Genomic DNA, 72,089 nt, shown 5'->3' with positions numbered 1-72,089 from the left:
GCTGTCGGAACGTAGGGGTGTCGGAACATACAGCAGTCGCCCCTTACAGGAGACAAGGTAGATTAGGGTGACATTATTTGGTTCAAATCCCATTATTACTATGCATACGTTTTCGTCGCAAGCACCTTAAACGATCCCTCGTGATGCAAAACCCCAATTTACAAAGCTTAGTGAGTGGAGTAGGTTGAGTTTAGGTAAGGGTTTCAAATGTCACAAAAGCTCGGATTTTTTGTGTGCACAAGTCAATGGAATGTCTCCCAAAAAGGAAATAACAGGAATCATATTCCCTATTTAAGTTCCTTACCAAGAACCAATGACAACGGTCTCTTCACGGCGTGATCATTTCAAAATATAATTTATAATCGCTAGTGAACTGATCGGAGATTTCCTTTATAGCAGAAATGTTACGACATGCATTTGAGGTTTCTCCATCATTTTTTGTTTACTGCTTACTATAGTAAGAGATTTAATATCACTAGATGTTATGTTTTTACGCCAGGATTTTGAGTTCCGTAATTTCGATTTGGTAAAACGTGTCTAAAAATTGTGATATTGAAATTTTTGTTTTTTTTCTTAATAAAAAATGAAATTATGAAGAGCTGCAATTATTAACAACTGCGAGATCAAGCTCTGAAACACAAAGCATATAGGCCCTCCATTATCGCTGTGTGATCCATCATTTCTCAATTTTTCTGTCCGTGATTCCCCTGTAAATTTGATTTCTGTTCTGTCTCCGTGGAAGAAAAATTCACAAGGTTGCGGGAAGAAAGCAGATGAGTTTTGCATCTTTAGTTGCATCGCCGCCCCTCTAATTGCTACACAGCATTTGCTAAAAGCTAACGACATACCCAGAGGACAAACAAAATGATGACGTCAATATCGCTCTGCCACTCACGGAGCAGTTACGCCGCAAAGCCAGAAACCGCGGGCTCATTGTGCTGGCAATACAGTGCGCGTGTGGAGCAGTGCGCAACTGCCGCGGCTTGTTACCCCGGTCAGCGTTATTAGATCGCCGTAGTAGCCCGACTGACTACCGCCAACCAGGCGCGGAGCGATCGCCACAGGCGGACAGCTAGAAAGAAAAGTACGGTCGGGAGTATGTAACCTAACTCATTGTCAATACTCATACCCTCCGCACCATTACACACTCTGCACTTAAACAGTTCTTTGTCTTAAACCGAAACATGAACTTGTCTTTCCGTATGGGTAACCTTTTTTCCTGCTCGTACTTCATTCTTTTCCCCCCTAATCAATCAGGTAACCTTTAAGGTAAACGGCTGGGGCAGCGATTGGGGCACGATTTGGGGAGAGGCGGACGGAAAACAGGATGCCCTGGTTTTTACTTTGATCGATGTTGCCATATTTTGAGGACCGGAATTAAGTCACGTCGACATTATGTGCTCACGTGCGCAGTTGGCCGAAACAATCGCTGAATGTGCTTAAAAGTTAATTGTGATTGCATCGTTAGGGGTGTCTGTGGTTGCCGACATGACAAAACACGAGCTGTTCAACATGGGGTGGGGCCAGATGAGGAGAGGGGAGACAATTTATTACAGGAGACAGCTCCAGTTCCATACTCATCACGTACATTCATCAAACATCAATTAGCTTGCCTTCACAGTTGCCCCAAGTTGCCAGACTACATGTATTTTGCTTAATTGCCTCGCCTTCATATAGGCTACTACATATGGGTCAACATTATTATACAGTGTTTCAGTCAGCAATTATTGGACGTATTATTCACAATTAAATGACAATCTTCCCCTAATATCATATTGTATTGCCTATTCATTCGTTTATGGCTCATTTCTTAACAGAACAAATCAGCTGAATAAGTCTAGAGTTTGACAAAGTATTTTATTAGTTTTGTTGACTTGTTTTATTTTCTTTATTTGCTTGTTTTCCCCTAAAGATGAGAACGTTGCACGTTTATTCGAGTCAATCGAACACATTTCTTAAAATTTGTTCTTGCCTGTATTCAATGTAACAATTCTGAGCCACATTAACGGAGAACAAAAATCGAAGAATAATAACGAATTGTTCAAGTCCTCCCCTCAACGACCAACATCATTATCTTTCCAAAGAAGTCTTTTTTGCTTTTCACTCGGTCGTCGTAAATACATTCTACTCGACAGTGTATCTTATTTTCAGGAGGTCGGCGGTATTCCATCATCGTCACTAAACAATTTATCAGAGGCGAGTTTGTTTAATCGTTACAGAGCGCGGCGGGCAAATCCTCCGGTTTCCTCAGATCGAATCGCACCAGTCAATGAGGTGGTCACGGACGGAATTTCAAATGACCCGCACGAGCCGACCGCTATCCGAGGAGGAACTATAAAGGACTTGGATCTTTTTTTTATTTTGTGGAAGCCTGAGGGAAAAGGAGGGACTGAAGTAAATTGGATCGATGTCACCGAGAAACCACCTTGCGGGATTTTGTGGTGACATCCTCAGGTGGACAGAATATGTGACGAAATATAAGTGTGCACAGTCTTGTTATGACGTATTCTCTCTCAGCATCTGATGCCAGATCAATTATCAAAGGAAATGACAGTATGCGGGAAATTAAGCTGAAAATAATAATGGTCCCCACAGTGTATGAGACAAATAGAGATTACAGTTTGCGGACGCAATACAGGCAATTAACGAAACCAGTTATACTGAAAATGGCGGTATGTACCAACTACAATAATTGACAAATGACAAATGACTGAATAACTTTATTTCATCTGATCCTTTGTTACGTTCACGCTTCATTGACTTATGATTTGACAAGTAACTGACTTGTGATGGACATGACTATACATCTCTGTCAGTTTTATGTATAGTTGCGACAACTAGGCTACACTTACACAGACTGACTTCAACTATTAAGCACGTACATTTTGTCTAATAGCATTTGAGGAAATATTCGTGCCCATTCTGCGGTCATAAAAGTGCAATTGGAGCAACATGCTGGTTAAAATATATCACCAATAACGGTGATATTTATCACGGAATACGTTATTGATGGTGTTTCTTGCCAGTGCACCGATATGGATGATACGCCCATACTATGTCAATGGTCCCAACTTAGTTGGGATAGTTCGTTCCAACAATTGTTGGCGAATTCTTAACTATGGTTGGGACGATCCTGACTGTAGTTGGGATCGTCCCAACTATAGTTGGGGGGTAACATGGACAATTGGGTCAATTTACCAACTAACGTGTGTAAAGGTGCATGCCAACCGGTAAAGATCATGCACTCTGATAGTATAGATCCACCATTACTCGGACTGGAGACTAAATTCGGTACAACGATCCTGCCGAATCTAATTGCCCTTTTGGAGGAATAGTAATTTCAATCTTTCTATCAGACAAAAAGTAAACTTGCAAACGTGTCACGACCGTGATTGAACGGCCCCTCGTCAGACGCCAGGCCATCGTGGGAAGAACGCTGCATTAAATAAGGCGTGATACAAACAGAGATCGAGGCAGCCGATACCTTTTCCCGCCCTTTTTTACCCGCGTTTTTCCCCCGTGCTTTCCTTTTCCCATCGAGTACAAATTGCACGCTTTGCTTGGACGGATCGATGAAGCCTGCTGACCGGTCTGATCGAGGCACGGGAATCGATCTGCCAACTGACAAGGGGAAAGAAAAGCCTAAATGGCCTTCGCGTCTCATTAAGGATAGGATGTCTGGAATATTATTTACATGTTCCTTTTTGCGTTTGTACACTGGAGCTTGTGTAATTGAGTATATGTTTGATATCCACGAGTATATGTGACTGAATGTCAATAAGGCAATATCCATGTTCACATACATACAAACGATCCGGTCTATTAGGTTCAAGGGGATACCAGCTATGAATTCTTTCAGTAGGAAGCTCTTAATATTGGTAGGCTTGCCTTTAAAATGCCAAAGTAAATTACTAAATAAGTTATAATGTTTCGCACTGAGCGGATGTAAAATGTTCCGATATCAGAGGTAAAGCAATGATCTGATATACGAACTTAAGCTGCAAAACATGCAATCATGGATTCAGTTTTACGGAAGTACATTTTATAAGAAGTGTTGCTGGAAATATCATGAGGGTAAATGTCGGTATAACTTTTGGGGAGGGGGGTCGGTCAAATTTGCAAGCCCCATAGCTTGCACTGTTTGTATATACGCTTACTGTATCAATTTAACTGCACAATACTGACATTCAAGGAAAGAGGTCTGCAGTTTATTGACCAAAAAAATACTACGAGGAATTCAATTAAGCTGCATAAGAGAGACATGAGTGCAGCTGCTCCAAACGCACAAATTTGGACCAGAGTGAATTAACGGGAGGAGTAATTCTCCGTCAATTTAAAGTCAAGACTTAACAAAATATCTCCACTTGGCAACTTCATGTTTGATGTTTTTACATCCACTTCAGATAGACATTCCTTTATGAAATTATTCGAAATGTCAATTGGTAATTAGCGAGGATCGAGTTTAACGGTAATGCCGGGACGAGACGAACAGAGATAGTTTTTGGTCTCCCGGCTGACTGACAATTTGACCGGGTCGTTGTATCACTCCACGCGTAGCGCAGCATGACGTATACTCGAGTCGATAACAAGAAAAATGCGCAGGACTGCACTCGAAGAGAACCCGGGCTGTAAGTGTGGCATTTAAAAGAGTAGTGGCGACGTCGTTATGTATTTAAAATAACAATAGCCTTAACATTGGCAACTGTTGCTCAACTCGTGCCCAACGTAAGTAACAAAATATCAATTTACCTTTTGGTGAAAGGTTACTTAAGGTAATTTAATACCAATTGTTATTGTGCTGTTTAATAACATTAGCGTATATAACATTCCCCCGTCGTTTATTTGATAGTGTCAACAGTAATGTACTTCTAACGAATAACAGTGACCACGTATTACAACTTCAGATTGTTTCTAAAGTCAAACAACAATCTTTAAAATATGAAGATGTTTGCGTCCCACCAACAAGGGCAATAAGAAAATTAATAGTATCGTATAAGCATAATCGTTACCGACTCGTTTTAATAAAAACAACAGTGAACTCTTTTAAAAACTCTGATGCAATATGAGTATCTCGTACCATGTTTAAATATTCCCATATTCTTTTCGGGAAGAATTAAAGGGAAGATACAGCATTTGCAAACATAAAAAAAAACAAACACGAAATGAGCAAATTATCACGAAATACCTGACTGGATTGTTAGGGAATGACAGTCTAAATCATCCTGTAAAATCGTGGCACCTGGTGTGCCGACCTTTCAAGAGAAACTGTATTTTTCCAACGTTGGTCGGTCGACCAGCGTTGGAGAAAACTGGCTTATTTCAAAAACTGCTCCTAATTTATATGTAGTTATTCTGCATTTTCTTTGCAATTAATTACACACCTGTGAAGGGGTACAAGCCTGCTAGACTAATTCTCGGACCTTACAACTCCCCAAAGTCTACATATTGCTCCGTTTCATCTTAAGTGGGGTCAGGGAACCAGACTACAAGAACATGATTCGTTTTCTTGGTTTTTCCAGCATATACGAGCCCAAAACGTGAAACAAGTCAGTTTAACAATATTTCTAATGCTCCAAATCTATGTATTTCTGAGAATCGCAGCAAAAGCAAATGTTGTACATTCCCTTTAAGGAGAAGGTGCAGGTAAAAATGTCAATTACTCATAGATTGACCCAAGGTCCGATCCGCCCATTTCAATCTGAAATGGCAATGTTTAGCAAAGTGTGGTTTGTCAATAGCGAATCAGTACAGAGCTGCAACATTTCTTACAATTTTCCTCATTTCATTTAGGCCTAAAAACTCCGAGATCCCCATATGGGTCTCCCGCAAACAACTTTGTTTGAACAGTTTTCAGATTCGTGTTCCTCCAAAGAAGGCCAACAAAGAGAAAATTAGTGAAAAGGTCACTTGTTATTAGTCATCGGTTGACCCCGCTGCGCTCTGCCCGACCGCCCATTTTCAATCCGAGGACGGTGCCCAATTTACACGGCGCACGTGTGTAAACCCATCGACGTGTCTCGATTTGTTTACGGTGACGGTGAGAGACAACACTGTCCGCAGACGGATGTCACGAACGGCTTGTTCACCAGAAGACCGTGCCTGCTTCGAGTCAACCACTTACACATGTCCCGGCGTTGTTTCAAACACAAAGGGGATCCCCTGGTACTTTCTGAACCGTTTTGTGCATAAATTGCTCTAATTTTGCATTTAAGAACAAATTTAAGGGTCATAATTCTTTTATCATAACGGCAAGGAGTCTAATTTAAGTCGTCTTTCCTCTAAAAGCAGTGACGCAACTAAGGGGGGAGGGCGCCCCCCTCTCCAGCTGATGTCCGAACCCCCCCCCCCCCCCCGTGTCCCCCTCCTTCTCCCATTTGAAATCTTGAATTGAACAAACATTTTGTACTGAGCAATTGAAATTCTAATACCCACTTTGAAAAATTTGCACCCCGGACGTTTGACCATATTTACGCCGCTGTCTACTTTTGCTTATAATATGTGGTGAAACGCATATTTAATGGGTAAAGATTTTAACATAACGAGGAAAACAAATGATTTTTTTCTGTACTAAATTGAAGATGGTATTCACGCCCATCCTACACAATGATACCTAAATGTGTATAAACAAATTGGTATAATACAAAACCTATTTGGAAAACGGAGAACTGTTCAGGCCTAAAATCCATTAACAGTTAACCGTAAAACACGTAATACACGTTGAAAATTTAAATCACCAAGTACACGATACCAATCCCAGGTGCGGATCCAGGGGGGGGGGGGGGGCTTCGAACCCCTCTGCTCTGACACACACACAAATGTATAACGAATAAAGTAATAATAAAAAAGATGACATTTTACAGGGGTTGTTATCTGTATTTCATTGGCCTGAACACCCCCCCCTTGCAAAAATTCCTGGATCCGCCCCTGAACCCCACGTTAGTACGGGATCGAATCAAGTTCAATTTGTTTCGTCACGTCAGGATTTGTTATGAGTTATTGTCTAGTGGGTATCTTAAATTTGCCGACATTGTAACAATAACAAAGCCGTTTGTATTGACAGGCGTGCTTGTCTGCGGCTCTGCCCTGACTTGGCAACGGGACAGTGAAATCCTAGCCTGCTGACATATCAAGACGTTGCACTCCAGGCTTGCATCGCAGGCGCTATCTCCAAGTATGAAACAGATATAGTCTGAGCCCTAGGCTAGCTATTTGGGGGAACAATTAGATGATATTTTTAACTGTGTCTATTTAGCAGCTCATTTAACGCTGGCGGGCTTTGTTGAGATGAAATCAGCACCACTGGGGGATTCTTAATGACCTTCTCTTCATATTTCATTCCTTTTTCATTGCAATCACGTATTTTGAGCGTTCAATGCTGTTTTAATCTTCACTTCGGAGCTGCTCAAATCTGTATGAATATAGACGGGAATTCTATACGTTGTTTAAGTATGAATATGGCAGGTCATTATTGTCCCTATAAATAGTCGTTTGTAAAGGTGACACACTTTGCAATTTATGGAAATGCGCTGTCTGGGGCTTCAATGCATGGTGGAAAATAATGAGTGTGTTGGCAATGGGTCTCCAGTAAAAGTCAGACGGAAGCAGCGTACCCTTTGAGACTAAATCTCTGCTCTATTCAGGAGCGGTGCATCATAAGTGCTCGCTGTTTTACTTTCTGACGGTTTCCATCGACAGCTCGCAGTTCTCATTTTCTTTCTTGTTTCCTGTACGCTCCAGTGCATTGGAAATGGACGGTAGGGAAAAAAATTGACGAAAATCGAGTTTTGAAGAGCCGGCAGGCCCATTATGGAGAGGAGGTAAGTGATAGGGTAGTAATTCCTGAGGGAAGGGGGGATTCGTTGGCTCGTCAGATCGCATTCCCATAAATCCAGGTCCGCTGAGGTTTTCTCCCCGTGTGTGCGGAGAGCGCGGCGCGAATCTCCGCTGGCAAACACGGGTGTTGTCCGGCCCGCCGTACGAAATCGAGAGAGGCCGGGGAATTGCGATAAAACAAACACAAATCTTCATTCTCCTCACCACTGCCGGCGTTGATCAACTTCTGTCTCTGCTCGAAATTTAATTACGAATATCTCCGGCGTGGGATTGGTTAAATAAGTCACTTGTTGGCTCGCAGAATCCGCGGGGAAAATATAGTTGCTGAACATATTTCCCAGTGTGCGCAGATTATATGCCGCCAAGACTATGGCAGTTGTTTTTATCTGCGGTTAATCGCCTTCGGTAATCTATAACTAAAACGATTGAAAGCGTATAAGTGTTGTAGGAATTGCGATAGTGCTGAGAACAATAATTGCTTACCAACATTACCAAACTTGCCGACATCGCATCAGTTGCTTGGCAGGCGTTTGCGTTTCGCAGTGTCAAGTTGAACACAGATTCGTTTCTTCTTTGAACTTGATGCATTTTTTCCATGATTACTCATCTACAGTATTCTTTTATCACGATTCTAAATTCGGAAAAAAATATTTCCCGGTCAGTACCAATTTCCAAGACACTTAAAGATGTACCGTCCGTGCTTTCCCCCTTTTTTCGAGTTTCACCCTGAAGAGATAATGTTCTTTTTTCCTTTTTTTTTTCCTTTTCTCTCTTTTTTGGCAATACAAAAATTACTAACTTTTGAATGAGAACAAATCGAACGAAAAGTATCGTCCCACGTCAATAAAAAAATCACGAAAAAAAACCATCGAATTATTGGCAACCCGACAGTAGTTTAGTTCTCACAGGGTAGACTGGTTCCCGCCCCTATCGGAATCGATGATGTTGGCACCAAGAACCAATTTAATCGCAGGGTGGATCTGTCTGTGCGCTAAAGCAACCCAAAATATAGGCCTTTTCGGAGGTTTACAGACGCCCAAAATGTAAAAAATGAAAATAATGACGTCATTGAAATTGAAGAAGACACAAATCACTTTTGTCGAAAAACAACGACAGTATATCTTTAACAAAAAATAACGAATTTGCTCTAACAAGAAAACCACATTCGTTTACGTTAGGAGCGCATGAAAGCTTAAATTGCTTTTAACAGTTCCTGAAACCGGTCCGCATATCAGCCATCGCCACATAATCCACTTTATGATGTTCGCGGTTCCTTGGCGGGGGGAGTTCAGTTGAGATCTCGGTAAAGGAGTGCTTATCAGAGCGCCTGGCAAAACACAGAGCACCCGTACCGCCAGGCCTGATCCCCTTACATTTACAGCGTACTTTAATCCCTCTGTCCTCAGCCGAGCCGCCCTCTAGCGGGCTGATTGAATTAAGCCGCGGTGCAAGACTGCGGCCACAGAGACGAAGCACAGACCATCCCAACACCGTGGAGATGTTTCCCCTCAATCTGAATCTTACCGACAGGATAACCCACTTTTCTGAGCGTATCAGGTGTTATGTTAACCAGAGATTTAAGCATTTTGCTGGGCAGGAAGCCTCCGCGCATCTCTTTTTTTTTCGAGATTTGTTTTCTTGTGAGTTGCGAGGTGGATAGATAGAGGCTGACAGATATGTGTTCTGTATGGTTGCGACAGTCGAATGGAGTGGATAACATTTTCCAATTAATTTACGTCATATGTTATGCTTAAAAGGTGCCACCAGCACTATCTATGATTAATGTTGCGAGTAACACTATCTTGTTACAAAAACGAACAGCTTTAGAAAAAAAGGCATGTTTTCGGATGTTACTGCCCATGTTTCTTTCTTTTTTTCATTTTTACCCCGAAAAAAATATTTTGCTTTATTGCTATCTGTCTAGTAGCACATAATTTATTCACATTAATGAGACATCGACCGAAAAAAAAATCTGCCCACTTTTAGTTTTGGAATTGTTTGTTACGAAATTTCGATTTTTGTTTTTACGGCCCGACAATGAATTCAGTTCCTGCTGGGAAGACTTGTTCCCGCCCCCCCCCCCCGCTTTTTTTTTGATAATCCATGATGTGCGGACCGGGAACCTGTCTATCCGCAAGGTGGATCTGTTTGTGTTCAAATAAATATAAATAAAAGGCTTTTTTTTCCAGAGGGTACAAACCCCCAAAATAGGAAAGAATTACTTAATATATATATTTTTTTTTAAACATTCAAAAGTCACATTCGTAATGGAACAAAGTCGAAAGAATATCTTTAAAAATCTCCTCTGCTTTCATAAAAATCGGTGGACTGTAATGACGCGAACGACCTCAGCGCCGAACGATTTCCGTAGTCACGAAGAAAAATAAACGATCGGTTGTACTTGAAACAACATTGGTTTTAACCGTATAGTCCTTATATACTAGAAATAAAAGGTATTGGTACGATGTGCAGGGTTCGACTTTAATTTGTATTTCAGCCAGCCAGGCTGCTGAAACAGACTCGTATAACTAGCCCCCGGGCACTTTCACTAGCCCGCATTTTTTTTCTTGTATAGAGTGTCTCATCAACAGCAATGTGCATGTACGTTTAAAACGTGTATCCTGAGGCAATCTTGTCAGTGTTTTTAATAAACCAATCTAATAATTTAACCCTAAATAGTTAATACAATTAGACACAGATTGATACAGCTTTGATCTCTGAATGTAATGTTTTATTTCTTCCTGTCCTTTTGTCTTTGCCGTAGCCCAATAATTGTTGACTCGCCAGCCGGGCTACTTAAAGTTTGACTAGCCCGCCGCTGTTTTGACTAGCATATCGGGCTACCGCTAAAGTCGAACCCTGACAATGTGCCACCTGCGATTCTTTCGGTTGGCAGGTCTACGGAATTGTTCTCATTAATTTCATTTGAGTCGATTTGATTCGCAAATGATTTTTTTTTGACAACTTCATTGTTAACATGACACATGATCGAAAAACTTGTTCAACTCGCTTCTCAGTTATTTACGTCTAGATACAAGGTGAACTACATGGACGGAAATCGTTACGTCTTGTCCGTCCAAACTATATATCTTCCCCCTAACATAACTCCAAAACGTGTCACAGTGCCCCTAGGGTGAGTTTAATGTCGAGTGCATGCAGTTCAGTTTGATTGGTTCTTGAATGGTTGATATCATTTTTAAAAGAAAAAATGAGGCAACTATTAAAAACAATTTTTCCATAAATGACAGAAAAAACAAATCCGCGCCCTCTTTTGAAAAAATGGTGCACAAATTACTGAACATAATGTTACATCGCCATTTAAAAAATAGCAAATAGCAGAATATAAAAAGCACGGTGCAAAAGAACAACAAAAGCAAAAAAACCCAGTTACACGATTGAAACCCTTGAACAGGTATCGATGACAACAGGCAGGTCGTCATTTCATGTTGAAATGCCACCGAAACCCCGTTTATTGATATGGCACTAATTGAAGGACACAGATGTTTTGGTCATTATGGAAATATGGTATTTCCGTATATGCAATACACTGATAATTGGTAACCAAGCCTTTGCTTAAAAATCATAACTGTATATAATAAACGAACTACATCCTTCTGTCTCTAATCTTACACAATCTTCAGACTTGACTCACATCATTACAATGAATACTTGTAATAAATTAGAGGATACAGTTTAAAGCTCGTCTTAATCATTTGATTTTAGTTGGCATTGCATTTAAGACAAGATGTGATATACGACAAAGGCGTAATACGGAAGCCGTCCTTAAGTATGGATTAATATCGAGAGAACCTTCAGTGACTTTACAAGGGAAATCAACTAAATCATACCAAAGAGCGCATTAAACACTTGAAAATTCACACACACAAAACATTATTAATTGGCGAAAGACACAACGTTCTACATTTCCATGAAACACGTATATCCTTCCTTCTGAAATCCATGCAGTTGCATTTATTTCTGTCACTTCAAGACTGCATTTTGAAATTAAACAATAACAACAGTATCATAACATCCAATAACAATAAATAACCCAACTGGAAATGGCACCCACTGCGCTGACCTTAGCACACTCACCAACCATCTCAATAAAACCCTGTAAAACGTATTAACAAACAATAACAAGTCATTTCCAAAAACATATCTTGAAAGTCCCACGGCCATTCCAGCAGCTATTCATAGCCTATATGCATGAGCGTATGGGCTGTCCTTTGTATTTCATAGCATGGGATGAATCATACGCGCCGTATATAGTCACCCTCAAAGTGTCACTTAAGTTATTTCCCGTTGGAAGTGCACCGAAATAGCCCGTGTGGAAGCCTCTTGAGGCTAGTGTTCCCATCCGCGTTTCCTCCCCACCTGTATCACGACCCAGGACTCGATGTTATCGTTCCGCTCAGATGCCACAACCCAACCAAACCACCGATGTGACTAGATACGATTCGTGATTTTGTCGTTATTACTTGACTGTCATCTATCCAGCGAATCTTCCTCCGGACATTGGTCTCAATGTCAGGGTCTTTGACATTAATTCGGATCATTCCGGAACATATGCATTGTTATTCTTGGATTATTATATAGCAACGGCGTATCCAGATTTCGGAGCCAAGGGGGAAAATTGATTTGATGTTGTTGTTTTTTGTCTCTCCACAAGTCAGTCACATCAGAAATGTTTTCATCCAAAAGTAGTTTGAATGGCATTGTTGTGAGAAGTTTTTGGTTCACTTACGAAGCGACTAACCCCAAAAGGAATGGTAATTCTAGTTATAACCATGCAAATGCTGACGTTTCAGTCAGTGTAGGTCCTAATTAATACATGCAGGCCACATACAAACAAAGTAATCTTGGTATCATGGTATTTCAACCCAAAGTAAAAGCTATTGGTCGTTTATTTTTTAGCCGTGGCGGCTTCCTGACCTAAGATTTGTCAGAAAGGCCAGCATGTTTTGGTTATGGAACCAGACTATTGATTAAGGTGGTAAGATATCCACAATGCTGTACCTTTCTTTCACACAATTTGATGGAAAATATTCGACGTTACAAGCGTCCATTAAAGGGACACTAGACGTCCTGGAATACGCCCAATTGGGCTACAATGCGCGCTTTGAACGAAATTATGTTCATCAGAAAGAACATTTAAAGTACGATATAAACATCCACACAACTATCCTTTAAACACTGGACATTTTGTGTTATTGTGTTATTCGTGCGAGAACGAATGTCGGGGTCCACTTTTTACACACAACGTGCATCGTACATTTACTGAAAATGACGGGAAAAACGTATTTGTACTCCGTCGTGTCCGATTTAAACAAGCGGTCTATCTCGGGAACGGTAAAGAAATTAGGTTGGTTTCCTTTCAACCAAATGTTTGAAATAAGATAAGTAAACAATCCAAAACATGACATATTCGGGGATTTCAGGACTTAGTGCCCCTTTAATAACGGTGAGAGCGAAGAATATGACCATCGCATGGGATTTAAAGTTGTTGTTGTTGAAACTGTACAGGCAGCGAATACATTGGGAAGGAAGGGATCAGTAATGTTAGACACACCAGGAAATCCCTCGAGATTACAGACCCCCAAACAATACCCCGGCCCCTTGCCAATCCTTAGCCATATTGTACGTACAAAAGGACGCGGTCGAGCTGTCGGAAATCTTGACTTGCTGCCTGAAATTTGACTCATGACCCTCTTCTTAATCATTTCACGGTCGCCGAGAAAACTGCCGGTAATTATTGGTCGAACCCAATCGATGCTGTGCATTTCCTTTAAGTATCTATAAATAGCCCGTGGCATTGAATAAAACTCTGTGATGGCGGTGCATTTTTTCCATGAGTAATTCTCCATAAACGGAACTTTACTGGCTCCCTTCCTGACCCGTCAAAAATCGCTTTCTCTGAAACATCCCAAACAAGGAAAGGCATTCCTGCACTGCAGTGGAAATTTAATTTCATAGAGTTTTGAGAGTTTCTTTATTAAAACACTCCAAAGCCGACTGCTGTATTCTGTCGTCCTGTCACTCCTGTGCTGCCTCCTATTTTTAGAGCATTCATTTCCGCTTCACATTTTGGTGCCTTCAATTTTGCCACATTCATATAGATCGTATACATTAACCTCTCTCAGCTTTCACAAAATAAACGTTGTTTAAATTTACTACTTGAGCGTGCCAGCATAAACTCACACAAACAACAAATGCGTTCATTATTGGGCAACAGTTTCCATCTGGGTTTTTCATGTAATGGTGCGTGAATGTCATTCTTATCCCGCAGGAATCAATTGGGACGAGTTTGAGGCGGAGCGCAGTTCGGCCCGTGCCACGCTGAATGAGAAAGTGAGCGTGGAGAGAGTCATCGGTGACAACAACTGGCAGAATCGACTCGTCGTGTGTGTGAGTGGAGTACATCGTCAACGCACCGTGCGTCTAGTACCGGTTCATTGGATCGCTAGTCTATACACAGTATATTACGCAGTACTTGATTAGGCCCCGCATAACATGCCGAGGGTAGCGCGGAGTAGGTAATAATTCCAGTGACAGGAGTGCAGTTGCAGACCATTGTGTCACTGTCGCCGTCGTCATCGTTTGTCGTCGTCATCCAGGGCCACCATGGGGATCTCCCTGGCCTTGGCTGGGGTATTGGTGATGTTATTAGCCGTCTACGACTACGGGATCCGCCTGTGCGGGGTGAGTGCGGGTCCCGTGGAGAGTGTTCGGCTGGACGGGGACGTGGTGCTAGGTGGATTGTTCCCCGTGCACGAGAACGGTATCAATGGGTGCGGGGCGTTCGATAAAGGCGGCTACCAAAGACTAGAAGCCATGGTCTACGCCTTGGACAGGATCAACAATGATGACAACCTGCTGCCAGGAATCCAGATAGGCGCCTATATACTGGATACGTGTAGCCGAGATACCTATGCATTGGAACAGACTATGGAGTTTGTCACGTCGACGATCACAAGGATAGATCTGAACGCTTTCACGTGTCCTAATGGTAGCGTGCCCGCGTATCAGCCCCCACAACCTACGGTGGGCGTGGTGGGGGCAGCTGGTAGTCCAGTGTCCACTATGGTGGCTAACATTCTGCGCTTGTTTAAGGTGAGTTTCTTTATAAAAAAAAGAAAAGAATGACTCATAATCCATCATTTTTAGACACTTTGTTAAAAATATACTGAATCGTATGTGTCCCATACTTCTCACTGCTTGTCTAATTTCGAAATGAGTGTTATCGTTTGGAAACTGTAATTTGTAAACGGCAAGACTATTTTTGCCTTAAGTGTGTCACCAGATAACCGAATAACTTAGAATATCCAACCATTTCTATCGATTTCAGTTTTGAATATTGTTTTGGAAAAAACATTGTAATATTTTACGATTTATAGAAAGCAGTAACTTATATAGTTCTTATGCGACGCATAAATTATATCCATGATTTGACGGGCCTTGAAAATATTCTTGCTGGGTGGACAAAGGATAAAAATACACAAATCAAAACACCAGCCCTCTTTTAAACGCAGCCATTACGTTACATTAGACAGTTCATTCACCTTCAATCAACAGAACAAAAATTAAAGTTTCTCTACCCACGCTCTTCAGCATATTCTCTGTCTTCTCTCCTCGCGAGTTTTCAATTTGTATGTTTTATTAAAACAGAAAATACTACTCTTTTCTCTTCTGGAAATTATTTTTGTTTGCCTTTGCGACCATAACGCACAAAAGACCGGCGTGATTTATTGTTGGGTTGCAAATGGATCGATTTTGTAAAGTAATTTATTCCATAACTTGACGTAGGCAGATTTTGCGCTGAATGTCACATTTGAAAGTGAATAACCTTTGTAGTGCTATATAGACAAATTTAGAAACATAATTTATTACTCATAGTGAAACCTTCAACGGGTATAGCCTATAGAGCAACTTTAAAGTCCACCGATCTCCACCAAAAAAATCGGACAGTGAAAAGCATATTTTACTAGCATATTCAAGCAGAGACAATCGAAGCTAAATCTATTGGATAGAAAAAGTATACTGTGGAAAAAAGAGACTAGCATAGTCTTACTCAATCTGATACACGAAAGTGGTCACTGAAGCCGACGGCTATTTACTGATTTGGCAGATTTTCCTTTCAATGGCAATTAACCATAAACGTTTAGTGCTTGCCTGTCTGTCACGAGCACACCAATATTGCACTTTGCTAAAATGCCCAATGAGATAATAGTTTATCAACCCCTTCATCTCATAACCTAGGGAAGAGTGCTTTCGTCCCTACATTCATGTCACACGGGCCCATTTCACCCGCGCCCATCTGTCAAGTTCACGGTATAAACTGCACATGACCTTATCGTGTTTAGTCCTATACAATTCGGCTCCCTGCTTTTAAGTGAAATGTCGGAATTGTTTTCATTCTCTGACTCATGCTATTATGCACTCGGTAAGTGTTTCGTTAGCATAATGGTTCTGACGCAAGTTGAGTCCGTACAATGGTTCTCATGTCCCTGAGGATTGTCAACTAAATATTTTGAGTGTTTCTTTCAAGTTGTATATGCGGCGTATTCAAAGACTATGAGGAACGCTTAAGTGTAAACACTGAAACGTCTGCATTTAAAGTTATGTCCTATTCCCCTTTGCTACAGATGTTAGCACTTTTGGGCTGTACGGTGCACTATTAAAAGTTGGTCCAAAAATTATTTAGGGAAAACTACTCTTCAAGCTGGTAAAATTATACTCAAATTAAAGCAACAACGTCAGCAGTTTTATTCCGTTTTCGGGTACCGTATGTTAAATAAAACGTTGCCTTTTATTTTATTTTTCACCAACTTTTATTATAGCCACTCCGAAATGGCTGCCAAATTTTCCCGTGTCACGCAACACTGTGTCATACATTTTCTGCACCGTCAGAAAGTATTTCCTGCCTGTTCCTATAAACATAACACCCTGGAGCTCCCCGTGCCTGGGCAAACTAAATGACTTTGCCCTCGTAACCGTGGCGGGTGCTATCATGCTCCTGTATTTTTGGTGGAACGGAGCGTGGCCATCGTAATACAGCGTAAAGTCAGCCGGGCTCTTTCATGCGCGACTTCAATGAAATTTTGCAATAACACGGAGGCCTTATTGAATTCGCAAGGACAAATGAAGAATGAAGATTTCATAAGCAAAATAAATATCCATTTCATTCCCTGACCGGTCATGCAATAATGGTTGCGAACCGACTCCACCACCCAGTGATAATGACCAATTTGTAATAATTGCACGACGGAATCAAGTCCAGACCAAAAACAGTACCGATATGGATGAATCAGTGGGCGGTCGTATACTTGAATCATTTACGTCTGTTCCCTCGGAACAATTTTGCAATCTCTCTGCATGGCTGTAAACCCCAAACCCAAGGAGCCGGTTATTTTGACCATATCACAGGCGGGATGGCCCCCCCCCCCCAAGATCTCAGCCATTGAGTGACGAAAAATTATGAAACCTGGTGCATGCATAGAACAACTTTAATATGAATATACCAAAGAAATTTCATGACTATAGGTACAAGGGTTTTGGAATTATCGACTAATTGATGATCCATATATGCATCAATGGTAATTCTGCTTTGTGTGTACACTATATGGGGAAAATCAGTTTTCACGAAAAATTTGTCGCTGCGCGGTAAACCATGGTCGGAATGTTATGTTTTTGGTATCAAAAGATGCGCAAGACTCGAGGCTAAAAAGTCAGGAAAGCTGGAGCGGGGAACATTTTTTGCAAGGGTATCGCGGAAAAAAATGAGGGAGGAATGGGCGATTCCGCGCCTGGCCCGTTCAGAGTTAATGTTAACGATTAAAGAGAAGGTGGAATGTAATTAGTGCTACTCTCTTTGCAAAGGGATGCCAAAAGAAACGGAACCAAAAATATCATAAACACTAATTTGGGTTTTCCATCATCAAGTGTAGATCCAAATTTGAAGCGAGGCAGCTCTCATGAAAATTGGTTCTAGAAAGATACCAAACCTATATGATTCTTTTTGCTCTACCTTGAGAAAGCTGCAGCTTTTGTGTTATTAAGCCAGTCTCCCCTCGAGGCGCTCGACCACTTAGAGGTGAAATTACCTGGAAACCGACATGGCAATATCTGCCGAGCATGCAAAAGAGGCTGAAGGAATAGCAGCATTTCGCCACGGAAATTATTATTTCTGCATGGAACAGGTGCATCGAAAGTAATCAAAGTTTTTGCAGATCAAGAAGAAAAAACACATATAGGTTTTTTTTTTTTAAAGAATAACCCAGTTATAAATCCTGTTTTTATGGCGGGCAGGCTAAGTGCCCTTATATCGTGTGAATATTTCACGGCTGATTTACGTGCTTACGACTAGACTCTTTCAATATGTTATTGTTACACATCATAATATGGCTTTATAGAATTTCAAGGTTATGCATGAAGTGCGTGCGTTAAAAACCCGAGTATTCTTTCCGTATTAGTTGGAAACAGGAAGTCTGGTAAACAAATAAAAAGAGGATACATACATTTCGTGTTAAAACCGTGCATGAAAGGCATCTACTTCGTTTGTGAAATCTCTGCTTGTTATTCTTTTCTATAACGCAGTGCAGTGGCGTAGCTAGGATTTTGTTTAGTGGGGGGCACGGGGGGGGGAGGGGCATCAGAATATCATGGGGGCACATATCGCAAACGCCTTTTTCAGTTTTTCGCAGTTGGGCCCATAATGCCTCGCTATATCCATTGACATAAGAAATTGTAAACAATAAGCCTTTCGTTAACTGAAAAATACAACGTATTATACAAGCCCTTTTTGGCTTGGAAAGGAAAAGGGGCATTATCGGTATTTTGGTGGTGGGGAGGGGGGGGGGGGACACCTGCATGGGGGGGGGGGCACGGAAATTTTGTGGGGTGGCACGTGCCCCCATCTCCCCTCCCCGTGGCTTCGCCACTGATGCGGTGCCCTTAGTTATAGCAGACACTTCCAAAATAACGGCTGTACAAATGATCTATTATAAAGAATAAAGACGGATATAACCGAATACATAATTGATATTCCACGCAACATAATTTTAAAAACCACTAGAAAGTTGTTGTTGAGCACTGGGGCCTGTGGTGGTCCCTTCTTTTAAAAAAAAGATTGACTGCGAAAAGAGCGTGATTATCTAGAATATTGTGTGCCTCTGGACCTATAACATCGGGTGCACTATTTTATTCGTCCGTCCAAGTCGAGGAGGTAATCGCTAGCTTTCTGTGAAGGTTTTAAGGTAATGCCCCACGACAACGCCTGAATGTCACATCATCAACATTAATTGAAAAAAAAAGCAACCTGAAATCAGCATACGGTGCGGTATGAGTGGCAACATATGGTGGGTATTATCATTGATATGAAATAAAAAAATACTTATTTGTCAAGCAACAATAACTCAGCCGATATTACTGACATCTGTTGTGACACTCATTGACAAAAGACTGATTAGAATAACAAAACTAATAGTTGTTACTATAGACCGGCTGGTTCTTTTTTTGTAACTGAACATGCACTATTTATTTCCTGGTGTTTACAATGGTTTCTGACAAGTGCACGTCGACCATTACGTCGCAGCATGGTTTCTCTTTTTCAAATGGTAATTTCTTCAATTTTAAATTTGTTTCGTGCATTAAAAAATGTTCACGACTAAATATTTCCAAAAATGTAACATGAACATGAATAAAACTGCTGCTTACTGACTGGAATGACCCGAAATATACAAATCAAACAAATTAGAGAGCCTATAATGGTTCGGATTTTGGCAGGACCTTTCCTTAAAGGCAAAATAACAGTGGCACAGAAACAAGTAACCGATATTTTTTGAAGACACATAAATCTGCTATATACAGTCGGTCAGTTCAATCAAATAGGGGCTTGGCTATAGATAGTAATATTTGTCTTCGGATTCTTAAGGAACAAAGATAAAGTGCTCTTCGGACGGCGTAAATGAAAAACTGGAGAAGTGAAGATTTAATATCCGGAGCTGTGGGCGGGTGGGGTGGGTAATGATAATCATTAAAGTCACTCGGGGTCGTTTGGCATTGGCCGATACGCTCCGAAACAAATCTTTTATAGGAATCAATTTATCAAAAGGGGAACAGATGTGATAAATGGAATTGATTGGTATTCACGTGGGTTTCTTCAAACTGTACGGGCACAAAATATCGGCCTACGAGTAGAAAAAAAACACCGAGTACTTGAATGAGTATAACCATTTTGGTTTTGTTTCAATACATTTCAATCAGTTAACGTGTAAAAAAAATACTCGCGGTTATAATAATTAAACTACCCCTCTTTAGAGTATAATACGTCGGGTGCCCTGCAGAAGGGCATAGGAGCGTTCTGACGCAAAAGACACTTTGAATAAAATTTCATTGAAAGGCTCCAATGTTCCCCCACACGCATTATGGATCCTATGTTCTCCCACGCGTATTACATAAATCGTACGAATTTTAAATTTGTCACTCGTATGAATCATAAGTTTTGGAACAACCGTTGTGTTGATTTCCGACAGAAATGTTTAAAATGTCATTAAAACAGAGGCAGTTTTCTGCATATTATTTCCTTTTTTATGGGGGGGGGGCAATTTGATGATAACGCGTAAGGGCGTACACGCACATACGTCCTTCTGCCAGGCACATAATTAATACGAGTACAAAATGACTGTGCGACGTATAGTTATTACATTAAAGTACATTTTAAAGAGTGTGATTACAAAACATGAAAAGGTATATGCAGCATTGAATAGGTCATGTTAAGTTTAACAGCATCATATCAAAAGTATTATGAATTATCGGAACAAAACGATGAATGCACATTCAAAAAATGAGTTTTTCGTCCTGATGGTTTATTAGGAGGTAGTGAAAACAATTTAACGGAGTTTAATACAGGAAAGCCGTCTCCATAAGGTTTCATTCCTTGAAATACTCTCAATAAATCTCTGTGATGATATCGCGAGGTATACTTTCTTTTGCAATATGTCAATCCGATGCATCTAGTTGAACTGGTATATCAAGGGACATAATATAATGCAACCCCATTATTTGAGCAGTATACCAGCATACGTTCACAGAGGGGCACATCCAAAACGTCCCTCTGTAACTTAGCCGTTTATCATGTCCATAGTTTTGCTCGCTTGTTCCAAATAAGCTCAACAAACTTTTGTAATGCCTATTGGCAACAGCAGCGTAAGGATTGACGAAAAGATACTTGAAATCTTCCACCACTATCGCCCCCCCCCCCCGCCCAAGGCTTGTAGCCTTGCCTTACTGAGAATTAAGAAACCTCTATCCAAACAGCTCAGTACTGAAATTGAAGAAAAATATTAGGTAAAAAAAAAAATCCAATTTGTCAGAAAACATTCTCCGCACCCCTGCTTTTAAACATACTAAGTGCCGCTCCCGAGTAGGTACTTTTAGTTTTTAAGCCCAAGGGCTGAAATACCAGAAGACTGATTTCCTGTATTTTTTTATTTTTGCTAATTTATTTTTTTTATGGATTTTCCAAAGTGTACTTAAGTACAACATTCATGTTCAATTCTAATATTTTATCTGTCTGTTAGTTGAGCACTCTCGACAGCGGTTGATGCAAATCTTATTAATGACGCAAATGTTTGCATGTATCAAATTCCAATGCAAAGCTAATAAAGGCGCGAACAGTCTGTTCGATGCCGTTAGACCAGCCTGGGAATTTGAGAGGAAAATTACCGCGTTGCTTCACTGCCCCTTCTTAAGCTTTCACTGAAGGAGACACTGGCCTTCCATCAAGTAGCGAATCTAGGTTTTGGGTCGGGGATGAGTTATTTGTTTCTGAAAAAGTGGCCCCAAATGTTGCTGTCGGACTGGTTAAAAGCGGGAAAGGACATTTCCCCCTGTGCCCGCCCCATACTTTACTACTTACATCAGATTTGGTTGCATGTTAAAAATCGCGTGAGGACAGCTAATTAAGCAATACCCAACGACTTCCGCTTTGAGTAATTATGGCCCAGGACAGCTCCGAGGACATTTTCACACAGTCAACTTTAACCCAATAAATTATGTCAACAAAGCATAAAGCTAAGCACGCCATTTTATGTTTAGAATAGTTGACCATCACGTCGAGTATACCTTTACTTTGCTGCACAATATCCCAAAGTGGAAGTGCCATTAAGTAACGGATTCCTATCACCAAAACAGATTCTAGAAAAACAAGGGAAAGTTGGACAAACAACTTGGCACGGAGAACTTGCACCCCTTCTATAGGAAATCTGTGCTGTGACTAAATCTGTTGAATGCTTCGAGCTCTGTGCGAAATCCCAGATATGACATTCCCCTCAAAATGAAAAAGGGGAGTAGGAAAGATATATGGATTTAACAATTTCATCCAATCAAAATCCTCAAATCGCAGAAATGATCAAGTTGCTAAACTTCGAGGATACATGTATTGTTCACTCAATGCCTCAATCTTGAATTGGAGCTTATGGCGTTTCTGAAGAGAAATTACCACGTGAACCTGAAAATCCATTGTAAAAGTCCGAATAATCTGCCTCTTTTAAGATTCAAGGCGGAGCGCCCAGTCTCCAGGACAATTACGCGAAGGAGTGTGCTATGACTAGACTTTTGAATTCCAAGAGCTCTCTGCAAAAGCACACATGCGATTTCTCCTTCAACATGAAAAAGAGGAGTAAGAAAGGTATGGATTTAGGCACTTCATCCCATCAAACTTCCAAAATCTCACACCTGATCAAGTTGCTAAACTGTTGTGATACATGCCCCCTATTGTACACTCAACGCCTCAATCTTGAATTGGAGCTTTTGGGATTTTGTCTGCAGAGAGATGCGAACCTGAAAATCCATTGTAAAAATCCGTTGTTAAAATCACGTTCTGTCAATCCCCAATTCCACTTCAAGTGGAAGGTCAGACGTGTAACGTTTCGTGGTGTGGCATTGGGTGCTTTAACCATATTTCCAGAAAGATAACGTACTAAAAACGGACAAGATTTGAAACTGGATCTTAAAGAGGTTGTGATGCAGCGTAGTATAAACGAGTCCTGTTTATTACGTCACGATTTACTCCGTTTTGTTTGCTGCCCCCAACGACGACTTTTACACAAATTGCACGTTCGGGTCGAAACAGGACCTGAAAAACAGCCCTCAAAAGTACCTTTTGTACTCATTTCATGACAGACACAATAGTCGTTTTTATTTCATCACACCTTAGGCTACATATACCCGAAAAATGACGGAAATGTCTTCGAGCATTCCACAACCTCTTTAAGACTTGAGGCGGAGCGCTCAGCCTCCAGTAAGCCTACAGTTATTACGCGAACGAGTTTGAGAGGTTAAGAGATGAGCCGTTAAAGTTAAATGATGTTATTTGCTGCACATTTTGTATACTCTCTGGATTCAAATAGGTCAGTTGCCACCGTATATGCTTGCCTCAAATCGTATAAGCCACAGCCTGGGTGAGGGTCTACAGGGTGAGTCAAACAGAAAGTGACCCCAATTAATGATTTTTTTCTTAAAAAGCAATTAAATTTGAAACATCAATGAAGTAGGTCTTGGAAGAACATGTTCTTCCACTCATCTTAAAAGATATTACTGAAACTGAACCATGTTATCAGAAGTTATGCACGTTTTACTAAAAGAACACATTTTTATAGCTGTCCATGGAATGGCATTGGACGCTATTGAGCAGAGTTAGAATTACAAATTACACACAAGCATTCAAACACAAATAAAATTTCAATCATTTAAGTGAAGACTGAAACATTATTTTTACTGTGAGATTTTGTGTTTTGAATATGAGGAACAAGTCATCTTTTTTTCTGAGATATTGATGGCGATTTTGGTATGTTGTCCTTTGCAAGTTCTCCATTCATCGTGGTTGCAAAACGTGCATATTTGTATTGAATGAGTATTCATCAGTTCATAGAACGGTAAATGATTCGTGGTGGACAGCTGAATTTTGTGATTGACATATTAAAATAGACGTAACTTATGAATAAAGTATGCAAATTACGTAACATTTTCACATTTACTAGTCTATAACGTGCACTTTATACCTGTGTTTTTTTTTAATATGAAATGGAGCGAGTTACATGTTTATTTTTTATTTGATCTAATTCAGTCACTTTCTTTTTGATTCACACTGTATAGCAGGCATTGCAAGACATTTTACAGAAAGCCGTCTGGCCGGAAATGTACAGTGAAGGTGTTACGTTGCACTGCATTGTGGGACAGTTGAGCTACACAAAATTCGTTGTAGCGCAAACTGTCCCAAAGTTCAGTGCAATAATTATAAACCTTCACTACATACTTCCGAGCTCTCCCTAAAATGGTCTGCGTAGGCCTACCATGTGAGATTTTCATATTGCTCGGGCGGTTCCTCAGGCAAAGAATGCCCACTTCCAAAATGTCGGCTACAAAGATTGAAAGTCGTACAGTCCATCACGTAATTCGAACAGAGCTTTCAACGCAAGAATGGCCAACTCGCATATGATTTGATTGGAAATCTATTTTTGGAAAGCTTTTTGTTCGAAGTCATTTAAGCACGTGTGTAAAAATTTCTGCGCGCTTATGTTTTGTTCATGCATGAATTTATGATGCAGCGAACGGCATGACAAAAATCGACCCCTTAGCGGAAGATCGAAAAATGGATCCTGCGCACGCACAGACAACAATACAAACGAAAATATGTTTAAAAATCTAAAAATAGCTTTGTTCGAGACGAGGCAAATATGATACAACATTCATCGATCCTTCTATTATTGGGTGAATAAAGCGATCAATTGTCTCCGTCAGCAAACAATGGCCCTGACCTAGAAATAGAAAATGATGGATTCACGGACTGCGTGTATTGTGTAAATTGTTTACAATTACATGTTGTTTGTTTCATCAACAACAACAAAATGGTTTTGAAATGGCTTTATCTTCATATTGTTATGATTATATAGCGCTTTACATCGTATCAACAATCTCAAAGGGCCTTTACAATTATTCCCCCGTTCATCAGGCCACGAGACCACGCGGCAGCCAATTTCAGCTCGCAGGTACCCATGCATACTCCTGGGCGGAGAGAGGCAGTTGTAGTTAAGTGTCTTGCCCAAGGGCACAAACACCATGTTCCTGGCAGGTTTCGAACCCACGTACCATCATACACAATTTTACATTACGTCAAGAGCTACATTTGATCAATAGTGTTTATTGATGATTTGTTTTATTATTATTTACATCAAGATAAACGTTTATAAAAAAAATTAAAAACACCAGTGATGTGTCTAACAAAAAATATTTAAAAAATGGGAACGGCAAACCTAGTAAAATTGCTCTAAGAAGCTGGTCCCAAAGAACAAACAGTTCTACTCAATTGATTCAGAATGACTATTCACTATACGTCTTTTCATGCATCGGCTGTTTCCATGCAATGGGCCGGATTTAGCCTATCACTGGGTAATCCTATACGATTGCACTGCTCGGATCTCTTCACCAGCCAATAACTAGGCCAAGTCACAAGTGACAGTCAGTCGTGAGTCATGAGTCAGTCACGTACAAAGTGGCTGATCAATGAGACCAGCAAAAAAATGTTTATGTTTGATCTGGTAGTGAATGAGGATCCTTTCATTTCTTCTGGGGCTTGAAAATGAAAAAAAAGTAGACAAGAGGGGCAAAGACAATATTAAACTGTAATTAAAATATATTGAACACTAGAAACTGCCGGAAAGGGCCTACAATGCGGCTATTCTAAATACGCATATATAGGCCTTCAAGTTTTGGAACAAAGCGTCAAATGATGTCCAACCCTCCCCCTTCGATTTCTTGCATCGCTTCTGTGAGTACTTGTTTTCCTTCTTGAAAAAAAAAACACCTAACGACTTCCATGGGTATTAAGATTGTGTAGAGGTTTGTTTGTTTGTCTGCGTGTTTGTTTCCTCTACGCCCCAATCCGTGAAGCATTCGTCCAAACTGCACGAACCCGGATATGCCAATTAAAACTTTCACGCGATATGCCCAAAGAAACATTATAAATGTCCGTCGATGTCACATTGCCTGATCGAGGAAATTCAGGTTTATTTACCCGAAGTCATTTGATCTGAGTTCAACTTTTTGGTGTCGAAAGTTGTTTACCAAAATAATTTGGAATGGGAGGCAGTCGTGTTTGAGGTTGAGTTTTCGTAAGTGGTTTCAAACGATTTGCCTGGATACAGCGGAAGAAATTAGGCATGGCGGCACAATTTCCAATTGATATTTCAATTTCAACAAATTCTGCAAAGAATCATAATTTCTACAGCAAATCAGACTAGTCCTCAGGAATTTCGTAGCTTAATTCTAATTTACCAATAAGCATTAAAAACCAGGTCCATGCCTCTTTTTTTTTTGGAAAAATAAGTGCAAAAATATCGATTTTCTATTACAAAGACGCGTGACTTCGTAATTAAATGATGCCATCCTTTTAAAAGTCATTTTCAACATAGAGATTGATGACACCTCAACCGCTTGGCTGACTGCATATATTATTGAAACAAGATATATTGATATTTTGTCATTGATTTAGGAAAGTATAGTATAGAAGACCCTCTCAACTTACGCAAAAACAACACCATTGGATTCAAATGTCCTTATGGAATTTCAATCTATACTCAAGAACATTACAAACAAGGCGCAAGGTAGAATCCAACAGGAATGTGTATAGTTTGGACAAAAACCAAAGGCCCCCCCCCAAAAAAAAAGAAATATAGGATAACCTTTCGGGAAATATCGAGGCAAATATTTCATTCCTCCGGAGGGCTGGACGCCTGATTAATCGCGTGCGGCTAACAGCTACAGCATATATACATTCGCGTGGGTAAAATAAACCACCCTCGGTTGTCTCAGAAAAAAAGAAAAATAGTGCGCGCGGGTAAATAAATCTGTATACTTCTTGTCATGGGGTGAGACTTATAAACGATCCTCTCTACTGATAAAGGGAAGGAACCTTATCGCCAGACTAATTGGAAATATGAGGAAAGGCGCAAAAATGAAAAACAAAACAAAGCCCAAACACTCGGGCAATCTTGGCCAGCCGCGTTGGCTGATTGCGCGCGGTGTTTCGCACGTCTGTCCGGGACGTGTGACATGTCGGCCTAATATTCCACGCCATTAGAAGCGTTATCAGCCCGCAACGTAACAGAGCTGCCGACTGGCCCCGACTTCGGAAATCCCGCCCTAAATCCGTCCAGGCTGCTAATTGAAAAGCGCAAAGTAAATTGTCACAGCTATTTTCCCTGCTCCGATTATTTTCTTCTAAGATTTGGCGCGTGGCACGGGTCACGTACGTGACTGGAACTCAAACAACCCACGGGGATGAGAATTTTGCTAAGTAAGGGGCAGAACCTTGATCTGTGTCGTCTGAAAGGAGCACAAGTCGAAAGGATTTAAGATGCGAAAAGATACGCTGAAAGAGATAGCTCACTGATATGTTATGACGTCACATAACTTTGGATTTGACATGCGCGTAGGAGCCAGCTGCTAATCCTGGGCGCCTTTTTTTCTTCTGCATGCTGGTTAAGTCATTTACCTTAACACGCATGTGTGAAACATTTTACGTGTTGAATAAAGATGTCATGCGCTTTGAAATAACTTTTTATAGTTTACATTTCACGGCTAACAGCGTGGCATCACTATGGCTAAGTCGGTGGTCACAGTGCTGCAGGTTGCGGGTTCGAGTCCCGGAACTTTTACATTTTTCTTTTTTTTCCCCGCAGAAGTGACTTTCCTTTCTGAAATAAGGGAATAAATATGTGCTTGGACGGTTTTAAACAAGTACGATTAAAACCAGCTAGGGGCCTGGACGCTGGCCTAGCCGGTGTAAATACCTTTCGGTCAAACAGTCAAGACAAGTCAAAAATTCACAATTTTCCATCGATTTTATGTTTTGTTAAACACCCCGATTGCCTTATCTAGTGTGCCTCGCGCGCGTTGTGCTAAAAAACTCCTTTTATGGGGTACAGATTTGACATTCCATGAGGAAATTTGATCAAATGGTTTTTTTTTTGCTAAAGTAGTGGTGCAGGAAAGAAGTGTTTAAAACCAGTTGTTGATTTATCGACCGTTTAAAACCAACCGCGTGTCGGACTCTCGACCGTAATGGGTAAACTGTCTTAGGTGTTTATGAATTGTGTTTAATCAAGTCCTTTTTTAAAGGGAAGTTGAATCCGAGAACCATTTCGTTACCAAGTGACGCATGCGCATTATGGTCACTAACTATACTTGGTTGTAGAAAAAAGAATTGCACGCTGGGCGAATGTCATTGAGCAGCTAAGCTCAGAACCTGCTAAGCACGAAAGGTATTATGCTAAACGGGCTCCAACCAAAATGCCATGCAGTCTTGATTGCTTTTGACCTTTTAAAAGAAATTTTGTTTAATGCAAGTCAATTTTGCTATTTAATCCGTTATTTCTGCATAGCAGTCCCAAGAAATCTGGCCTCGTCAGGGGTTAATTCCTCACAATGAAAAAGGTTAAATGTATTGCAACAACACAACGAGGCAACAAATTAAAGCTATATATCACATAATTTAGTCATGATTATAATGTTCAATTGAATTGAAATGCACATTGTTAGAAATTAATATAAAACCTGGTCTGTGTTACCTCTACAGTCTGGGTTTTTTTATTGCTTTTGTTCAATATAAAAAGCAATTTTAGTGTTACCCCAAATAAGTCTATTTCTATAGACGCCTTGAAATATTATAGGGCATGCATCTTCTGCTTTTGGGAAAATGAGATTAAATAAAATTACAAGCACACTAAAGGTGCGTTTATTTGCTACAGATAACTCGAATGCCATCACAATTACAAATCATAAAGAAAACCTATAGACGAAGGATCAAAACAGAAATTCAAACCGCTCTTCTGCCTTCGGGGTGTGGCGATACGTTTCTAAGGTTTCTTAGTAAATTGCTCTTTTGAGTAAATGAATCAAGGAAAAATCGATAGAGTTTTTCAAAGTGTTTCCACAGTATACAAGACGTAGCTGGCCATGTTAGACTTTGCAGCGTGTTCACGACTACAGAATAAAATCACGGAGGTTTGTCCGAGACTACTTCCCGTCCAGTGTCCCGCGTAAAGACTGTAATTGGAGGATAATTCTTGAGGATAGTTTTCGAGAGTTCTGTCTTTAAAGTGACTCTCAACCGAATACTGGGCTCAGATTTTTCCCCTTTTCCCTCCTCCTTTTTTTTTTTGTTCAGCGCGCAAGAGCTTGATTGGAATCGACATTTTGGCGACAACAATATTCATGATGTAATTTAGTGGCAGGCTGGACTTGATTTTTGAAAGGAATCAATCCGTATAACGTGGAACCCTATCGCTGGTCGGGACGATTTGCCTGTGCGATGGTAATCAGGACATGTATGAGACAGTAACTGGGACTGACAACGTGTCCTAAAAAAGAGGGTACGTTGGAGGGAAATGCATCATCACATCAACACTGAAACTTTCTAGAAGCTTCGCTGCTGATGAAGAAGCAACAAACATAAGCAACAGCAGACCAACGAGATGTTGTTTTCTATCCCCGCCGCCGAAACAGGCAAAGCACTGCAATCCCAATCCCAACTGAGAGGGTTAGAATCAATAGGCGTGCCGGGGTGCAGAGGCACAAACCGAAAAACTGCCTTGGAAGATTCAGACCACAACCTGTAGGGGGGAAAAACATGAGACGGATCGCTAAAGAAGAAGAAAAAAAACGAGCAGTCGGCCCGACGGTGCAGGTTTGAAACCAAACTCCCTCGACTCGGGGTAATATGCAAGCCTAAAGCGAATCAAGTGTTGGAGATGATGAAAATTAGGTCCGTGAAATGAGACCAACGACATACGAGACTTGCCTGCTCCCCCGGCAATCGCGCAGTTTGGCCATGAAAGGGAGGCCATGATCCTGGGCCCAGAACCCATGAGAACGGAGATGATGATGATGATGATGATTATGTAGAAGGGCACGGTGAACATTGCCCGTCAGATTAAGAATCCCGTGATTAAACCCATGACGGAAACAGTCTTCTTCCACCAAATTGTTGAGTATATATAGTAGAAGCTTCGACCCAGTTTGTTATTAAGACATTTATACTTTTCAAAACGGGCAATGTTAAATGTAAGCATAACTATAGGTATTGTAAGCGAGGACGATTCGACCACATTGCAATAAATTCAAACCATTTTTGTGGCTGTCTGTATTATCAAAAGGCGGTAAGGTTGCCTCATACTCAGTGAATTGTCCTCGTTGTAAACAAAAATAACACTATGTTTCGAAAAACATAAAGTAAAATTGTTGAAAAAAATCGTTGGAAATTAAAAAATTGTATACTTTTTTTGATTTTTGGACCAAACAGTTTTGACTTTTTTTGACCGAAAAGGTATTTATGAATTGGCATAAATATGTGCTTGGCCGGCATTAGACACTCTGTTTAAGACCGCTTGGAGTCTGGATGCTGATAATTACACTCGCCTTCGGCTTGGATAGTTATCAGCATCCAGACTCTAACCGGTCTTAAGTGTTTTAACACAGGCCAAACAAACGTTTATTCCCTTATTAAATGTTAAGCATGGGGTCGTTTCTACAGTCCGAGGTACCATTGGTCCGACGTCCTAATGGTCCGAAGTCCCATTGGTCCGACGTCCCATTGGTCCGACGTCCCATTGGTCCGACGTTTCATTGGTCCTACGTCCCATTGGTCCGACGTCCCATTGGTCCAAAATCCCATTGGTCTGACGGCCCATTGCTCTATACGTTCCATTGGTATAAACGTCCCATTGGTCCGAAGTCCCATTGGTCCAAAGTCCCATTGGTCCGACGCCCTATATGTTTAGGGTTAGGGTTAGGGTCAGTCAACCTGAACCAGTGGAACTACACAGTATTATGTTTCATCGGACCAATTGGACGTTGGACCAATGGGACTTCGGACCAATGGAATGTCGGACCAATGGGACTTTGGACCAATGGTACTTCGGACTATCGAGACGTAACCGTTAAGTATTACGGTGTTCAGTTTAGCAGTCATTAGAAAGCCAGACAAAGTGGTCATCCAATAGGCAAAGAATTAGTTGTAATAGGCACTATTCGAAGTAAAACATTCGAAATATAAAACTGATATTTTACGGGAATTGTACATGTTTAAAAAAAACCATATAATATAATTTGCTGACAGTTGATATGAAAATCTCATTAAGAAGAATGCCTTTTATTATATTGAGTCAGTTTGATAATTTTTACTTTAAAGTTGGGCGTCGAAATGGGGACCCGTCACCACCAATGACTTATCTGATTGCCCACCGAGCCTATGGCAAGGCCCGGACCATTAATGTTGTCCGCACTTAATGTCGCGCTCATTGCACCTGTGTCCTCAAATAACAAAAGCACAGGACATTATACGATACACAGTTGATGCCAGCCAGCTTTTTATTCCTTATACTGCTTGCATTGGACCTAATCGTCATGTTGGTTTAGATTATACCAAGACAGTTTGGTATCCACAAGGTTATTATCTCCTTATGTGTTGATTAATTCTCCATACACTTTTATTTATACACATTGCATCTATTGGGAGGAGAATGAAGATTAGCAATTGGTATGCAGCAAATCTTGTTCTGATTTGCGGACCCTCTTGTCAAGCTTGGTTTGTTGAAATTTACTCCAATGTTAGCAGATGGAGACTCCTCATGACGTCAAACTGAGCAATATAGACACGGTCACAGTGTTCTAGTTTAGCACATAAAAAAGGGGTCTGCAGCTCGGGAGTCCGTCTAAACTAATACTCTGGTGCAGCATCAAGGCTAATTGGCTGGCTGTGGAGTGCAGGACGCAGTGTACCACGTTGGCGCACTTTGGTGTCTCTTTCTTCTTTTATCTTCGTCTCCCAATCATGAACGGATTCGTAATTGTCTGCTCGATGGTCGTGCCTCTCTGCGGAAGCACATTTCCTGTATTGGGAGGATTTTCAATCCCGAATTGACCTTATATTAGATTTGTATAAGACAACTTAGTATGGAACTAGTTTTATAGGCTGTGCTCGTTTTTTACATGGCCGTTTACGTAGGCGACATATAATGCGGGCATTTTCATTATACGCCTTTCTATTATCAACAGTGCCATTTTGGTCAAACATTTACACTGTGGCGCAATCAAATCCAGTTTAGAATTTACGTGGTATAGACTTCCAGTGACGTATGTATCGTTCCTATTCGCCCCATTATGCTTTGGACTTAAATCATATTTGATCAATGTGACGGTATAAGGAAAACGACTTATATCGCTTATGGGCTAAAATAGTGACATGATGAGGCAATTAAGCGTGTCATTTCACAGACAGTGGAATTAACCAGCAGTTCATCAGTTCTAGGGCCGTGTGATTTCAATTTTTTCTTCCCTCCCCAAATGGTTTAAATCCTGATCTGGCGCCAGCAATCCGCTGCGGAGTCTGGACGGATATAGCTCGCCACGAAAGGCGACCGTAACAGGATTACTCGTAGTTATGAACGATACGATTACACTGATACTCTGCCAAAACTGGTAGCGAAACACATAGTGAATGAACCTTTTCATGTGGCGGGGAAAAAAGAGCGGGAACCTAGACACATCGTGTACACTGCTGATTGGATCAGATTCATGTTTCCTTGTAAGCCGCATGAGGTTTAGCGCTTAATTGGGTTAACCTGCCCGAGGCATTGCCGTCTAAGAGTGCATGATATGAAGATGGCGGTGTCTCTCCTCCAACAACATATTTCAGATCAATCTAAATTCATTATTTATCTTATTTCCGCGTCTCGCTCAGGCGTGTTCCCAATTCGGTAAAGGCTCCTTTCGGATATATCGCGGCGCGTCTGAAACCGAATTGGGACACGTAATTACACGGATACTCTTCTCGATTTCTGCAGGCAGTATTTTTTTCTATTACTGTAACGCCCTAGTAAATAGAAGGGAAAAAAGAATGTGATTGAATTAAATATCCGGAGTGGTTACCAGCATATCCTAGCATTAAAAAAAATAGAAGGACGCTCCGAGGTAGATTTGATCACGCATCGAGAGCCTAAAAATTCATTAAAAACAAATTCATACCTACCAGGGGAAAAATGTTGTGAGATACGTGACCAAATTTATTCGCTCTAACAAATCGCTAATAGTCGTCTATCTATTTATAGCTCATTTGATTGTAGATTTTGAAGTGGTATCATGGCGAGACGTTCGTTACCAAAAAAGAAATCTAAATGTTCATTAAAAGAGCAATAAATACAATGACATTGTCGGAGATGTAAAATTGTTGGAGATTATATTCCTTTCGTTTCATCCCTCGTACTGCCTCACTTTGAAGCTCATTTCAAGATTAATTCACACATATTTCGTCGTTCTCTAATTCCACGTTTCTCTGTCTTGTAGCCACCGTCTTGATTGGCCTTTATTAGTGTCGGCAAGTTCCATCAAAATGAACAACAATTGTGGAAATCGTTGAAAGCTTTTGTACAGAACGACAAGTCGATAATTCGCTACATACGGAACCGTCATAGTATAGTTACCGTATATAACCGGATAAAAAAAGGTGTAAGCCTTCAGGTATACGAATTTAAATCGCGGACGTCAAGCTCGAATCAACAATTTTCAAAGAATTGTGCAATATTGCACACAACAAATCTCATTATTTCATCAAACTTTATACACAATCTACACGCTCTTGCATATTATAACAATAAGATGTTGTGTGTTGCATTATAGAATTGTACATATTTCCTAGTGCGTAATCGAATTTGTAACGCTAGGAGTAGGTGGATGTTTTGGTTTCAGGTAGCATAGCGTGTCAACAATATATAATGCTTTTCTCGCCAATCGAGCAGTCAAAGAGAAGGGAATCAACGTAATCTGGACGGTGAGTAGTAACTCAATAAATAACCACATCATCCAGGGTAGAAGAATGCCCTTTGTGGGATTGATAGCGTCCTTAGAATAAAGAAACTCTTCCTGTATTTGCCAGAATGATGGAATATTGCCAACAAAGACTCTGGACCAACAGCTGCGTAGGAAAAAATAAAGCTGCACGGTCAATGCCTTTGTTGGTTGTCATCATGTCTGTGACCTTGTGCTTGACGTAGTTACCAAACGGCAATATTATTGCCGTTTAAACATTAACGCCACCGGTGCAATTGTAACGGACAGTCCGATTTTATTTTTTGCAGTATATCGTCAATTATAAACTGCTATACGTGTATTAGGGTGCGCACTCAATGACAGATAATGGGGTATCTTGCTGGGGCGACACTTCAATCACACATCATGTCTTCTTAACCATTAACACGAAGGCGTTGAACGTCTCGGTCTATAATAGTCACTTAATGTGATTTTCAAATCAGGAGCGTGTGTCCTCAGGCAGGACAGTTTACTGTAACGTGCTAGCATAGAGTCACTGTTTACAGCCGTGTGTCGTACATTGCTATATCATTCCAATGTCAAAATCGGGAGAAGTGAAGCTTTGGTTTCTGGTGTTGCCAAAAAATAACATCAACAGTTTCAAAATCCTAAAAGATATGAAACGTGATTATATGTCTCAATTTAAACTACAATATTTACATAAAAATGACAAAAGTGAAAACACTGTTTGAATTATTAGTGGTAGTTGTAATTATGATTTCTTCAGAAAACAAATTTAGTTAGGTTGTTTTTCAGTACACCATTAAGTCTATTTTAAACTCAGCAGGCAGGATTCGTCGTGGAGGGGGTGCTGTTGAAGGAAAGAGAGTGATATTTATAGCGGACCTGTAAAAGCGAACATAAGATGGCTGTAAAAACGCGCCACTGTGTTGCTGTCAGTGTATCACATTTAAGATTTACTGATCTAACCACCTTGCTTGGCTTTGACTTATTAGATAGCTTAGTACATATACAGGAGATAGGTACAAAGTAGTTAGTTTTTAAATATGTGGGAAAAGGTATAGAGTGTAAAGATGCCTGCGTATGTTTAAAAACAACAGCGGCAATATATCGATGCTCGTAATTTAAATTTTGCGAAAAGCGGCACACAGCAGCTGCTTTGGAAGTTTGCCTGAAAGGAATATTTTGGCTTGTTTACCAATTTCTGTCTTGGGAAGCGTAGGGAAATTATCAAAGCTATACGGGAGTTTTATAACCAGCTCGACCAGACACTGGCCTTAGTATTTAACCGTCGAGATTCCTCCCACAGGGCCTTAATTATCACATTTGAAAAATGCATAATTTCCACAACAACACCCAGGAGGCATCTGTGCATTGTGAGAGGCTTGTAAAAAAAACACCACTCATCTTTTTTATTCGGTTTGTAATGCCGTTAAGAGGCTGCTGTGGGGCTCCGCTGGGTCACTGACTTGTTGTCCCAACGACGCACGGTTAATATCCAGGGATTGGAATGGAAAAAAAAAAACCTTGCTGAAAGACTATGCAAATATTCGTTTGTGACTGTCACTCAAAAGCAGTCGGCGGTGCAAAATGTTTTCGTTTATTTGATTTATTCTATTTGTCTCATCATAACACGATGAATTATTCAGTAGAAAACCTTTGTTAAAAGGAGCCCATTTTTAACCTTGTCACGATGTAGCGAGGAAGACCTCGTGTGAATCAATGTTTATTCGTAAAAAAAAAAGTTTAAAATGTCATAAAACGTCAGTGGAGTTATAAAAAGTAACTAGTTGTCATTGAAAGCATTTCCCATTCTTTTTTAGTCTTTCTGTAGTGATATATCTCATATAACGGAGAGCCTATCAATGAGTACATTTTTTGCTTAGATGTATGAATGTATCAGAATTTCTTTTTCTTTACTAGTGATATACTTTTTAAAGTTCTGCAAAAGAGGTTAACACCAACAACCAATCCAATGCGAATGGGCTAATGCCGAATCATTCGGGAAACGAAAAGGGTGAAAATCAATTGAGTTACAAATCCTGAAATCTAACAAAAGATGAATACATTCCGATCAGGTTTTGATGATGATGGCAAATCCAAAGTGTAAGTTGTTCTTGGGAGAAAATTCTAGCCTGTGAGATCCATATGGCATCATGGTCATGTAGAATGTATTACCCATGTTTTAATGAATGGCTACATTGCCGCAACTATGTTCCAAACGGTTGTCGAATTTATGTGTGTCAGAGTTTTTCAAAACCACGGCTTCATCACCGATGGCGGATTTATCTCTGAAAACCCCTATGAAAAGCTCTAAATGATGGCCTCTTGGCATAGGACAGTGATGCTCCTAAGGAAGAATATGGACCAACACTGAGCCGGAATCCACTCAGTCAGGGACGAAACCGAAAATCTCCAAAGTGTCTAAATTAGTCGGGTACTATGATCACAAGACTTACAAGTCCAGGTAGTTTGGGAACCAAAGTAGTAGTTATTACTGTTTGCCGAAAAGACGTGATACCAGTCAGGTCTGATCGTGACAGGATTGTCAAAGGAGATAAGGAGATTTGCCCATACACAAGATATAAAATGGCATCATTATAAACGATTATAACACTGAGTAAGGGAAAGTTTGTTACATAGGCTATGTAACAAAATGTTGCAGCATCTCTACGGTATGCATTGAAACCCTCAGGCCAATAGGTTTCGTTTGTAAGTAAGCCCTACTGATGAAGGTGTTAATATCACTGCAATCGGCATCCCGATTTCACAGTTTGGTATAATCATTGCAATCAAACTGAAGTCCTTCCTTTGCCAGAAATGAACGCCCATAATTGTGACTCCGCACATTTTTGCTTGCAAGTGATGGAAAGATACACCGCTTTCCTCCAGGCCTTCGAGATTTACAGACCGGCCTCGACACCAACTGCCAAAAAGACGCCAACTGTAACCGCTGGCTGGCGATCAAGTCAAGCCTCTTAAGATGTCAGACGAGAATGTATAATACGGTGGCCTTGAGGTGTTTTATGGAAGCGTGCGTGACACACGCACGCAGATGTTGCCTTGTGTACTGCGTATGTGCTATCAGCATCGCATAGATTTCAAAACACCATTGACTTGTGTCGATCATAATGCCCTTTAGAATATCGCTGTGCACAGTTTAATCAATCTCTTTCAATCGAATTCGTCCACTGTGCTCCTTCGTGATGTTATTTCTGCCTCAAGATGTTCCACAGAAGAAGGTTTCACTGTTTCTTATTTGTTCACTGTTTCTTATCTGTTTCTTATTCAGCCTTAATTGCACATTTTTGAAACTGTTAGGCCTACGTCTCATTAAGTGACGTCATGGAATGTACATTTTATAATGCGAGTTTATTTCCAGTTAATTAATCTGTAAAATTTTACACGATTTGGATGATTATAGATGCAATTCTTTTTAACCGATATTCCAAACGGACGGAAGACTCCGACTCGGCCAAGTAAAAAAAAGCAGTTTCTGAGGTGAGAAAAAATTAAATGAGAAGAATGCGGCTTCAAAAAAGGATGCGGGCGGGGACGATCAACTGGGTTTGTTTTTACTTGGCCTTGTTATAGTTCCAACATAAATTTCTTCACAGAAATACGTCTCACGAAATAAAGTAACTAAAAATAATAATTGAACCCACCATTATTTCAGTTGTAGCACACAAAATGGCGCGAATACCCAAGAGCCATAAAACAATAAAACCATCCTACTATTTTGATGAGGGTGTATCAATGGCGTAAATCTAGGGGAAGGGGGATTGGGATAATATCCCCCCAACACACACACACACCCACACCCACACATGTTTGATCAGAGGGATGGGTCATTGGATCATCCTTCCCCGAGACTGTTGTGGTGAGAAACCCAACATAATGCCGAAGTTGAGGTTTTCCTTAAACTTTCCAACAGTCTAAATTTTTGGTGTTAGGGATACAGGGGGACGTAATCATAATTTAATTTCCAAAATTGAAACAATGGAGTCTTGTCTTCAAGACAGATATGTGCTCACATAATGGATCCTAGTATGAGCTTTTTGAAGACCAAGCTAACTGATGCCCCGGAGTTCACTTTCATGCGACTTTCCTAACACCTTGAAGACGTACACAGCCTCACTGTTGTTGAAGGACTGGAAATCGCACTCAGCCCCGTGAAAAACTGAGTGTTTTTGCTTTTGATTGGCAAGCGGAACAATGCACTCTAGCATGCAGTAACGACTTCTAAATGAAAACCTCCGTCACTTTTCAAAAATGAATTGCGAAAAAAGCTGTCATAAAATCGATACCCACCGGAAAGGTGGCTCTTTACTTCGAAAGCCTTTCCTTTCATATCCATCCCTGTGAAATATGTCTTGGGAATCATAATTGATTGTCTTTGAGGGTCCTTCAAAAATGTACGTAATGAAACAACAATTTCAACTGATCTTATTTTGAAGTTGTATCTCACCCTTCCGTAAGATGTGAAACAAAAATCCGAAGGCAAAACCCAATCGACTGTAATACCATGACATGCAAATTCTTCCGCACTCCACTTTGGAAACACTGTAGATGTATTTCAAGTTCGGAAATGCCCTTGACAGCTGTCGTTAAACACTTCGGGCCAACAGAGTGTATTCTCTGAAATACCAGGCGGGACTTTAAACAAACACGAAAAGCAAATTTGATAATGAAGCAGAGAAAAAAAATCGACGGTCATGAATTAACTGCATAGCAAAGGAGTTCGTTTCTAAAACCGCAGCTTCGACTCCATTTGAAACTTCAGGCTCCCCGTTCCTAATTGCCATATTTTAAAGTAGAATCTTTGTTTGTTTGTTGTGTAGATTCCTCAAGTGAGCTATGCCTCGACGAGCCCGGAGCTGAGTGACAAGTCACGCTACGACTATTTCCTGCGTGTCGTTCCCCCGGACACTTACCAGGCACAGGCAATGCTGGATATCGTAACGGCTCTGGGCTGGACGTACGTATCTACGGTGGCCTCTGCTGGCAACTACGGGGAAAATGGTATCAGCACCTTCAGGAATCTGTCTAGATCTACAGGTCGGTGTTTTGATTCATAAAAGGGGGGATTGTTTGTGTAACTTCTCAGAATTAGCACATTACATCACAGTTATTGGCCAAAACATAGCTCTCGGTTGCATGGGCGTCGCCAGGATTTTTTCTAGAGGGGGGCAAAAAAAATGTTGCCAAAAAATGCTTGTATTTCTCAACACATTCTCGATTTATCAGTTTAAGAGGGGGGCAGAAACATTTTGCCCCCCCCAACTCATTAAATTTACACCACTTTGTCTTCGCGCCTCTCTTTTTTTCTTCTTTTTTCTTCTTTTTTTTTTCTTCCTTTTTTTTCCGGGGGGGGGGGCAAGTGCCCCCCTTGCCCTCCCCCCCCCCTCGCGACGCCCATGCTCGGTTGGTGTATTATGGGCCCTATGCACAAGTTGGCCATTTTTGTCGCGTTCCCTGAATGTGTTTTATTATTGAGAACTGTTGAATGGCATGGTGCCGGACTATTTCTTCACTATAGCCTCACTTTCATTTTTTTTTAAATGTGGCTTAAAACATTAGTGTATGTTTAATCCCAAATTTTAAATCATTCTTCAGCAGACTGGTATTAATTTGTAACGTCATTGCTTTCATTTCTTTACACAAGTTCCAAAAATGAAGATTTTACCTCACTCTCAATCCAATATGGCCGACTCGTGAATAAGGCCCATAATGTGTCATAATGCTTCTGTTTTATCCTACGTGGGCTTCAATGTATATCCTATTTTTGATTGATCTCAATATTCACGAAAGTAAACCTGAATGTTCTTCCTTAAAAAAACCCACTTCATATTGAGTTGGAGTCTGCGTCATTTGCCTTAATAATGTCACGTACGCCTAATGGTGTCGAAAAACTCCCCAGTTAGGTTTTTATATTATATTTTGTTTTATAATTTATTGTTCGACAAATTATCACCTAAAGTGAAGCTGCGTGCAGCTACAGCCCCCGTGACGTTAGGCCTCCATGCACTGGCGTGCTTAGGGAGAGCTGTTTGCAACACTTCGGGTGTGAAACACAGTCACTCAGGCCACACTTAAAAATAATACCCGTAATTGCCTCGGTTGACAGGCGACTCATCTCACCAAGTCAAGCGTGGCTCGGTCGCAACAACCATCGTTAATATCCCCTTGTCTTTGTTGTGTTTTTCCTTGAATGTGGAAGCTTAAATAATACAAAATGGTTGACAGTGGTGCGCGTGGCAAACCGTGCGTTAAATTGGAGCTATTTGTGGGAATGTGTGCACTTTTAATACAGAAAGCCAAGCAGTTAACTTTCACACAGATCAGCCTTCGGTGGCGTAAGCACTGTCAAAAATTACGAAATATTGTTGTGAGGACTGATGTTAATGGACATCCTCGCTCGAACTACGGTGCTGGACAAGAAGGAGAAGTTTGAAATGTTGCTGGTGTAGCTTTTGACATGTCAGATCAGCGAAGTATGATGGCATTTACATCGGAAGAAGTCATTGCAGATCAGCAAAGTACAATGGCATTCACTTTGGAAGAAGTCTCCCGACTCGTCATGCGATCGGTTTCTTCCCACATGTGCTTTGGGTGGGCACTTGTACTTACTGGATATGAATTTCTATACCTTGTCTGTCAAGTGAACTGACTATATTATAAACAATTAGTTAATGTCATTTGTTGCTGTTAACTTGTTTTTCTCAGACCCATAGTTTCTTTTTAGACCCGCATTTTTGTCCGCGTCGTTTACGCAAATTGCTGCCAAGATGTCAAGTTAAGATTTTTATGTTTAGTTGTTTGTTTACACATGGGAGAATAATTACTTCTGTCCACGTAAGGTTAACGTTAAGCTTAAAGGGAATATACATCATTTGCTTTTGCTGTAATTTTCAGAAATGGATGGAATTGGGGGTTGGAAATATATAGCAAATATAGTTACACTGATTTTTTTGAGGTTTTGGGTTCGAAAATGCTATAAAAACCAAGAAAAACGATCATTTTCCTGTAGTCTGGTTCCGTGACTCCATATAAGAAGAAACAGAGCAGTTTACATACATTGGGGAATTGTAAGGTAAGGGAACCAGTCTAGCTGGCTCGTACCCGTTCATAGGTTTGTAATCGATTGCAAACAAGTGCGATGGTCAATTGGGGCCAGTATTTAAAAAAAAAAGCCAGTTGTTTCCAACGCTGATCGGCCGATCAGCGTTGGAAATTGATACAAAAATACCACTTTTCTTGAAAATGACAGTATACCAGGTGCCATGATGTTACAGGATGCTTTACACTGTCATTCACTAACAGTCCAGCAAGGTATTTCAAAATGATTTGGTAGTTTTATATTTTGATGTTTGCAAATGTTGTATTTTCCCTTTAAACCCCATTGTATCCTGTTGTCCAACATAAAGGCTGCTGTACATTAGACAGTTAGGGGTTAATCAGAAAGTAGGCATTGCTCAACCCTTCCATACAGAGGTCATGCATTCAGTTTCAAAAACTTGTCTCCGGTTCGGCTTCACCTCCGGCCGCAGAGTAACTAAAGGAGTCTTGCATGCATGCCCGAACCAAATTAACATTCGAAGAAGCTGGAAATGAGGCCGAGGTTTGGAAAATTTCGAAAACTTAGATAGCCATGCATGGAACTCCACGGCAAATTATTTACACGTGACATGTAATAGGGAACCAGAAGTGTAACGCTCCTCATTAAATTCCAATCATGTTTAATATCACAACACGCCAAGCACACGCCTATTCGGCCACAGTCAATACACCCATTAGGAATGCATTAATGGACTGTGCGTTACGGGGAAGATCTTACTTCCAAGTCATTGCTTTCTACTGAGGCATTTCGGCGTAAGCCGGCTTGAAAGTCAGAAGTCATTTCATCTAGCTCTTATAATCATCTTGTCGATTACGATGTTCTCATCTGAGCTAGAGAGAAACAGAAAACAGAATTACGAATTACAAAATGTTCGTCAGCATGTATTTCGTCGTTCTGTTGTTCGTTTTATTGTATTAGACTGACCGGGCACTTATTGGAAATTTACTAAATTAAATTCGGCTCTAGACGCTCTGAAATTACATTATATTGTGTTGAAGATGCTCCTGCCACATGAAGTGACGTCAGCCTTGACGTCAACCGTATGGCTTAACCAAGAATATTTTCTTCGACGATCCCTTGTGCATAGGCTAAGGGTAAACCTCCCCCACTCTTTTTTTTTTATTTTAACGATTGTCTTGGAGATATTTTTGTAACGAATCCATTGAAACGAAGGCACTGTAAAATTAAATTTTCGAAACACCGCTGCCTGAAGCAAATATCTTTACCTTATTTTTTCTCCATTTTTATTTCTAAAAACAATAAAACTCGACTCATATACACATTTTAATGTCCCCAATGTAAACTACATTGTAAAGTAAACAGTGGAGGGTTTTCGCATCAGGAGACATTTAAAGTGGAAATTTGTTCCACAAGTTCGTGTCAGTTTGAAATGTCGCTGTTCAAACTCTGCTGCAAAATTAGCTGTGCAACCGCCGTATCTATATGTTGGAAACGAATATATAAGCCCAACAATACCTAATAATAGGTTGGATCCATATCGCTATTTTCAGCGTCTTTAAGGCCTTTCGGCAATTGTACGTTTACGTTTAAAGGGTCAATGCAATGAATATTTCTTAGTAACACATTTTGTGCGACTTTCTACTCCTCTTATATGTTTGAAACCTATTTGAAATCCCTTTTTGGTTATTTTTTTTAAAAGTGCATTTCTTAAAACGTTCAAAATTGTCTGTGCTTTCCCGGACAACTGAGGGCGCTGTTGCTGTGATGTCATTTCAGGAAGATACTGTTCAGTGTTATTGTGAGCCCAAAATGTGCTCATTGAAAACATTTGCGAGAAAGGTTGGCTCATTGGCTTACTGTCAAGTACTGACACAACAATGAATCACCAAAGAAAAGAAAGTTTACGACCGCAAAATATCCAAAATTCTATAGCAACTTTTTGTGCACTAAGGTTTCTGCCAAGAATGACATGTACAAAAAAAATGCCCTTGAAAATAGCAAAACGAAAAATGAAAATCAGGTTAAATGGGGGACAAAGGTGCATTTTCATGGATTGCATAAAAACTTACATTGGATGGGCCTTTAAGTCTGATCCATTTTCTACGAATCTGAAAGCAGCCATGGCGGTAGATATACACGGCAGTCCCCCGCCGGAATGGCAATTGGGCGGCTGCATAAATGGCGGGATCACTTTGGGCTAATGACGGCTATCGCGTCCGCGATTCCAGCTAGGCAGGATTAAACCACTGCCCTTCCCCACGGCCGGCAGATGATGAAAATCGCCAATTAATGATACCAACGTCTACCCCCATTACTCTGTAACAGTTTGCTTGTCATTTTGTTTCTCCTACGGATGGAATTCCTGGGCTGATTTCGGATAACACTTTAAGCTATAGAGTGTCCGGTAGTGATATTGATATCTGAAGGTGCGGGGTTTTTTTTCGGCTGGTGTCTCAGAGAATTTAGGCGGCGAGGAAATGATTCGGGGATGGGTAATCTGGGTTATCTGTTTTGGAGGCCGTCAAAGACATTTTCCATGTGTTTTATCGTGGAGTTGACTGCCGAAAATGATAAATACGGTAAAGGCATCTTTAGCTGACAATACTCAATGTGCCTGTGTGTTGTGAAAAAATCTCTACATCACCTATTTTCGTTCTTAATGTTGTAACTTGAACACTTGAATACCAAAGTGCCATAGGTTTTTGTGCTTTGCTCTTCATCAGTGTCCACCCACAGTACAGGGTGAGTCAAAAACAAGCGGAACCCAACAAAGAAAATAACACAGAATACTTGTTTCAACAACTGTCAACAACTGTAGTACACAATATCTTAATTAACAACCCTGTTAAGGCAAACAATATGATTTATAAAATTCTATTTTTTTTTTTTAAAGATGGGCTTTCAAAAGGACTTTGTTGAATATTGTTCACGTTTAAACTGACATTTTGTCGCTGGTGATGTTTGAAGACAGCTGTGACGACGATTCTTGAAATCGCATTTTTTTACGAGTCAGGTTTTAGGGTCATTGTGTTGAAATGGCGATATTCTTTGAACGGATTGAGCAATTTCAGTATTTTTCTTTTCATCTAAGAGGACCTTATGAAATTGGCTTTCCAGTCATTTGGTGCTACATATTTTGTTATATATGAAATATATTTTGGGGGGGTTTGGGCTCCGCCTTTTTGAACTCACCCTGTAGTTTTGGGAGTAGATTAAGGACAGTGCTGTGGTCAAGTCCATCACAAGTTCAATCACAAGTAAATCACAAGTACTTGGACGAGTCGAGTCAAAAGTATCAGGTGATGAACAATAACATAGGAGTGCTTTCGTCAAACAAAGTCCATTGGAATAGCTTGCGACTTTGAATTGAGACTGAATAACTTGTGGCGGACTTGTGATAACTTGTGATGGACTGGGCTCATGAAGGTGACAATCAGCAAGACTAGCACTCAAACATTATCTGATAATATCTGGCTATAACCGATGATAGCTGATCATATCTGATTTTATCTGACCATATCTGATCAAATCTTATCATATCTGATCATCCACAACCAAGATATCTGCTTGACTGTGATGGAAGTAATACCCCGCGACGCCACGGATGGTACCTTCGACAAGCTGGTCAAGTACCTGTCCACGATAGAGCACGCCCGGGGAGTAGTAACCTTCGCCTCGGAGACGGACATCCGTCGGCTGCTGGCGGCCGTGGCCCGGGCCAATATGACCGGTCATTTCATCTGGATCGGCAGCGATGATTGGGGGACTAAACCCAACCCTGTGGAGGGCCAAGAGGCGGTGGCTGAAGGCTCCATCACACTGCTACCCGCAAGAATTCCCGATAAAGGTAAATGAACTCAAGTCAAGGTTGGTTTATTTTCACTGAGTCGACACAATCAGTCTGTGATGATGATTTAGGTATAACATTCATGTGAGCGAGGCTCATTCAGAAACCAATGGGCTTCTTAAGGGTGAACCTAGGTAAAGGTGCAAATATGGACCAAGCCTATACTTATTCCCATTCATAAATACCTTTTCGGTAAAAAAAAAAAAACCCAATCTTTTCGGTCCAAAAATCAAAACAAGTCAAGAACTAGACTAGACGTTGCCAACCATTTTTTTCAACAATTTTACTTTATGTCTTATGAAACACCCCTCTGACTATAATATGGAATGTCCCTCTACAACTCCTTACCTTATAAGGAGATTGGCGTGCGCGTCGCACGTGTAGCGCAATGTCGCGCAAAATGCAGCTTAGCTGGTGTATGTAGTGTGAATTTCGGACTATGAAATACTGAATCACTGGTAGTATTGCGCATGCCTACGTGAGGAATGTCAACGTTCAACCAATGACACGTAAAGGCACCGGATTTCATGGGAGTCCAAATTTCATGTGACACTGGAAAAGTGTTTAAGACCAGTCAGCCATGTCTTTATCATCCGTTTAAAACCGGCCACGTGACGGGCTCTCGACCAATAGGAATGGGTAAACTGTATTAATTATTTATGAATAATTGTTTAAAGTCCGTGCATTGATGTATGCCTTCTCCAGAAAATGAGCCCACCACACACCCAAGTGCCCCCAACTACAAATTGGACATTAGAAATGTCACTGAATGAGGGACACAAGTTACTTCAAACACGGTTTTAGATTCCTTGAGCCAAGCTAACTTTCCGCCCAATTTCCAACAGTAAATCTACTCACGAGATGTACTGGCGAAATTCAAACAAGCATTACAGACAGTGCAAACAGCAAACGCAGGAGAAACGCGGTACAGAACTATTTGAATGTACGGTCTTCACAGATCAGATTATGCTACGCGCTGAAGGCTATGGTACTGGATAACTAGGTCGATCATGCGATATTTTCAAGCGTCATCTACATTACTTAAAGGTGGACACTCCAGTCTGACTATATTACAAGCCTTGAACTTCCAGAGGGACCTAATGGAATCAGCAAAATAATGCAGATACATTGAGAGATGCAATATACTTGAACCGAGGGGTATCTTTTAAGCTCTTACCAACAAATAAAGGAAGTAAATTTGATAAGGTTGAAACAAGACAACTGGAGTTAAACTTTACAGGCTGGAGAACAGTTTCGCGACCTATCTGGGTCGCTTCCTCAGCTCCAAATGAGCAAGTATTATATCTTAAAACGTGCACAGTTCGAGTTTTTCTGGCAATACCAATATCTTTTACTAGACTTTGAAATGTCTGTGAGGTTCTCAGAAGCAGGGAAAAACTCAAAGTTTCGGACGGCATGCTCTGCACGCCCGTCGTCTGCCTCGGCGGGCAGAGCATTCCGTCCGGCCCGAAACGCTGAGTTCCCCAGTTCTTTTCCGATTCTTACAAGCTTATAAGAGAGATGTGTCACAGGCTGCAACCGCATACTTATTGTTATTGTTCAAACTTATCATTGTTCAAACTTATATCATTCAAATGTCGAGCATGAAGCTGAAAAGTATAGCCTCTTCGTTTAGGCAAACGCTTGGCGCACCAGAGGCCTATTGTCAATCGTTCCTGTTTTATGTTCATGCACGACAGGTTTTGACGAATACTTCACTTCGCTGACACCAACGAACGGCTCGAGCCGCGTCTGGTTCCAAGAGTACTGGGAGAGGACATTCCATTGCACTTTTGATGTGTTCGAAACTGAGAAGCTGGACAACCCGAAACTGTGCACAGGTAAGGTATGCAATCAGCAGAGATAATCATTCTATACAGGATTCAGACTCGTGGGGCAGCAAACAAAAGCCTACTAGGTTTGTAATAACAAACACTAAACGTGTTTAGCAGTAGAAACAGATATATTGGCCGTAGCAGTCGCTTCGTAGGAATGTTTAAAAATCCTATGGTTGGGGCAACACTTCAGAATCAGTAACAATGGAGCAATATTAGTTTGCCCTCCTGCCAAAACAGCCACAAAATTGGATAAAAAACAAATTTCCCATTTTTTCCCTCCGTAATTAGTCGCAACTTCGACACGCAAATCTATATACATTTTTCCAGTTTGAAGGGGTCTTAAAATGGAAGCATTTCACAAGTGGGTATGAACAGGTTAGTTAACAGAATGAAAGTGCAAAAATAAAATAAAGTTATGTGCGAAAGATATAAAGACAACGACCTTTCTTCTTTCGACATATTTTGATGTTAAAGATTTACAGGCTGCTGCAGGTGCGTGAAAGTTGATACTAGTTGATATTTAACATTTAAAATGTCGTCTGGATTAAAAAGTATGCCCGTCCGTTAACAATCTGTCTTTTTTGGTACTTCCAGGGGAAGAGACATTTTCTGACGAAACCTACGAGCAGGAAGGCAAAATTTCCTTCGTAGTGGACGCTGTTTACGCCTTCGCCCACGCCTTGAACAGGATACAAGGCGAGCTGTGTAACGGCTCGGCCGGCTTGTGCCCTGAGTTCATGAATGTTGATGGTCACTCGCTTCTGGATATCTTGAAGAATATTTCCTTTGGAGGTAAAAAAACTAGAACAAAAAAACCCGAGTTCTACATCAGTGTAATTAATTAAAGATGAACACGGGCGAATTAGTTAAGGTTTTTGTCACTTCTACGTGTATATGTGGGTCTGGACTTAAGTTAAGACATAATGACGTCACGCTTTGCTTACATGTGCGCTTTCCTATGGGAGCCAGTTTGGGGCGAGATCCACCGAGCTCCCATAGAAAAGCGCAAATGTAAACAAAGCGTGACGTCATTATTCCTTAGGTCTATTTGATAAAAACTGCCGAATCTTCAGAAACTACGTATATGGTGTACACAAGGAGCCACTTTTAACACAGGTAGTGTTGAAAAAGGTGTCAATTACCTTTCTCTTTTAACCTTTTATACCTACACCTTTAGATGAAGATGCGCCAATTGTTTTCAAATGCGCAGGTTTTGAACCTGTTTGGTTATTTTTAACAATTTAGACGGAGTGGATCTTTTTTTCTCTTTCGTTTTCTTAACACTAGGGAGCACTGGCACCGTTCGATTCAACAGAGATGGCGACAGACCGGGTAGCTATCAGCTCTACCAGTTCCAAAAGACAGAGTCGGATGATTATCGATATGTGCCAATAGGGACATGGGTGGATAAACTCTCCCTCAATTGGACCCATGTCAGCTGGGGTGGTAGCGACCCAGACCGCATCCCGGAATCAGTCTGCTCCTTACCCTGCGACATCAATAAAGGGGAAAAACGCAAGAAACGACCCGGAGACGAATGCTGCTGGCTATGCGTCAACTGTGAATCTTACCAGTATCTGGTGGACGAGTGGCACTGCAGGAATTGCACCCTGGGTTATCAGCCCAGACGGGATAGGCGAGGATGCATCGAGATCCCCGCGGAGTACTTGACATGGGACTCGCCCTGGGCCATCCCGCCCACTCTGCTAGCTATCATAGGGATAGCATGTACGATGTTCATTATCGTTATCTTCGTGCGATTCAACAACACTCCCATCATCCGTGCGTCTGGGCGGGAGTTGTGTTACGTCCTGCTCTTTGGTATCTTGGCCACGTACATGGCCGTGTTTACACTCATCGCTAGACCCAGCACCTTAACCTGCTGTCTGCGCAGGATGATGCTGGGTCTTTCCGTAGTCATCTCCTTCTCCGCGCTTTATACCAAGACTAACCGCGTCTACCGGATCTTTAACAGCGGCAAGCGGTCGGTGAGAAGACCTAAATACACCAGTCCCAGATCACAAATGGTGATTTGCTTCGGTCTGGTGTCTGTACAGCTGGTAGGTGCCACCTTGTGGTTGGCAATAGACCCTCCTCAAGCTATCAAGACCTTCCCTTCCTGGCACCAGGCTATTCTAGAATGTGCAGTCACAGACCTGTCACTGGTGCTGTCCTTGTCTTACGCCATGGTTCTTATTGTCATGTGCACTGTATACGCCTTTAAAACTCGCAAAATGCCGGAGAACTTTAACGAGGCCAAGTTTATCGCCTTTGCTATGTACACCACCTGCGTTGTGTGGGTTGCCTTCATACCAATATACATCGGCACTTCCTCAACAGATTATAAAGTAAGTATGGGTTCATCAGCTTTTGCGCTTTGTGACACTGACTTCTTCACTTGAGATGATCATATTACTGTATAACTTTGTAGATTTTGTCACCAAATGTTTCTGTAGTCGTCACGTGGAGGAAAACATTTCCATAACTTTGTAGATTTTGTCACCAAATGTTTCTGTAGTCGTCACGTGCAGGGAAACATTTCCATAAAAGAGAAATATTTTGTTTTCTTAAAACAACGGTATCTCAACTCTGTAAAAGCTAACCACCCATGCAGCTGATCAAAGATAAGTGTTGTCAAAGCGTGTTTTTTTTTAGTAGTCATTGAGGGTAAAATACAGTATTTCCCCCAAAAAAATCCGTCTAAATATTTTTGAAAGAACAACAAAACCACGAGGTCAATTGTGAAACTTTTTTAATTGTGCAGATACTCCTAATCCTTTGCCTAAACCATAGAGCAAGGAATGCCTCGACCCATACGAGTTGTATTTAATTTCCCTCACGCCTCACCACACAATGGTCAATGGAACACAACAACATATTTGGACACTGTGATCAACTTTCTTGCCTGCATCAATTTCAGTGCTTTGGTATGAAAGATGTGTAAAACCTTTCATGCTGTGAACAAGGGCTGCGATTAGGGATTGGAATAAATTTTTCCTTGGTATATACAGGGCGTCCTGAAAAAAAATGGTGCATGTAAAACCCTCCATTTTTGCTAATTTACAACCAAAATTTTGGGCGGATGACACCATCTTCAAGGTAGTAGATGTAGCTTGAGAATACGGTTTGTTTCATTGAGATTGCTTTTGTAAATCCAAAGATATGTTTGAGCCAAAAAATCAATGTTCTGCCATTTTCTGTGAAGCAGTTAAAATCAGTATAGTCCTAGTCTAAAACCAAATCACTTTACTGTTAGTGATTTTAACATTTTTAAGCCGACTGCAATATTTAGGAGTATCTGCACAATTGAAAATGTTCAAAAACAATTGTGTGGTTTTGTTGGGTTTTGAAAAATATTTAGACGGACACTTTTTGGGGGCCATACTTTTTTTTGTAGTCCAATTTCGTAACCGCTTCGTGACTTATTGCGGATACTGTGTTGAAAATGTGTCGGGAAAAGTCTGGCGATGCTATATTTCCATGAAAGAAGGTATGGAATAACCCAGAGGGGAAGTTAATTCGAGTAAAATCAACAGCTCAAGCCCCTGTCACACTTTCGCGTATCCTAATTCCTTATGAGTTCCTTATCAAAATTTTTCAATACGCAACCGTACGCTCAAAACGTCGAATTTTTTTGAATACTTTGACTTATGTGCGACGCACATCTAGCGTATAAGTAACGAATTCAGCGCATCCATTGTGTATGAGATGCGTATGAGTTGGGTAATGCAGTGCACAACATTATTTTTCGGGCTGTAAATAGGTCAGTATGCAGTGCGCATGCTGAGCGTATTCCGGACGCACCCGACTTATGCCGACCGCATGCCTGACGCAATACGTCGGCATTCGCTATGAGTTTGTTCAGCGTGCGTTGTATCTGCGCTGCAAGTACGCTATGTATACGTTCAATACGGGCGGCTCATATGCTGACGGGGTGCGTGCCGGGAGGTCAGCGTATTACTGCGTATGAACCGCTTATCCCCCACGAACACATAGCGTACTCGTACCGTGCTCGACCGATGCGGGACCGATGCGCTGCGTATTTATAACGTATGACCTGCGTAACAGCGTTCGCAGCGTAGTTTTGTGCATGCCGCCCAAAACTATCCGGCGTACTGGGCCGTACCATGCGTATGCCTGCGTACATAAAACTTACACAAAACGATAGAGATACATATGAGGTGCGTATTGTGCGTACGACTGCGTATGAAAAAAATGTCAATGCGCAACTCATAAGAATAAGGATACGCAGAAGTGTGACAGGGCCCTCAGGCCATGGTATATTTTTTTTTTACCAACGTCGACAATTGTTTTGAAGGGATCATGTTAAATCGACCAGGAACCAATTTGCCACGATTGTTTTTAAAACAAAACCCATAATGTCGCGCCTCGTTTCCTCCTTTCTCCTTCGCCCAACACATCCTAGATCCAGCAGACTTTACTGTGTCTGTGTTTCATTGTAAGTGCTACCGTCACACTGGGCTGCATTTTCGTGCCCAAGATCTACATCGTCATGTTTGCCCCGCAGAAGAACAAGAAGCCGTCTGGTACCATGATGCTCAACAGCCGCATGCGGTCCACCTGCGGGTCCATTGAGGGTAAACCCAACGGAGAGATGAAGGCACAGACGTTAAGCACCAGTGCGGCACCAGTCTCCAATACAACCTCCTCTGGTAGGTGAGCAATTACGTGTTTTCTAAGCCACGCCATCTTCTCCGGTTCAGGATATTTGGCGGAAATAATGGAAGAGTTTATGTCCAAGACGCGACATATCCATTTGAGAAAAGCGAAAAAATATCATGGTTATGAAACTTTAAAGAATAAAAACAGTAAAGCAGCTGCTTCCAAACTTCATTTTCGCCTTCTTGTATTCTAAAGTTGTGTTTAAGTATATAAATCCCGGTTCATACTGCATGCGAATGCGAAGCGAATTTGACGTCATGAAGCATTCGCTGCGAAATTCGCCCGAGTTGAAATATGTTCAACTTTTACGAATTTTACACAGCCGTCAAAATTGCTTTTGGGCAGCAAGGAGAGATCAGGATTCAAAATGACGAATATCACGTTTTGGAAATAAACTCTTCATTTTTCGCGCTAGTAAAAACATCTAAGGTCTTGGAAACAATGTTAGTTTTGGTCAGGGAATTCTTTCTCTCCAGCACAACATAGTTCTGAGTAAGAACACTATATTAAGCAGAAGTAAATGGGAGGTTCTTATAGCACACAGTGTACACCTATCTTCATATACATTGCAAAATACACTGGATTCGTACGGAACCACAGCTTTGTGAACGAAGTAATTCCCTGGATGAGGGGAAATGTCAGTTCGTCGTACTTTTCTCGGACTGGCTTTAAATGTGCCAGTATTTTCTCCTAAACACCCATGTAACGTGTAGTTACGAAAAACCAGTGAAAAAAAATCCTTTTTCTCAAAATGTGAAAACTCTTTCAACCTAAAGTTGTTTATATGATTCCCTTCAGTCTTTTTTTTCATTTTGCCACGGATAAACCTAACCCAAAAATGTATCTTAACCTGTTTTCCAGAGAGGGGAAAACATTGTGTGGACGTGGGCAAGTCCACACAACGTCGCTACTACCTTATTTAGGTGGACATCTTTTGTTCGTTAGTCCACACAGTGAGTGTAATGCTTGTCCACTTGTGTAGTTCTGAAAATCAAGCCTTAATGCGACATTTCACTTTACATTTCACAGACTTCGAGTCCAGAACACCAGAGGAAGAAGCTACAAGGTTTTAGACATTGCATCACCTACAAACGAGACGTAGGAGAGGCTTTGTAATCATCAATCTTTGGTATTTGTAAGGTTGGGAAAGATGATACTCGTCAAAAGCTTTCTTTGTAATTACTTTACAATTTATTAGACAAGATTTTGTCAACGTCAGCAATTGCAAAAATATAAATTAAAATGCATGGTGTCTGATAATGACTATTTGTAATTTGGTAAATTTATAATCTACATGCATAACCAAGAGTGTTATTTTGAGTGTTCAAAAGGCAATGTAAAGATTGGAGGAATGTATTATTGTTGCTTGCAAGCAATATAAATAGCCAGTGTGCAATCAAGGAGATAAACTCAACATTGACTTCCCGATATTGTGGTGTTTGAGGCATAGACCATTATCATGTTGCAGCCATTTGATTTTTTTCCCCATTCAAATCAATGTAACCAAAGCGAGGCTGGAAGGAAGAGTCTGGTTTTTACACACACAAAAGTGTCACTCAGTGCTGTTATTGGATACAGGGAACATGACTGAAATGGTGGCAGCATAATAAAGGACTATTACAAACTAGAGTGGTTTAACCTCGTGTTTCTGTCAGCCTCGGATTTTAAATTCGCGCCAACTTTATAATGTTCCTTCAGGCCCGCCATATAGAATCAGTTTTTGTTTTGTAAATACAAAGAAAAGAATATTCCCGTCAAGTGCAATTATTAAAGTTAAAAAAATCGGAAGAAAAAAAGAAGCGTGTTGCACAATTAATATATTACAATAGCATTGTCGATATTTTTCTTCAAAGAAAATATGTTGAGGTTTTATTGCAACGAAAATTTGCAGATTATACTTAAAGTGATTTACTGGACAAAACATATATCATGACGTTATGAGGCTGTCATTGTGCAAATGTAAGTCAAATTTTAGGCAAAAGCTCTTCAGTTAACTCTTTTCAAACCTTGTTCTCCATAACGTGTTTGATCATGTAGAGCATATATACCATAATTTGAATACAAAACAATACATTATTAATAACTTTATTTACTCGAGGACTAAGTATCATCTTTGAATGGCACGACTTTGTTGTTTGGTTGCACGGTTACTAACCCTTGAATGTCAACTCACATTCACCGTAGTTTTACTGTGCACTAACTAAATAAAAAAAAATACAAGAAACTAATTCTTATTATTTTTAATTTGACTCTGGGGGAAGAAAATGAACAAATTGAGAAAAGATATGACAATCAAGCCCAAATTTCAGTGATAATTATTTGGCAGTGCAGTGAACTAGATTATCATTCCTTGTTGAAAATATGTCTGCTGTGCAATTACTATTGATATCTCTGTGCATATCCAGATGGCTTTGAAGTCCCACTGAGATGGTTGCTTAAGAAGTAACTGTTAAATGATACTTGTTTCTGGAGTCATTAGCTTCAATTCAAATGATATTAACCTTTGTTTTGCAATTTGTGGCCTAAACTTATCTTAAAGACTGGTATTCGATTGACTAGGTTGTATTATATTCTAGAGATGGCGCTTTTTCAAGGCGAATCCACGGGCAAATCAAATTAAGATATGTCCCTGTTTATATTTGCCACAGTTCAAAGTTTTCATGTTGAGCTGCCGGCTCATGGTACATGTAACTGCATAGCCTCGGCAAAAGTCTGCAAAAGATGCACATTCATGTATGTTTGTGGTGCAGAGTAAATCACCTTGGTACATTGTAACTGAAAAGACCTGTCGCCACTTTTACGATTGTTCACGTTATAACCATGGTGTAAACGTTACCCGGTTATGATTCTCTTGGAATTTCAACTGGGAAGACGAAAAATACGATCTATAAAAGACACAAATTCTGATAACGAGAAAACCGGAATAGGTTCGGACATGACGATCGAAAGAAATGACAAACAGACGGACGGACGACTAGACGAATAAGTAACCAACCGACCGACAAATAACCAAGAGACTGACGGATTGACAGACCATCTGACGAACTGAAGGTCGACACGACCAGACAGCTGACAAATTAACACGGAGTACGAGGCAGAAATTTTTCATATGAGCTTGACAGCCCTGGGCAAACGGATCGTAGACAGATTTGTTTAAACCAATCATAGAGCAGTGTTTAATTCGATTAGCTCTATGAGACAAACCAACAGACATTGACGGACGGACGACTCATGAGTAAACACATACATTATTGACGGACAGACAGACGAAAACAATCAGACGGTACAGAACGCAATGATCTTGGAGACGAACGAACAGACTGTGGATTAACTTGACCTTTTATCAGCTGTGAGACAATCCAACGAAAAAAAACAGAAGGGATACTCAGACATTTTTGTACAAGTTGAACAGACAATGTTGACCGCACAGACAGGTATCCGAAATAAACTGAAGGTATGATGGACGGACAGATAACAGCCAAACATACTGTAAGACCAATTGAAAGACAGCAGGCATGTGGAGGGACTAACGAACGAACGGATTATCAATCTTAATACCCTAACGATGATGTAGTGATCCAACTGGAATTCTAAATTGTTTTATTGTGTTTGTTTTCCCTTTTAAAATAATTCCTATGCAAACATGTTCTTGCTTATAGTTATAAACAAAAAAGCTGTCTCGCTGATTCTCTGACTGTGTGAATTTCGTATTTTAAAGGCAATCATCAAACAGATATGTACTAAATGCAGTAACAGCTGTATGTCCTTAAACTGAGGTGACAAAATATTCAGCAACAATATCAGGCCACAAGTAACTTATGTCCGTACAATCGTAATGCCTGTAGGCTATTTTGAGGCTTCAAAGTCAAGCTCCCATCTGTCTTTATATTTTTTTAACATTGCAAAACTCTGGTTTAAGATTAACGACCTAGTTTTTCGTACCTTTATTGCACAAAGGGCCCCATGTAGATTCAAAACAAGGTTAATTCAACACCATAGTTTTTGCAGTATTGAAGTCTATGAATGCACAACAATAACAGACTCCGTTAAGTTCCACTCTAGGATATGGGTGCCAATCCAAATAGCACCGTTTCCTCAAATTTATTTTGTGTATAGTCATGATGTATCTAATGTCTTAACAATTCCTTATGTTAATATAATATATCATTTTTTAAAAATGGTGAATTTCGTTTCTATTAATAGTTTGATTTTGTGTTCACATTGTCATTTGATAAAGTTTTAGATTAAACACGGATAATGTATGTAAAAAAAGGCAAATTTTCTTTCGTTTTTGAAAATGTATACACGGATTTTTTATTTGTAAATGTTAAGAAAAAAATACATGCAATGTAGATATATTTTAGTCAATGGATTGCATTAATAAAAACATTGTACTTACAAATTAAATCCTGTTTCTTCAAGTGTGTCTACTGTCGGCCTTCGTTATTGGTTTCAGATCAAAACTGACCCTGAAGCAAATGATTTGATACCAGCGGTGGGACTCTAAAACATGAAAACTTAAACATTAAACCATTCGTTTCTAAATAAAAATAACAACATTTGCAAAAAAATGTGTATTTTCTGTCGATTTACGGAACAACAACACAATACATTTGAAGCAAATTATTAAAACAAACTTACCTGTGAAATTGCAGCTCATTATAGGATATACTTTTCGAAAAAAAACTGTGGAAATGCATCTTCATTTTCTCGATGCAAAAAGCAAGGTTTCCGTTAAAAACCCTGATTTCCAAAATGTTTATTAAATAAGTTTTGACTTGCACCCTCTTGTGGTATGATCCCAGTATGTCAATCGGGAAAATAATTCTCATTCACTGATATATGTAACTAAATGCAAACTAATGTTAATGAGGTTAATTTGGAGAGTGCTTAAGGGAAAAGCAGTCTTTTTTCGCGATGGTTAGGTCCTAACCATCGTACTTTCCCTTATCTTGGACATTACAGCCGAGGCCCAAAGATTTCACAGGGTGCTTGATCCTATTATTTATCTACAATCAAGAAGGATTTTTCATTATATTTTGGCAGTTTCATTTTTTGATGCTGACAGAGCCATTACCTATAACCAGTAACGCATTAGAACTTAGTACATTTTCCAATGGCTACAGCCTTGGCTGTTTACAATGAGTACATTCCACTTACTACTGAATTTCACCGGAACATGTTTTTTTTTTTTTAAATTATAAACAGAATATTGTCCTTTCTATGTGCAATCTCAAATGCAAACAAATAGAGCCTGAAAGTTGACTACTGATGGCGCACTTCCAGACCCCTCCACTAATAGGAAAATTAGCATGTAAAAGTCGGAAAAAAATTTGGTACATTGATTTCTTGAGAAAATCACCCTCGGGAAAAGTCCTTTGTAAAATTGTTACTGAAACTGAAAAATCGCATGACGTGCAAGAGAAATATCGTGCCAAAAATTGACCTTTCACTTCAGAAAATCTAAAATACACGTGGACTAGTGGAACTCAGAGCACTCGTACGAAGATAAAAATTTATGAAATAAATATGTGGCGGTCATTTGATAAAAGTTTTCACTTTAGACTAAATTTCAAGGTCCTTTGACCAACAACAGAGCATGCAGTTAAACCAATATTGACCCAATTGGCACGAAAAAGCCGGTTTTAATTTTTACCTTTTCTGCACCGACACTTTTCTTTGTTTTTGAGTATTCGTTTGACAGTTCTTAGATATTAAATGCAATGTATTTACAATATTATCATAAGACCTTCAGTTGTTGCGGTTGAACAAAATTTATTCTTTGGCACAAAATCACGAACAATGACAAATCCCCCCCCCCCTCCCAGTGGGTGGGCGCCCTCTAGCGATGACATTCAATGCCAAAGGTTGTTAGGTTGGATGAATATTGACCACAAAATTGTATGTGCCAAATCTGAAAGCATTTGAAAGATCGGCCGACGAATAGGGAGGGCACAATGTGCCCCCGCCCCTCCAGTTTTGGAAAGACCCAAAATACCAGGGTCCTGATACGGTTAAATTTTCTTCCTAAGAAGTCGTCTTACTGTGAAAAACGTTAGCAGCTTTCCGCTTTTGAACGATCCAATCATTTTTCACAAAGAAAAAAAGCCTCGTGAAAGATCCTTTCGGTAGAATTGCTTTTGGAGAAAATAGTTGGTACCAAACGCCCTTAACGTATTGACTCAGGCAGTGCACTCAAAGATCTCTTCTTTATCACGTGGTTGCGATTCCCTCGATGTTTGAACGATTACATCTTGTGTTTCTCCCTTCAGAGGCTGGTGAGAAGCAATTATTGGGTTGTGTGCAGCGGCTTGGGACGCCCGGAATATCCGCTTTGGCACTGAAATAACATTCTGGAGACAATGTATAGATATGTTTGGGGCAACTTGAAGCTACATTGCTTATTGTAGCGCTATATAGCGAGCTCCAACTGCAAGCCTTATAAAAAGGGTAGAAGCTACTCACAATGAGTGGAAAGGTGCCATTGGGACACACAGCAGTGTTACTGACAGCAGGCGAAATGTACTTCGATTGGTTCTTATACGGCAGGTGTTCTCTAGTAATTTTGTTTCTTTAACACTAACTGGTTTCTTAAAGTGCCATCCGCATGGATTTTTTCCAGCTCTCCTAAATAACACTGTTTAGGAAATCGCGGTCTTCCCTAATTTTTTTTCTGCAGGTTGCTGGCCAGAGTTTATAACCTGTGTTTTTGTTTATAGGACTTTCCCTACTGATGGGTTCTTCAACCAGCCACTCCTATTAAAAACAAGAATCTGAATATTATATAAACAATGGACGGATTTGTGTGACGTTGCATATTTACTGTTATTAATCGCTCGACTTATTGATCTTTTCTACACAATGTATACCTGAGTATGTGTTCTTCTATCTAGTTCTAAAGTAAAAAGGTAAATAATCTAAGACAAAGTAATGAAGGTTATTTCTAATAAAATGATAAAAGTGGATTTACACTGTCTAGAAAACATCGATTACAAAGTAAAGGGTATTTATAAAATGAGTATAAAAATTACTTCTTTTTAACAATCATGAGGGACTTTGTTCAAACACAGACTGAACTAAAATTAGTTAAAAAAAAAAGAAAACGATAGTTAATATAGAGTCGTCTATTTTAATCAAGTTTTAAGTAGAAATTCCACGCGGAGGAGCTGCAGGAAAATTATCGAATCACCGTTTTGACTTCCTTAAAGTAAAATTGTTCGTGCACTAGAGGGCGCTACTGCTTCAAATCAGTTTAGGAATGGTTGTTAGGCAGCGGCCGAATCTCTTGTCTGTAGTTATTGTCTATCAGTGGCGTAAATCTGTGTGGGTGGGGGGAATGGGGATGACCAAAAATTCGAAAGGGGGGGGGGGGCTGGACACCACATTACACTAGGTGGCGCTCTTCAGGATATAGATGTATATCAGTATGTATACTCGCGCTAACATCAAAACAGCGCATTTTAAAAACTGTTGTACTTTGTTTCTCCACTTTGCAGTGCTATGAAATACATTTTGGTTGTTGAATGGTCGAAAAATACCTCAAAATCCGCATTTTTTTCTCATCACGAAATAGTGGGGGTGGGGGATGATTCAATTGCACACCCCCCCCCCCGGATTTACGCCCCTGTTGTCTACGTCTAGGACTATTACAGCTACAAATGTACGTTGAAACATGCTGACAATTATACGTATAGCGGTAGCCTTGGATGCCTTTTTTGGACTTGGCCATAATTAGCATTTCGGGTGACCCAATAGAGAGACATTATTTTGGTATATAGGTTAATGGGTTTGGGTTTGTGGTCACACAAAGTAATCCCAAATCAAAAAGTGTCCGCCATAAGCGCAGCAGAATGTACTTTAACCTGATTTCATTTTGTTCATCTCTTGGTTCCTCGTCATTGAATTAAAACAAATCAGAGAATCTCACCAAAGAGTAAAATCTGAAAAAATCATGTCACATGGGCTTCTGCCTCGAATGAGTCCACGTCTAAATAAGTTGAACTTTAATGTGCTTATTGACTACTAACAATGTGGTAAAAACAAATCACGAAGGAGCATTTCAAGAAAAAATTGAAATCAGCAACTTGTTCGATTTCCTAAACAGCTCCCTCTATTGGCCAAAGCTGGACAGAAGGTACCATGAAACCGTATGTTTACAGTTGGCGAAAACGTTCCAACGAATAAATAAGAGTCAACAGAGGGCGCCAAACCACATCTCCGCTAGAAACTCGAAATGACCAACGTCGTCCACTGGGCTTACTTTATTTTCAACCTCGTTTCCAATAGTAAGCCCTTGGATTGGAACTTGCTTTCTGTTTCCTGATTGGATAGCACAATTAGAAGGTCTTGGATTTATATCGTGCACTTGGTGTTGTCATTTCCAACGTGTATTACGTGTTTTCACGTTCATTGTCATTATATAACGTCCACAGCTTTGCAAAAATTATTCTTCCCTTTCGAATATGCCTGTACATGTATTAATATGAAGTGTGATACTGCATATTGGCTGGAAAAGATTGTGACATTTAAACTTTGCAAAAAATGTTGTTTTCGTAACTCACACTGCGATGAATTGATTCTGATTCTACCCCAGACACCACATACAACATCAAACGCTGATGTAAAAACACACCCGCACAGACGTACCAAAAACTTTGGATATGCAAATGATCCAGTACCAGGGTGATAGTGCAGAGTAGGTAGTGGTGGGAACGTACTGCTCGACACCCAGGCCTGGGGACGAGGATGCGAACTGACTTATTTCCCTACTGGGCTGACGAGAATAAGACTGACCTGCTACACATGCAGCACCTTGTCTGAACGTGTACCAACCCCAGGGGTTACTTAATTTTCAACCTCGTTTCCAATGTAAACCCCTGGGTGGGAAACGTGCTTCATATCCTGATTCGATACCGCATCATAGCAAGTAATGGATTTATTTTGCTCGTACCCCCCGCCCTGCAAACAGGACGCTGGGATACGCTGATGAGCTTCACAGAATCTTGTGAAGGAAGTGGCATATGACCTATGTATAAAGCATCTGTCTGCAGCTGTTTAAGACCGCAGTTACTAGCCATTATATGCGCGCAAATGCTTTCCCAAAACTTTCCCATAAAAATGCGCACATATTTCACACCGGATGTGGTTTCTGTTTCAATGCGGACCATGTCGGCAAAATTTTGAGCGTCGCATAATGCAATCCGACCGTTCGTGATTCGAAACGAAGCCTGAGCAAGTGACGGGAATTGTAAATTTACAACACATAAGTTTTACAGAATTTCCTTCATTATTACGCTTTCCAACGAAACAAAAACATCTCTAAACTGGAATAAAAGAGTAATGAATCAGTCTTAACGGCCGTTTCAAACCATGACCATTATGACGCACAGGTCACAGGTCACGCAAAATCCAACGAATCAGAGCGCGAATTCATCAGCGTAACCCAGCGTCCTGTTTGCAGGGCGGGGGTGGGGGGGGGGGGCGAGCGAATGGATTTATATCACGTTGTTGAGAAACGAGGCACTGCACTATGCAAATAGCGCCACCTGGCGGCGAAACTCGCCAGCGCGTTGTTGTCAAGCGGCACGGGCAAGCCAAGTTAAGGGGAAAACCTACGGCCGATAAAGGATGGTATGGTAAGGACATCCTTTACCCTTTTTATAAGTGTTTGCTATTGTTTATCGTACACTTCCAATAGTAAAATAATTGAGAATATTTAGATGTTAATTCTGGCTCAAATTTCTGAAACAGCAATAAACCAACTTGTTTCTGTGGGCAAGTCTCGCCATCGGCCATTCTTGTCTCCCTCTTCCTTGCCATTCCACAGCAATGTTGTTGGTGTTTATATTTCAAACGTGCTTTCCTTCAGTTTAATTTTCATTGTAATTTTTACGTCCACTCCATCTTAAAAAATCAATCCTCCTTTTCCTATTTTGCTAATAATAATATGTAGTGTGATATTGCATATAAACTGGATAATATTGTAAAACTTTTTCTTTGAAAACAAAAACAACTCAACAAAGACATCGCATACAAACATTGATTTAAAAAAAGGACAGGCACCAAGCTGTTCCTAATTTTCATACGCGCGCAAGATTTTTGAACAAACAAATAATCCAATACTAGGGTGGGAGAGCAGGTAGGGAGCGTACTGCTCGACACCATGAGAACGAGGGTGCACATGCACGGCCTTTCCTCAAAAGGGCTCATAAGGGCGCTTTAGGCCTTCCTGTGAGTCCCTCGGTCCCTAGGGTACAGATTGTAGACATTCATCGTTGCGTCGGATCGTTTTTAGTCGGTGAAACAACAAATAATTTTGCTTCCGAATGCATCCGAGCTATGGCGACCATGTTCGAGTGTTAATGAATACGTCGTGTTTTGAAAATTTTGGAAAATGGTCTTCGTGTATTCAGAAACAGGAGGAACCCTGGTCGTTCTAGTCACGGATTTGGGTCCTTTTAGGTCTGGGAACAAATCAATATAGGGCAAGTTCGAGCAAGGACCAATGGTTGACTATATAGTAGTTGGCTCGTGAAGTACCTGGCGCATGCGCACTGCAGTTGAAGTGCGAACGACTCTAGCCGAAGTATTGCATGTCAACGACCGTCAGAAAAAATCCCGAAGAGCGCCTTTGTTTTCAACGGAGGAGAGCGACAAACTCAGGAAGTTCATATCCAATGCTTGCTTTTTTCCACCTTATATTATTTTATGCTTTTTATATACTGAAGGTAAGTTGTGCGAGTGTGCATTCTCACATGACTGGGCCTAGTGTGCTTAATGTACCTCATCCTAATCCTCAGGAAGTCATGTACGCAGCATCTTCTGCTTGTGAATGGCAGCAAACGTGGAACACTCGAAACATCCATATACCTCTTCATACCTTAAGAGGATAAAAGCGCAATTGAACAGTTTCCGGTAGGTTCATGTACAATCTGTAATGGGTTGATAATGGACCGAACACAATTTAATAGCTATTTTTTTCTGATCGATGACAATTATCATGGCAATGCTTAACAATGATGTCTGTATGTTTCACTTAACATTCGATTGACCATCAAATAAGCCGTTAGTTCGTCATTTACTCCCTGTAGGCCTACCCCCGTCAATGGCAAATTCCATTGTGAAGTCAGCGCGAATATTATTATTGCAAGAAACTATTGACTTTCGTGTACAGTATGGTTTGAGGAACGAGCAAGTCATTAAATTGATGAGTCAAGCAAAAACACTGCGTTGGAAAAAACATGCGATCATACTTATTTTTAAAAGGGTCTCTAATGATCATGTGCTGAATGAATTGAATCTTAAGAATTGTAAATACTGCGTTACGGTGACTGAAAGCAGGATCAAGGAATTATTATGGTCCATACAGACAGTGAAGATCAAAGGAAACATCTATTGATACACAAGTAAAGGCAAAACCATTGGCAATTCACATTTTCACCTTATAAACGTTTGTGCATTTCATGTCCTTTCGCACACCCATGTACTCGAAAGGATTAATGTTCTTTGCAATACAACAAAAACCATGGATGTGATATTCCTAAAAAAAATACTTAGCTAGGGATGGAATTATGGAAAAGAAACTATGGGAAAGATGTTCTTAAAATTGTGTCACCACACTTTTTTCAATTCGACAAGACAGCACTTTATATAAATGATCAAACATCAACTCAAAATAATTTCTGAAATATTTAACGTTACACCGTTATACTACGAGTGAAAACCTTCCTGTATGGATGTTTGCATGCAGTGACTACACACATCCGCCATGCGTGCAGTGTGCAATTTTTATTTCATACAGTCTAGGCCAAGTTCGGGTAAGGACCATTAGTCGACTAGTGGTTGATTTGTGACATACCTTACGCCTGCGCACTGTTAGCAACGTGCGAACGTCTCTTGTCAAACACTGGTCAAAATGTCATTGCAAAACTTCTGGATCCTGGCTCTCTGCTAGCGTTATGAATGCGCGCGGCTATTGGTTACCAGCGAAGCAACCAACCCCAGTAGGCTGGTTCCAAATAGTCGACTAGCGTAGTCAACCACCGTCGACTAGACAGAGTTCGGGCAAACGTTAGTTAACCATTGGTCAACTATAGTCCTTGCGCGAACTTGGCCCTAGTTGTCGCCATCAGTCAATGCACGCACGTGACAGACGTCACGACACGTGGTTTGTTAACAGACTTTGACAAACAGTCCATGCTACTAACTAAGCGGCGATATGCTAGCGATAAGCATGCTCTCCCTGCGGAAATTCTTTTGACATGCCCTATGCGTTATCATAGATTTGCCCTGGTGATTCAGTGTCGACTCCATAAGCGGTTAATCGAATAATTGTCTTCAAACACTCACTTAACGGGTCTCGTCAAGGTCTTGATCCGAGACACTTGTCCGAGACCGAGACATTTGGAGTCGAGACCGAGACCACAACATTCCGAGGCCTCAAAATCGTCTAGACCTTAAAAAATGGTCTCGAGACTAGTCTCGAGACCAAGACTTTGGTCGAGACCTCCAACACTGCAATCTATATCGTATGGTTTGACAAAAAAGTGGCTTGGTATTGTCAAAATTTCAACTTCAGTTGCTGGGTTCTGAGGGCCTCGGAAATGAGTGCATATAAGCCTTTTTTAGTCTTTATCCGATTCTTCTGTGGAATTAAATCTGAGTGGATTTGGATGGCGCTTTGAATTGAGGCGTGGTTCGAAAGCAACATGTTTACATCATAATCAGGCCAAATTAAATAATGAATTTGTTGACTGTTCGCGTGCACACTGATTCGGGCCTGTCACACTGTCACGATGTAGCCTCCCGATCACGATAAGACAGTGCTGAGACGCAAAACTCGAAGACATCGTGAAACTCCGAACGACAGCCGAACTTTATCGGAGCGACTTCTTGAGTGTAGTTTTGGCATCCTACGGGTCGTGCATGGTCGACAGTGGAGTCACGGTTATTTTCAACAGTTGAAACATATCGTGATGGTCGGCAAAAAAAAATCCAAAAGTGATAAAAGTGTGTTCTCTGTCTGTGCTCAAACGGTTGTGTCCTAACGAAGTCGCATTAGTCGGTACAAGATCGGCAGTGGTCGTACATGGTCGGCCGAATACTTTTAGCCGACTTTGATACGACCATTACGACGTGAAATTCCGAAGATGACGTCACTCTGTCGTTTCGGAGTCGTTTCGGCATCGGTTTTCGAGCTTTTGTGTCGGTACACAATTGGTTGTGTCAGTACTCTGTCGGTTTTTTGTCGGTTATGTCGTAACGAGATCGGGATTCAGTCGTGAACAAAATTCAATAGAACAGATCCAAGTCGAAGTGAAGTCATAGCGAAGTCGTAATATCCGATTCGAGGTCGTCTCGGAGTCGTAGTATTTGGGACGACAAAGCAGAAATTTGAAATTGGTGCCACATTTCCTACGTATTTGATACGATTTCCAAGAATTGTTTTAATCACATGGTCTTGGCGTGGTCTTGGTCTTTGGTCTTGGATGTGTGACAGGGGCCTCAGCTTCTGATCGGAAACACGAATTAACAATTAACCAATTTAACACTAATCACATTCCAAGAGAGTCATGCAGTGCAGAACTTATAGAGATAACAGTTTGCTGACAGTTGGCATCACGTGACCACAGTATCCAATTGGTAAACAATATAACATGGTCTATAGTGTCTACTATTGTCTTGAGGTTGAAAGTAGACAATGGGAACGAGGTTGGTTGTAGATGGACGCCAACGCGTCTGCTTGAGGAACAGGAGCGTGCCTCCGTGAGAAACGTTACAATGATTGTTTTGGGGCATCTCTTAAAAAGAACGTACGGCGATTGTCATTTTTTTCTTGGGGATGGGGCCTTAAATGGGAGGAGTGGGTAAAACCCCTAACACATCCAGCACGTAGACCCGTTACTAATAGATCTGTCTTTGTAGCAATGGGGTAGGCCTCTAGCGAATTCCTCACTTGCATAAAATTGAATGTTGATTTATATCGTGGAGCGGCAAATTCAATTAAATACTTTATACAGATGATTCCACCTCCCCCCTCCTTCAAAATCCAGTCAGCCTGTCAGTCAGAATAACTACAAGTGATATTTAATTTGTATTCATAAAACCTAAGGCAGTTTACCCATTCCTGTTGGTCGAGAGCCCGTCACCTGGCCGGTTTTTAAACGGTTTATATAACACCGGCTGGCTGGTCTTAAACACTTTTCCGGCGTCACGTAAAACCTGGACAACTATGAAGTTTGGTCCCTGTTACCCTTTTATTGGTTGAGCATTCACAGTTTTCACGTGGGCATGTGCAGTACAACCAATAATAGTCCGTATTTTGAGAGTCCTAAATTCACACTACACTGGCACCGCTGCGCTCTGCGCCACATACCGCGCCAATCTCCATATGAGGAGTTACTACTCGCGAGAGGGACATAGCTAGAGGGGTGTTTCGAAAAACATGACGTCAAACTGTTGAACAAAATTGTTGGAAGTTAGTAATGTTTGAGTTGTTTTGACTGTTTGACCGAAAAGGTATTTATGAATATGAATAAATAACGTGCTTGGCCGGTATTAAACAAGTCCGTTTAATACCGGCGTGGGACCTGGTCGCCGATAATGTTCCTCGCATTTGGCTATCGGCCATTATCAGTGTCAATTCCCCACGTCGGTCTTAAACGGATCGGCCAAGCAAATATTTGTTAACAATTACGGCCTTTAAACTAAGTGCACATGTACCCCCTCAACGGTGATAAAGGAAGAGATTCAAAGACACTTGAACGCTCTGATGCGTTTTTATAGCGCTTATCTTAATGGGAAATCAATTATTTATCTTGACATAATCGCAAAAACCTCTCCCTATTTGATGAAAGACTTTTTTTTAACTTCGGTCATAAAAATCAGACGCCGTGAACCAAACCAAATGTCCATTATTTTGGCAAGAAATTGTCATGCTCGAGAGTCACGATGCTTTCGATATCAGAAATGTTGGACACAACGATTACAATCAAGGGCAGAACGGCAACAGGGTGGAACACGGAGAATATATGCTTTAATTTAGCGTAATGGTGAAGTCCAGACTTTTTGCCTTTCTATCTGACCTTCCGTGAATTGAATATCTCATATCTTTCTATTGCCGGAGTACGAGGTTACACAAACTCTAATCCTTTTATGTTTTTCCTCTTCTACTTGTATTTTTTTCTTTCATCTCCCATGAGTCTTCCCAAGCTTTGTAAAATTAAAATGGAAAAAAATTCTGAATTACACGTGCGTGTACAGTTTATACATTTTCATTGTGTACAAGCAAATATTTTTGTGTTTTAGCTCAATAAAACAAAAAAAAACCTGTTCATTTCAGGGCAATAAAAAAGATTTCGAAAACTCCTATAAGCATGCCTTAACCTTTCATTTATGTGTTGCTTCAATTTTAACTTAATTTAATTTTAACCAGCAGTATCAACCTCGTCCCCAGGGTGTCGCGCAGTAGGCGCCAACCACCCCGCACTCTCACCCTGGTATTGGATCATTTGCATGTCCAACATTTTTTGTACACGTATGCAGATTAGGAATAGTCTGGTGCCTGCCTGCTGTGCTTTACGTTAGCCTTTAATTTTGAATGCAGAGTCTAGAGTAAAAGCAGAGTCAATTCGTCGCTGCGTGATTTACGTTAAAACGATTTTGTGTAAATAACACACCCCTCCCCCCCCCCTATGTTAGGCAATTCGGGACACGCCTATATTTACTGGCCATCAACCTTGTGTCCGTCGGATGTCTAGTTTCTTGTCAACCATCGCATATAAATAAATCCAGCATTCGAGATTTCCACCTGAGATTAAATTAGCACCGGAGGTTTGCGTGTACAAGGCTATAGCATTCAAGTCTGCGTGGAAGGATTTTTAGGGCTGCTCGGTTGCAACACGGCTCCTACACAGAAGGATAAACGACTGTTCCGAGCTCCAGTACAAAACGCACTGAGCGGACTTGCCTTAATTGGTTAGACGCGTGATAACGGGCATTAATATCCGTTGGCTTGCAATCGCGAATTTTCCAGGTGTGCCATTGTGTCTGTTTTTTGCACATCTTAAACGGAAATATTCATAAAACTGTATGCAAAACTACTCCTTATGTGGGACATAATTCTTCCAAAATTGTTAAAAATTAATACTTCAGGATATAATGAATGGTATTGTGCAGACTAGTTTTTCTCGTCATAAATGAAGTATGTACCCGGAAAATCAACGTCAGATTTCGAGTAGAACACCGTTTACCCAAAGTTTGTTTTTAATTAGGCTTTCATTAAGAAGTTCTAGACAGATTTGATCCTGAACCGATAAAACAAAAGCGACATTTCATTGTTCGTTTTAAAGCTTAAGATATTGTGCTCGGTATTAACATGGTTATGCTGTTATCACTTACCAGAATTCAATAATAAAGACTCATGAATATTCAAAAATATAATTAGCTGGCTTGACTGACTTCGACACCAGATCGGGCGCAGCCGCAGAGCCACGCAAATCTGAAAGCCACCGCGCGCAGGGGTCTTTGTTGACAAGTATTCATGTTCGTTGATCCTTGTGTGTAGGATCCGTAGTTGCAATTATGTTGATGGAAAAATTCAACCACACTAAAACGATAACGACTCGGTCTGGTAAGCACAAGGGATATTGAGAGGCTCAGAGTGAAATGGGAGGAATATTATCGCAAGGTACAATTTAAAGCCACTCAATGTTTGTTTTATATAACTGACATAATAGATCCTTGTCATTTTATATATTTGAACTTTTATTTCAATACAATTTTTGATGCGAAATGTATTAATCTCTTCCAAACCAACCCTTCCACCTTTCAAATAACAAGGATCTGTATGTCTGTTATATAATAGGTATCGTAAGAAATGGTCCGCGTGCGGGATGCGTCTGCGGGAGGGAGGAAGGGGAGGAGGAAGGGGAGGATATACCCCTTTTTTGGCCGGGGGCATTGGATCCCCCAATTTATGTGGTGAGAAACAAAAAATGCCGATTTTAATGTTATTTTCTAACTTTCCAACACCCCAAATGTACTGTGCCGGAGAATTAACTTCACCGTAACTGAGCTATAAATGCGCCGTCTATGTACTGCAAGCGCGCCAGTTTCATTAAGGTCTGCATTATTTTGTATACAATAAACAGCGCCCCTAGTGTTATGTGGCCCTCCTCAAATTACCACAACCGGGGAATTTTTTGGAATTTTGTAAACCCCCCCCCCCCCGGCCACTGATTTGCACCACTGACCAGTTTGTGTGGTTATTTTCATCTTGTACATGATAGACAATATGCATTTCACATCAGAATGTTCAGATGTATAATAATTACGTGGGTTTGGTCAAAATAACCACACAAAATGGCGATACAACCATGGAGCTCCATGATATGACAAACAAGGTTTTTTTCGAGCACCATACGTAGGTTATGCCGTATACAGCCATATGGTTGCGAAGGGCGATTGCTAAAGGTTACGTAACATTTTATTTTGAATGAAACTTCATGTACACAAGACATGTTCACGTTGGCGGGTGAAACCTTTGAAAATTAATTTCTCCCGTTTGGAAGACCGTATCTTTATGCAACTTTTCCCCTATAATGATCCAAGTATGTGCTAAAAATCGTTGTGATATGTTAATTACTTTTCGTTGAAATTGGAAAAATAGGCCTGGCTACGTGCAATTTTTAAAATTGTAACAATGGCGTGCGCAATATCTATCAATCTTTTCAAGCCTTATGAATATTAATGAGGTTCCTATCCTTTACGGTGTGCAGTAAACAATTGCATAAAAGCCTCCTTCACGAGTTGTTAATTAACAAATATCACCCTTTCTGTCGGCTTCCATCGGTCGATACCGAGACCCACGCCATGTCAAGCCGAGTGACGCTAATGGATGTGCTAATATGCCGAAATCGGTCAGCCGTAGCGCCTTCGACACTGTGCTGAACAATGCACATGGGTTGGGTAGGGAATTTTTTTTTTTATCCTCTTCGACATTTTCCTTGGAGATGGTTCCAGGTGTAACACTAGCGTCCGCAACAACAGATTAAGCTGAAATTCAGAATATACTTAGATGATATAAGTGTTCAACTACTCGTGACATAACAACTTGGGTAAATTCCTAGAAATTGGGATAAATACATTGATTTGGGGAAGTTTTCGAACGATTTCTTCCGATGCAATTGGAATAAAATACATACATTTGGGGAAGTTTTCGAACGATTTCTTCCAGACTTGAAGGTCAGCTTTGACAGTAACCAGTATTGACGTTTCGGCATCGATGACGGCGATTTTTTTCACTCACATAAAGTTTATAATTTTTTCTTCAGTTAGAATGTGACACTTCAATCATACCGAGCATATTTTCTGAGAAAACACAACATTCAAAAGGCCATGTTTTGGGGGGTTCACGAATTTCAACGCTCTGTTACAGCGTCTTAGTACGTAATCGGATTAGCTTTCCTTAACCGCCCGACGCTTTGCCTTCGTGACCATATGGCTGTATAATGCCGCCGTCAAAAAGCCATTTGCGAGTAGCCTATGCCCTTTGGGAATTACATTTGAAAAAAAAACAACTGGTACACTGACTTGCTCAGAATGCTTGGCACATTTTAAATTTGAATTCTCCAGACCAAAGCCACTGTTGCTAATCACATGATTCGGGGCAAGCTTTTGCATAGTTACGTTAGAGACGCTCAGCACCAATACATTGTTCACAATGGGTGAGAGTGCCACAAAGACACCAGACCATGTCGGAGCTGGGGGTTGCTAGCATAAGGCTGGCCCCGAATCACGTGATATAGTAACAGTCTTTTGGTCTGGAGAATACAAAGGTAAAACGTGGAAGGCATTGCATTAAGTCAGCGTTCCAGATTGTATTCAAATTTAACCGGCAAATGCATTATAGGGAACCACTAAAAATGCTGGTGGTAATTTGTTTTATATTATATCTTCGGGCAATAATTACAAATTTGTTTAAAAAAGGAAAATTGTCCTGGTTCTTAAAAAACTTTTAGCAAGACCAGGACAATTTTTCTTGTTTAAAACGATTTTTGATTATTGTCCGAAGATATAAAATGAAATACCCGCAGCATTTCTAGTGGTTCACTATTGACGGCGGCATTACACAATATCGGGAACTGTGACCAGAAACTGTGAAAATAATTCTCGCCAAAAGTGCTGGGAATGCACTTGCATTAAAGAAAATGCATTAGACCTTAAAGCACGGGGAAAAAAAGTAATCAGTTTGCATCCATTTCTGCAGAACCTCGTAGACAGAGGCGAAATAATTGACCTGCCGTTCGCTGTGTTATTTCATTATATTCCAGAATGGCGCTGGCTAGTCCAACGCTTGATATGTTTTTTTCCGCATCATGCTTGCGGGGCGACAGAGCTTTCAATTTTATTTCAGCATCATGTATTTCTTCGAATCAATGGTTCCCTTGCATTTTAAGTTGAGTAGCGTCAAAATGACACTTCAACTGCCGAGATGTGATGGAAAAGACGTTGATGCTCATGTTTTTTGGGTCTGTTTTGGGTTGTTTTGGTTTTGCAACCCCATCTTTAATATTATATTTACTTGTATTTAACTTCAATAAATTTTAACCAGCGGTATCGTCAGGACATCACTCGTCCTCTAGAAGGTTTGACTACACCATAAAACCTAGTTCGAGATATTTTATTTCTACTAGCTTTTTGTTTTGCAACCCCATCTTTAATATCTCTTTTGATGTGAATGAACTCATACGGCCTGTCATCTATATTTATATATTTGTTTATTTACTCTATTTCGTAATCCAGAGTATGCCCAAACAGTTAAAAACTGGTTTCAATAAGCAATTTGCGAGTGACCTATACCCTTTGGGATTTAAATTTGAAAAACATCTGGTATACTGACTTCCTCAGAATTCTTGGCACATTTTAACTTTGAATTCTCCAGATCAAAGACACCGTTGCTAATCACATTAGCGTAGCTGCAATCGGCTCAGCGAGAACGTGCCTCGGATGCTGAATTCAGGCACAATTCAAAACATGATTCAGCAGCTTTTTATTTGAAATTGAGATCCTAGAATGCTGTTTTTCTCGGAATATAAAGCTGAAGCCGAGCTGAAACTGCATCAGGTTAGTTGTTCAGTACCCTTCTTTAGATTTTGAGCACTTGTATTGCTTCAAATAAATAAAATGCACAAATTACAAATGATGGACGATATCTTTAAGTCAGCGTTTCAAATATTATTCCAATTTTAACTCGCAAATGGCTTGGGGCCCTGCATACGTTACAAATATTATTAAATAATGTTAGGAAAGTTTAACTCATAAGGAAAAGTACATTGGTGAAACATACGACGAACATTAATTCACTGGTATTTTAGAAATATTAAAATCTATACAAGTACATTGTACATTCAACTATAAGACATGAATTACTGAATACGAGATGGGCGAAAACCCCATTGGAAATTACCAATCCGGCTCCGATAATACCATGGCAACAAAGCATACATTACTCCGTAGATCACCGCATTATGAACTAAATTTCACGCACATATGGCTTTGCGTAGTTCTGATTTGAATGTACCTAAGGAATCTATAGTTCTAAGTTGTACATGCTATTTATTCCATTTATTCGCACCACTCACACCGAAGCTATAGACATATAGCATTCCTTTCGTGGCTTCGCCACTCCGCGCACTGGTCTTGTTTCTTAAAGTAATATTTTTGACCTGTAGTAGTTATTTCTCTAGCGAAATTCAAAATAGGTTATCAAGCTGCATGTTCATTTCGAAATTTTGTTGATTTTATTTCTCGTATTTATTTCCCTTTTTAAAATGCCGTTGCGCGTTGCTTAAAAAAAAACCTTGCATTCAGTTGTTTGAAAGCTATTTTCTTCATCAACAAACAGAATGATGATCAGTTTGAA

At 40.5% G+C, this 72,089-nt stretch overlaps 1 protein-coding gene across 2 annotated transcripts; it reads left to right on the top strand.

The window, feature by feature from the left end:
• Positions 1-14,102: 14,102 nt before the first annotated feature.
• On the top strand, positions 14,103-53,381 carry LOC119726670 (metabotropic glutamate receptor 4-like). Of its 2 annotated transcripts, none has more exons than XM_038198447.1 (8): positions 14,103-14,946; positions 38,559-38,775; positions 44,358-44,645; positions 46,346-46,486; positions 47,078-47,275; positions 47,771-48,831; positions 50,910-51,156; positions 52,196-53,381. In XM_038198447.1, exons 1-8 carry the CDS (start codon positions 14,458-14,460, stop codon positions 52,237-52,239), a joined length of 2,685 nt encoding a protein of 894 aa, XP_038054375.1. In that variant the 5' UTR covers positions 14,103-14,457; the 3' UTR covers positions 52,240-53,381. The 2 variants fall into 2 exon arrangements, with proteins under 2 accessions (XP_038054375.1, XP_038054373.1); XM_038198445.1 differs by having other exon boundaries at positions 50,910-51,160.
• The last annotated feature ends 18,708 nt before the right edge of the window (positions 53,382-72,089 follow it).

This window comes from Patiria miniata, unplaced genomic scaffold (genome assembly GCF_015706575.1).
Source record: "Patiria miniata isolate m_02_andy unplaced genomic scaffold, ASM1570657v1 HiC_scaffold_2, whole genome shotgun sequence".
NCBI lineage: Eukaryota > Metazoa > Echinodermata > Asteroidea > Valvatida > Asterinidae > Patiria > Patiria miniata.
The sequence above is the reverse complement of the archived record's forward strand: the minus strand, read 5'-3'. Positions and strand labels throughout refer to the sequence as shown.

Coding starts and splice junctions, on each gene's coding strand:
- LOC119726670 (XM_038198445.1), top strand. CDS start 14,458: ATGGGGATCTCCCTGGCCTTGGCTGGGGTATTGGTGATGTTATTAGCC. Junction 38,776..44,357: donor GAATCTGTCTAGATCTACAG/GTCGGTGTTTTG, acceptor TCCACAACCAAG/ATATCTGCTTGACTGTGATG. Junction 51,161..52,195: donor AATACAACCTCCTCTGGTAG/GTGAGCAATTAC, acceptor TACATTTCACAG/ACTTCGAGTCCAGAACACCA.